The sequence below is a fragment of the Palaemon carinicauda genome, chromosome 31 (assembly GCF_036898095.1).
Source record: "Palaemon carinicauda isolate YSFRI2023 chromosome 31, ASM3689809v2, whole genome shotgun sequence".
Classification (NCBI taxonomy): Eukaryota; Metazoa; Arthropoda; class Malacostraca; order Decapoda; family Palaemonidae; genus Palaemon; species Palaemon carinicauda.
This window is the reverse complement of record NC_090755.1, coordinates 13,511,245-13,583,333: the sequence shown is the minus strand read 5'-3', so window position 1 is coordinate 13,583,333 and position 72,089 is coordinate 13,511,245. Positions and strand designations below refer to the sequence as shown.

General features: G+C 39.6%; 1 protein-coding gene across 6 annotated transcripts; it reads right to left on the bottom strand.

The window, feature by feature from the left end:
* Positions 1-18,087: 18,087 nt before the first annotated feature.
* LOC137624309 (acyl-coenzyme A thioesterase 1-like) lies at positions 18,088-67,535 on the bottom strand. 6 transcript variants are annotated; one of them, XM_068354921.1, is made up of 10 exons: positions 67,361-67,535; positions 61,023-61,135; positions 60,754-60,908; positions 56,975-57,134; positions 55,707-55,875; positions 54,443-54,645; positions 29,328-29,516; positions 28,391-28,585; positions 26,728-26,954; positions 18,876-19,012 (listed from the first exon to the last, which is right to left on the bottom strand). In XM_068354921.1, the coding sequence occupies exons 2-9, from the start codon at positions 61,038-61,040 to the stop codon at positions 26,754-26,756; spliced, it is 1,290 nt and encodes a 429-aa protein (XP_068211022.1). In that variant the 5' UTR covers positions 61,041-61,135; positions 67,361-67,535; the 3' UTR covers positions 18,876-19,012; positions 26,728-26,753. The 6 variants fall into 6 exon arrangements, with proteins under 6 accessions (XP_068211024.1, XP_068211023.1, XP_068211022.1 ...); XM_068354923.1 differs by lacking the exons at positions 18,876-19,012; positions 26,728-26,954 and adding an exon at positions 18,088-18,195; XM_068354922.1 differs by lacking the exon at positions 26,728-26,954 and having other exon boundaries at positions 18,777-19,012.
* Positions 67,536-72,089: the final 4,554 nt, after the last annotated feature.

Sequence of the window (72,089 nt, the reverse complement as noted above, 5' to 3'; positions counted from 1 at the left end):
GTGTATGAGGCAATTGTTGAAGCAAGTTCCCTTTATGGAAGTGAAGTATGGATTTTGAATTCAAATGAAAGAAGAAGGTTGAAGCTCCTGAGATGAACTGTCTGCATAGTATACAGTATGATGCAGAAGAAGAGATGTGTGGAAATATATAAAAGTGGTAAAAAGATAAAAGGATGGAACCAAGTCCTTTTGAGATAGCTTGGTTTTGCAGAAAGAATTGAGGAAGATAAAAGGATTAATTATAAATTATCTATCTTCATAGTTGCAGCAGTCATCGATGTCAAATTGAAAAGACTGTATAGAATACATTCGAGTGTTTTAGGAAATGGAGAGGAGAAGAAAACCTACAGAGCTAGTACAGTGGTGACGTGTTCGCCTAGCATTCACATGGCAGCTGATCGATCCCATCCCGGGACCGTGAGTTCAAGCTGTTTACTGGGGAGGCCACTGCAGTGGTTGGGCACCGCAGTGGGGAGTTGGGCTTGCCTAGCTGATGTTCTGGTGAGCATTTATTCTAATGAAACTGGAACTGAAACCAAAAACCTTTAAGTAATAATGGAGGAGGATCTGGAGAGGAAAAACCTTAGCATTTAGGAAGCATGAGAGTTCATGCAAACTAGATGTGAAAGGCATAACACACGTATTTCTATTAAAATGAATAAGATAATTCATAAAATCCTTAAATCATCGTTGATAGAAAACCAACCGATAGATCATTTCCTTAAGGAATAGCTATGAGGTGAATGTGGCAGTGATCACTGTATTGTTCAATATAGAAATGGAACCATCAACTGTGTTGACATACAAGCTCCATCACTTTCACCTTCAGAGAAGAACCTAAAGCCTCATCAACTGAAATGGTATGCTAGGATGTGACGCTTGGAGCTTACAAGGTTTAAGGTTTAAAGGCCACTCATAAATGGCAGAGGCAAGGGACAGTGATAATGCTCTATAGGCTAACCATATATCCCTATGATCAGCACCCATGCCTCTTTCCACCAAAGCTTGGACCAGGCAGGGCCACACAATGACTGTTGACAACTCATCAAGTAGACAAGATTTATATATCAATATCATGATAAAAATGTTTTCTATATATACATTAGGAATCCTGAAGGAAAGCAAATAGGGGCCAGGGGCCCCGGGTGCTTAAGTGATATCAATATCATGATAGAAGATTTATATATAAATATCATGATAACAATGTTTTATATACGTACAGTCTGTAAGACAAAAGATACATGAGTATCTTAAATGAAAGCAAATTAGGGGCCCGGAGGGCTCGGAGCTTAAATATCTACGTATATAAATGTCAATATCATGATATAAATCTTTCATATATAGCCATAAAGTATATTGAATGTAAGCAAATCGGGACCCGGGGGGTCCGGATAGCTCAAATATCAATATCAAAATAACTATTTTGATTGTAAAAGGAATTGAAAACAAGTCAGACCGTAACCGTGATCATATCAAAAGAGGGAAGGGAAGGTCGAGAACAAGGATCGTATATATAATATATATATGTGACTAATATAAAGTTAATCCAAGTAAGAATGAGTAACGTTGGCTCCGGGGGCTCAACTAAACAACTCGACCGGATGGTAATGTGTAAAAGCTACTTCCGGGGATCCCGTAATGAAAGTCTTTATATATATATATATATATATATATATATATATATATATATATATATATATATATATATATATATATATATATATATAAGGTCCGTGAGGTGCGTGACACTAGAGGGGGAAAGGGATCTTTAACGGGTCTGTGACGTGCGGGACCGGGGAAGTAGCACGTACAAAACTAAATAAATAATATAACATAACAAGGTACCACGGACCGAGCAGAAAACTTCCTGCTGATCGTTGGCCAAACGAGCGATGGAAAGAAAACGACTACGACCGGGTAGAGTAGTGGAAAGAGTAAGTATTGTACGTTAATGTATAATAATAGTATGCCTCACAGATCAACGGGAACCGCCCGTGCAAAGCGGATACCCCCGGGAGGGGTACATAGCGCTATAAAGTGACTCAAACTCGATCGGGAGAGAGAGAGGGAAGGAACCCCGGGGTGGGGTATCGGCGGGAAGAGGCTAGGAGTGGGGCGATAGCAGGTATACCAACCTGCCAGACCCACGATTGATATGATCACGCGGAAGGACTAATAACACTATAATAAACAAAACGCATGGTAAAATAAGATAGGAAGGCATGCTAGATGATAATAGTAATAAAATTAGCTAAACATCAATCGTAAAACAAACGAGGAAGCGAACATGAGACAGGAGAAAATCAAGCCTGACGGCGCTGGGAGTAGGCAGGGCTACCAACATAACACAGAGTCAGTGAAGTGCTAACAAAATGAAAACCAATATGTAATATCTGACTCATGAAAGCCCCTCGAGCTATGCAAGCAAACGAATGACGTTAAAATGATAAGCAAGTCCGTGGTGTGCGAACGTAAATAATCCAAGTAATAATATGTGAAATAGAACGCCGAAGGCGATCAGGCATGCCAACCTACCAAAAATATGCACACGTATATGTAATAACTTTTATCATAAAAAAAAGGACAATATAAAATTAATACGGTGTGTGAACCGTGGATATCCATAAGGTTCATAACGAGAAACAATCAGTATGGAGGACTTATTGAAAATCGTTAAGAACGAACGAGAGAGAGAGAGAGGAGGGAGCCGAGGGCCCTGAAAGACCCACGTGGGGTCGTGAAAAATAAAACTGTTATAATATAAGCAAAAAAGGGCAAGGCCCCCTCCAAAATCTCAAAACTCATAGATCTGGTACTTAACTTAGATGGAGTGACAGTGGAGTCCGACATCTTGAGGTAAATCCAGAAAAAACCAGCGAAATTCACACACTAAGGCAAAATAGGGATTAAATACAGTAGTGGTGCTAGGAAAAAGGAGAGACGTCACTGGCGTGGGATTGCTAGTAGTAGTAGGATGTTGAACGGCACCTCGCTGTTCGGGGATGTTGACAGGAGATATCTAAATGGTGCGAGGCCTCTGGTTGTGATTTATTCAGCGCCCCAGTATTATACCGACACCTTATTAAGGTGAGCGAGCTGGGTTCAACCTAGCATTCCTATACAAATTTTTCTCTGGTAAATTCATAGCAGTTTTTACCTTAGAAATGATGTTAAAGGAGCATTTCACTGGGCGGCACGGGTCTCTCGCCCAGAAATAGATTTTTCCTTCGTCAAAATCCCTTTTTTAGCTCACAAAGATGGTGAGGTTGCAGGCACTACAAGAAACTACCGAGTTTGAGCGGGATTCGATCTCCCGTCCAGCAGAACGCTATGCAAGGACATTTCCAATAGGCCACCACAAATGATAATTGAGGTGCTGGTAGTGAAAAGTGTTTTTGATCAACCTTTAATGACATAATTGGCCCATTAAAGGGATTTTGACGAAGGAAAAATCTATTTCTGGGCGAGAGACCTGTGCCGCCCAGTGAAATGCTCCTTTAACATCATTTCTAAGGTAAAAACTGCTATGAATTTACCAGAGAAAAATTTGTATAGGAATGCTAGGTTGAACCCAGCTCGCTCACCTTGATAAGGAGTCGGTATAATACTGGGGCGCTGAATAAATCACAACCAGAGGCCTCGCACCATTTAGATATCTCCTGTCAATATCCCCGAACAGCGAGGTGCCGTTCAACATCCTACTACTACTAGCAATCCCACGCCAGTGACGTCACTCCCTATAGCACCCCAGATTGGGGCCCAATCAGGGAGGGACGGGTGGGTTCACTGGGCGGCACGGGTCTCTCGCCCAGAAATAGATTTTTCCTTCGTCAAAATCCCTTTTCTGGGCTCCGACCCAGTGAAATCGTACCAGAGAATGGGGACCCAATATGGCTAACTACCTGAAGAGAGAATAACACAAAAATAACAGAGCTGATAAGTTTAATATAAAAAAAGAGGGATGTGGAAACCCGTAAAATTAGATCAACATGTACATGACAGTGATAAATAGACATGGTAAATAATGAAACCCGTAGGTAAAATTCAACAGATATACTGTAGTGGGAATCCATCTTGGTAAACAAAAATGCAAAATAAAATCAGCTCAGGGATTCAAGAACCAGTGAAAGCAAAACAATTCGTGAAATTGAACAATTGAATAATAAAATAATACACCATAAGGGTGTATAGTAACAAAACAGGTAGGAACAACAGGTAAGCCAGGCAGGAGGGAAAGAGGACAGAGCAAGACGTAGTGATTAGGACTCAGTACCTTCAGGAGGAACTATATTCCCTGCACCTACTGTGGCAAATCTAAGAGCTTCTAAAGGTTTTAGGTAGAGGCGCTTGAAAACTTTAGGGGACTTCCAAACCGTATATTTTGAGAGCTCATCAAATTTCATATGGTGGAAAAAATTAATTGAGGTAGCCACAGCTCTAATATCATGGACATGTGGGAATGATGCAGGATTAGCTTGTTTAATAAAATAAAGAATTTGTTGTCTGATTCCCTTAAGGGTAATAGTTCCTCCATGTTCTCTAATAAATAAGGGCCCTGTGGTTGTAGCGGAAGTTCTACCTAAGTAGGATTTCAGGGTGGTAACTGGACACAGGGATGGATCCCGAGGAAGTGGAACAATCTTCCAGGGAGACCACCTGTTTTGGGGGTCTTCATTTTTAGCCAGGAAAACTTTGTTAGGAGAGAGAAGAACCTCACCCGGAGAGAAACTCTATATGACCAGGGTCTCTAGATAAGGCTGACAATTCTGAGATTCTGGAGCCTGAGGTGAGGCTCAAAAGAAAAAGTGACTTTCTTAATAATGCCATATAGTTACAGGATTCATTCGGGGTGTCAGAGGCTAGCTTAAGAACATCGTTCAAAAACCAGGAAACTGCGCTAGGGCGAGTTGAAGGTTTTAGTCTGGCACAAGCTCTCGGAATGGATGAGAAATATGAATCCGTTAGATCAATGTCAAAACCAATATGGAAGATCTTTTTCAAGGCTGACTTGATTGCAGTAATGGTATTGGCTGCCAGGCCAGATTCGAAGAGAGTTCTGAAGAATGTCACAGTTAGGTTCATCGTCATTTTCTCAACTTGGGAATCTTTCAAGAACTTAGCTAATTTCTTGACAGCTGAGTCATATTGACGGAGAGTAGATTCCCTTTTGTCAGATTCCAGGATCTGAGTTTGTGCAGAACTTTCAGCAGGAGATTCACCGGAGGAAACAGATAAATCGTCTTCCAGGTATTCCAATCTAGAATCATGGAGTCCGTGGCATAAGCCTGAGGGTCCAGGTTGGGGGCTACGTAACAATCTAGTTTGCGATTGGATTTCGTCGCAAACAGATCCACCTGGAGACCCGGGACTGGAGATAGTATCCACTGGAAAGATCGATTGTCTAGTGACCATTTCGACTATAGCGGAGTCGTCTGGGAAAGTGAGTCCTCTACCACATTCCGGACTCCTGCTAGATGGACTGCTGACAGGTGCCACTTGTGCATTGCCGCCATGGAGAAAAACTTCAACATGATGTGGTTTATTTGGGCTGATCTGGAGCCTACTCTGTTGAGGCAGTGTACTATGACTGCACTGTCGAGAACCAGTTTGATATGGAGATTCCTGGCTGGATTGAGACGTTTTAAAGTGAGGAAGACTGCCATGGCCTCTAGGACATTGACGTGCATTTGTTGGAAGACTGGTGACCATAACCCTTGGACTTTCTTGTGTTGTAAGGGAACCGACTTGGAAAGATTCTTGATCTTCGTCCAAGGCTGCAGACTTTTTCTCAGGGTTGGGGAAAGGCGAGCACGTCTGTCTCGGCGTATTGCGGTTGCTCTGGAGCGCCACACTCTGTTTATGTCCTTGAGTTTGGACCTCAGGACGATGTCTGTCACGGAGGCGAACTGTAAGGAACCTAGGATCCACTCTCGGCTCCTTCGGAAAGTCAACTTTTCCCTGAGAAATTGTTTTGTATTCCTCGCTATCCCCTTCCTTTTGGCTTTGGGGAGGCACAGCGTATGGGAGCACAGGTCCCCTTGTAGTCCCAGCCATTGAAACTTGGTCTCCGGGACCAGGCGGGATTTCTCGAGGTTGACTTGGAATCCCAGTTGCCGAAGGAAGGTGAGGACTTTGTTCGTTGCTACGCAGGAAATCTGGGCATTGTCTGACCAGATTAGCTAATCGTCTAGATAGGCTACTACCTGTATCCCCTGAGTCCAAAGCTCTTGAATTACTGTCTCTGCTAGTTTGGTGATTGATTGATTGATTGATTGAAAGTTTTCTGGCATCCTGACATCTAAGGTCATTGACGCCTATAGCATTTATTATATATGAAAATTAAAAGAGAATTCAATTAAAACCATAGAAGTTAAGAAGTCATTACAATAGTTAAATAGTTTTCAGAAGACCTGCTTCTGAAATAAATCTAAAAATTCCACTCGCATAGTAGGACACATCATGTCCAAGAATCTTGGCAAGGATGAACCTGCCATCCTCACCTCGAGCCTCAAACAGATATCTATTTCTTAAGTTAGTAAAATTAGGGCATTCGGTCAACAAATGCCTCACTGTTAAAGGTACTAAACAGTCCTCGCAATACGGTTGGTGTTGGCCCTTCAGCAGAAACTCGTGTGTCAACCGAGTGTGACCAATTCGGAGGCGACAAAGAGTCGTCTCCCATTTTCGGGGTATCATGTTATACCTCCAAGGTGATATGGTATTTGTTACTTCCCTCATTTCATTGCCATCTTGACTATCCCAGTGCTGTTGCCATTTATTACAAACCAATTTCTTGATGTAAGGTAGGATATCATTACAGGGAATGGGATGCCTCCTTGGTAGCAACTCGGATGCCGCATTCTTCGCCAGTAAATCGGCCTTCTCATTCCCAGACACACCTACATGTGCTGGAACCCAACAAAATCGAAGTTATACCTCTCCTTCCAATATTAAAAAGCCATTCTAAAATCTTTAAAACTAGAGGGTCACTAGAATTAAAAACTTGTAAAGCTTGAAGAACACTCCTTGCATCACTAAAAATGGTAAAATTACCCTCCTTTTCCAAAGCTATTTTCTCAATAGCAGTTAGTATGCCATACAGTTCGGCAGTAAATATGGAACCTGTTAGAAGAAGTGCACCTCTACAATTTAAATCATTACTATGTACTCCAAATCCAACGCCAGCATCAGATTTGGAGCCATCAGTATATATAAAAGTCGATCCCCTATGTTCTTCGACATGTTCCATAAAAAGAGACCTGGATTCTAAGTCAGTCATATTCTTCTTAACTCCAATAAAGTATTTACAAAAAGATATGTCAGGTAATTTCCATGGAGGCGTTGATGATACCTTGAATGGAAGCACATTAATTCTAATTAAATCCAGATTGTTTAATAATTGTTTCACCCGAAACCCAAAAGGTTGAGGAGATTTTGGGTGCAGCTCAAAGTAGGTTGAGTGTCTTACAAGGCTTGCAGTCTGAAAGGCAGAAGAATTAGGGAGTCTTTGCAATCTAAACCAATACCGAATAATAGAGGACATTCGGTAAAGGTCTAGAGGCAACTCCCCAGCATCAACAAGGAGACTTGTGATAGGCAAAGTTCTAAAGGCTCCTGTGGACAATCTAATGCTAGCATGATGTATTGAATCTAATATTTTTAACCGGCTTGGGGTTGCTGACGAGTATATTTCGCATTCATAACTAATTTTGGAAAATATCAAGGCCTTGTATAATTTTAAAATTGTATTGCAGTCTGCCCCCCATGATGTATGGGACAATACTTTTAAATGATTCATAGCTTCAACACATTTAGCTTTTAATGCTTTTAAGTGAGAAACCCATGTAAGCCTACAATCAAATATCAACCCTAAAAATTTAGCTTCACTTGCACATGGGATCCGTTGACCTTTATGTATATATCCGGGTCTGGATGTACTCCCCGTATACGACAGAAATGGACAATTGTAGTTTTACTTGTCGAGAAGTTAAATCCATTCATATCGGCCCAATGGATAATTTTATCAATAGAGAGTTGGATTTTTCTCTCAACCATTGCCATTCTGGCCCCAGCAAATGATATGGAGAGATCATCCACAAATAATGTTGCGAGAACATCCCGGGGAATGACTGAGGATATCCAATTAATTGCTAGAGCAAAAAGGGTTACACTCAGCACACTCCCCTGAGGAACTCCTTCCTCCTGGCATTTACTCTGTGATAGAGCTTCCCCAACTCTCACTTGGAATACTCTATGTGAAAGAAATGACTGGATGAACAGTGGTAGCTCTCCTCTCAATCCGCACTCATGGATTCTTTTACGTATACCGTATCTCCATGTGGTATCAATGCCTTTTCAAGATCAAAAAAGACTGTCACATGGTGCTGTTTGGAAGCAAAGGCTTCACAAATGGAGGACTCAAGTTGTATCAACACATCAGTCGTTGAGTGCATTTTCCTGAATCCACATTGAATGGGTGATAAAATACCCTTCTTCTCAAGGTACCACATCAGTCTTACATTGACCATCTTCTCCATGATTTTGCACAAACAAGATGTCAAGGCAATTGGCCTATAATTTGCTGCTAAAAGCTTGTCCTTACCGGGTTTTAAAAAGGCTAGAATAATGGCTAGTTCCCAAACACTTGGATAACTATGATCATGCCATATTCTATTAAAAATGCTTAAAATAAATAACTTTGAATTAAAATGTACGTGTTTAATCATTGCATATGGAATTCCATCGGGTCCAGGGGCTGTATTGTTACACGTAGCAAGAGCAGAATCAAACTCTCTTTCAGTAAAAGGAGAATTATATGACTCTTGCTTTCTTGTTGCAAAATTTAAAACTTTCTTTTCTTCAATGCTCCTATACTGGTGACCAGGAGCTGTTTCACACTTGCAAGATACATTTGAAAAATGGTCAGCCAGGGCATTGCTAACTTCGGTTGCTCCAGTCATATACTGGCCATTTATCTTTAACACTGGTGGTGGGTTTGGGGTGAATTTGCCTGCTATCTTTTTGACTTTCCTCCACACAGATGAAGTTGGTGTTCTACTGTTAATGGAGGAAACAAATGACATCCAAGACTGGCGCCTAGCTTCTTTCATGGCACGGCAGAACTGTGCTCTACATTTCTTGTATATGACTAAATTCTCCTCAGTACGGCGCATGCGCAATCGAGTTAAAGACTTTCTTGTGGCTCTGTGCAGGGCAGTTAGTTCAGATGACCACCAGGGGACTGGTCGTTGTCTGAATATCCCTGTTGTTTTGGGAAAGGAATTTACTCCTGCTGTATGAAGAGTTCCATTGAGTAAGTCCATGGCATCATCAACACTTTCAAACTGTTCTGCATTTCCTTCAATTTCACTTAGCTCCCGAAATCTATCCCAGTCCGCCTTATCAAGATTCCATCGAGGCGTTCTCTGTAAAGGTGGACCATTGTTGGTGTTTATAATGATTGGTGCATGATCACTAGTATGCCAATCATCTAATGTTCTCCAATTAAAATCGAGAAGACAGTTAGAGCTTGCAACTGATAGGTCAATGCAGGACAAGGTACCTGTCTGTACATGAAAATGTGTGGGCTCTCCTGTATTGAGGAGTCCGACATCTTCATTCTCCAAAATTGACGAAATAATATTACCCCTTGCATTTGCTAAAACATCACCCCATAAAGGATGTCTACTATTAAGGTCTCCTAGTAAGAGAAAGGGTTGTTGGAGTTGTTTAATAACTTCTACTATATTATCATATGAGATGTTGTCATTTGGAGGCAAGTAAAGAGAACAGATTGTGTATTTTCTACCTATATCAATCTGTACAACCACTGCCTGCAGAGGGGTACAGATAGACAAAGATATTTGGGGAACATCTTGACGAACGTATATAAGACTTCCCCCATGGCTCCCTGCTCGTTGATCATATGGTGTCCTATAGCTAACATACTCTCGAGGACAAGGAGTATTAGCATCGAGCTTGCTTTCTTGTAGACATACTGTTATAGGGGAGTGCTCACATATGAGGAGCTTAAGTTGTTCATATTTCGCCCTTAAACCCTGGCAATTCCATTGCAGAATGGAGGAAAAAACTATGGTTTATTTTTTGGAAGACACCTTAGATGAAGTCTTCCCATTGGCAATATTTGATCTAACAATATTTCCCGGAGGTAACTCTAGAGAGGATCTTGATATAGTGGGTTTTGTGTTTCTCTTTTTCTTTGTGTCCTTTTGATCTAATTGTTGAGGAAGATGGTGGACCTCAACTTGAATTTCTGATTGGTTCAATTTACCTTCTAGTTGTTCAGAAACATCAGCAGACAAGATATCATATTTATTTGAAGTCGTGACTTTAATGTTTCTTATGGTAGGAGGCGAGAGAGATGGAGGTCTCTCTCTTTTTCGATTAAAAGGTTGTGATCTATCAGGTTTTTGCACCTTCCCCACTACAGGTTCACCAGGTAAATTGGTTTCAAGTGCAACCTCCATCAGATCAGGCAAGGACACGGCCTGTGAGAGGTTTGTACTATTGTTTAAAATCGGAGTAGTTGGCTTTTGAATAATTTTCAGATCTTTAAGTATCCGTTTTGATTTTTCTACAATTTCTGGATATAGATTTTCGATGGGCCTTTCAACCTCTTTAACTACTTTCATTTGTTTCTTTATCTTAGAAGTAGAGCTATAATTTTCATCTGTGTGGTTTGGCAAGTTTTTCTTCAGAACCATTGAAAAAGGTTGCCCGGGTCTTATTTGATTTTCAAGAGCTCTTTTACGAGCCTCTTTAAAAGTAACCCTTTCCATGGTCCTAATGGCCTGAATTTCTTTTTCAAAAATAAACTTTACACAGCTTTTAGATGTAGCTGGGTGTGCTTCCCCACAATGTATGCAATTAGGGTTTTCTATGCATACTCCATGACTACTTTTTCCACAGTTGGCACAAACAGCTGGCTTATTGTTTAGTTTTTCTTTACATTTCTGGCTTAAATGGCCATACATTTGGCAATGATAACATCGCAATGGTGACGGGATATATGGTTTTACCTTCAAAGATAGCCATCCAGCTTTTATAACATTTGGTAATCGGCATTGATCAAATGTTATAATCAGAGTAGCAAGAGGGATACGTTGTTCTCCAACTCTCTTTCTCATTCTGACTACTTTAATTACTCCTTGACTTTTCAGTTCATCCTCTATTTCTTTCTCCTCTATATCCAACAATTCTGGAGCATATATCACACCTCTACTCTGGTTGAAAGTAGGGTGCGAAACGCATTTTACGCTATGACCATTCAATGTTGTAAGTGTTTTCAACCTTTCACCTTGTACTGGGGACAGTGTCTCTATCAAGAGACTTCCATTTCCCTGGGGTAGAATTTTTGGCTGTCCTCCACATAAAGCAACTATTTCCCTATTAGCTTTAAAAACATTTATACGCTCATTTCTTCCGTTTTCAAATTCCAAGATAAAAATTTTTTCATAATTCACTACTTCATAGTGACCAGGTAATACTTCTACTTTTCTATATCTTTCTGTACTGTCATCATTTTTCACTCTCTCTCTCTTCTTCTCTAGCGTTTTATTATTCACATGACGTGAATAAGGTTCCAACGTTACAATGCTAGAACCCGAGTTGGAGCTGTCTGTACCGAGGTCCATGTTTGTATTTTCCAGGTCGTCAACAGAGGTGTTGGGTTTTTTTGAAAAAGCAAGCCGGGTTATCCACCTCTTATCGGAGGATGTCAGTCCTCTTATCCCATGTGGCCCAACACGAGAAGAGGCTTCAGCAGGGACCAGTCCTCTATTAGAGAGGGGCTGCCTCTCTTAAGGTGGGCATACACTGGTCAGTGGGGGTAGTTAGCCCATCCCACCGTCGACTCCAATGCCTGGCGTCACCCATTACCCGCAAATATGGGTGACTTAAAACCGGATCACTGGAGCCCGACTCTTAACAGACTTGGTCTGCACCCAATGGGGTCTGCCAGAGGGTGATGGCGTCTAAATTGGCACAGGTTGAGATGGAATGCCGTCCATCCTACACTGTGCCAAATCCAAAACAGCATCCAAAGTATAATCGAACATGCCAAAGTCATCAACAATATTGAACCCAAAAGGAAGAGATGGGAGAAAAAAGACATAATCAAAAGTAAAAGAGAAAGTGCTGACTGATTTAGTTGGATCGACAGCTGGGCACCGAGGTCCAATGGGAAGTAGTTCCCACTGTTCATTGGAGCCCAGCTGCTAATCCCTAAGCCCCCATCCTCATCAAGGCTTCAGCATCTGGGGGGCTAGTTTAGTGAAGATTCTGGGTGTTATGTTGAGCCCCAATAGCATCACTTTGAATGCATAGGCTTGTTGGCCTAGCTTGAAGCCCAGAAAAGGACGAAAATGCCTTGCTATTGGAACATGATAGTAGGCATCTGTAAGATCGATGGAGGTGGTGACAGCCCCACGGGGAAGTAAGGTCCGCACCTGCGAGACGGTAAGCATATGGAATTTGTCGCAACGAATGAAGGAATTTAAACGAGACAGGTCCCGGATTACTCTCCGTTTGTCTGAGCCTTTCTTTGGCACGCTGAACAAGCGTCCTTGAAATCTTAAGCGACGTATACTTTGGATTGCATTCTTTAGTAGCAGATCTTTTGTGAAGGAACGTAGTTCTTCCGTGGACTGAGACCGGTTGAACCACTTGCAGAGGTTGCCTGAAATGGGAAGATTGGAAGGGCCTCAATCTCTTCCTACCTCGAATTGGGGTACTAGTAGGCTCATATCTCCTCTTTGAAACCAGGCCCCACCTAACCTTGAGGTTTTGGTTGGCTCTAGCTGCCTCGCTAAGGACCGAGTTAACTAAGTCCCCTGGGAAAAGATCCGGACCCCAGACTGGAGCTTTGATGAGCCTATTAGGTTCGTCCCTAATTGAGGCTTCAGATAGAACGTGTCGTCGTCAATGGATCCTGGCATTTGCAAAATCATAGGCGTCAGCCATAAAGTTTTGCAAAAGTGACTTAGTAAGGACCTTAAGGAGGTCCTCCTCGTTGTAAGTGGCGACGGTCAATTCCGAAAGGGCAACTGAATTAAGGGATCTGCTGAATCTACACCTCGACTCATATTCAAATTTAATGAGAGACTCCGGGAGTTTGGGAAGCCGTTCGCTGAACTGCGTCGAGGCACAGTCCGGGCTCAACTTACCTACCGAGAAGGTAGCTGGGGCATTCCGCCAACATTCACTGTCTCCCGGAAAGAGAAGGGAGGGTAAGTCGGTCTCCCTGAGGTGAGGTAAAGGCTTCTCTTCCTTGATAGCCTGAAAGACCGTCTCTATGATCTTGGTCGCACATGGGGTAGGGGTCTGGTCGTCGGCCACAAACATAGTATATGAACTTTTGTAGGCCGTAATCATTGTGTTCAAGCAGTCCCACTCATTGAACATGCGGACCAAGACAGACTGTGCCTGTTCTTTAGGAAAATTAACAGTTTCCTTTGGGACCTTATCCAATCGAATCAGAGCCTCTTCCGTGAGGCGAGCGTAGCCCGGGAAGGGGAATTCAAGACCCGGCGGGTAGAATTCATAATCCGCAAGAGGCTGGGAACCGAAATCTCCGATTGACAACATACCCTCCGAGAAGGGGGCATGCAATGCCAACCTCCAAGGGTTATTCTTATTGAAAGGAGGAAGCTTGGAGGCGTCGGGGATGGGGTATTGCTGTTGTGGCGGTGGCAGCCCCGAGCGCATGAGTCCCTGAACTAGGCTCTCCATGGAAGCTATTCTCTCTTGTGATTGCTGCATATGAAACGATAGTATCGACTCAAAACGAGCAAACATCTTCTCGGAAAAATCCACCGGGTTAGATGATTCCGCCGGGGGGGAACAGGTGTCGGAACGGAGGCTACTCCGTGAGAGGTTGAAGGCACAGCAATTGGGTTTTGAGAGACTCTGGTGGAGGAAGATTTAGCCTTCGAAGCTGATGATTTCGAAGACCTGTGGTCTTTGGAAGACTTGTGGGTCGTATATAAAGTCTTACGATGAGCCTTCACCTTGGGGATAACAGGCCGGGGACTGAGACCAGTCCCGGTTGTCCCCGGAAAACCTCGAAAAGAAGAGTGTTCTGAAGTAGAAGAGAAAGCCGGGCTAGGGATAGGAATCTTAGCCCGGGAACCACCTGACTTACCTACGTCCCTACCTGCGTCGGGATCGTCAAGAGCCATGGGTTCCACATCGAGGTTGAGGGTAGCGACGTCCTCAGTTAGGGTGCCGCCCGTCTCTTCTTGGTCCGGGGCCAGAAGAAGGGATTCGAACCTCTCGATGATAGGATCCGCCAACTCTTTGGGGACTGCAGCTGAAGTTTTAGCATGGGGGTAGAGACGGGAACACCATTCCTCAGAGAGGATATAAGGCTGTTTGGCCTTCACGTTGCGGGCGAACCCGTCAATCCAGATCTTGAGGGTAGCCCGAGCTGTATCTTTTTCAAGTTGGGAGCACTGAAAGAGAACAGACTATTAGCGAGGGATATTTGTGCCAAAGTAAAGTGAAGAAGTCCAAAGACTTCGTAGACACGAAGTGAAAGGCATGCGGGAAGTCCAGAGGACTAGTGGCCTTAAAATTAATAATCTTTGAAAGTAATCGTAACTCCCTACAAGTCTGTATCAATGAAAATGCACTCACCGAGTCAGATGTTAGAGTGGAGGTCATTGTGTAGCAGACTACACAATTGTCTGGATGCCAAACAGCTAAGTCATCCACTCGGACAGAACAGTGGGCGTGTGAACGACACACGTCATGGCCGCAGGGTTGATAGATGACAGCGGCACATGCCATCATTGCACAGCGTACAGTCTGTAAAATAAAAGATACATGAGTATCTCAAAGGAAAGCAAATTAGGGGCCCAGAGGCCCCGGTGCTTAAAATATATATATATATATATATCACTATCATGATAAAAATGTTTTATATATATTCATCAGGAATCCTGAATGAAAGCAAATAGGGGCTCGGGGGCCCCGGATGCTTAAATTATAGCAATATCATGATAAAAGATTTACATATCAATATCACGATAAAAATGTTTTATATATATACATCAGGAGTCCTGAATGAAAGCAAATAGGGGCTCGAGGGCCCCGGGTGCTTAAATGATATCAATATCATGATGAAAGATTTATATATCAATATCATGATAAAAATGTTTTATATATATACATTAGGAATCCTGAAGGAAAGCAAATAGGGGCTCGGGGGCCCCGGGTGCTTAAATGATATCAATATCATGATAGAAGATTTATATATCAATATCATGATAAAAATGTTTTATATATGTTAATATGATAAAAATTTTTTATATATATAGCCATAAATTATCTTGAATGAAAGCAAATGAAGGGCACGGGGGCCCGGAGTGCTTCAATTCTCTATATATATCAAATTCATGATAAAAACTATTCATATATATGCCTTAAATATATTGAATGAAGGCAAATAGGGGACCCCGGGGGGCCCGTGGTGCTTAATAAATCAAAATAACAGATCTATTTGATTGTAAAAATTTAAATTAAATTAAATTAAATTAAGTCAGACCGTAATCGTGATCATATCAAAAGAAGGAAGGCAAGGTCGAGAACTAGAATCGTATATAATATATATATGTGACTAATATATAAAGTTAAACCAAGTAATACTGTAATGAGTAACGTTGGCTCCGGGGGCTCAACTAAACAACTCGACCGGATGGTAATGTATAAAAGCTACTTCCGGGGATCCCGTAATGAAAGTCTTTATATATATATACATATATATATATATATATATATATATATATACAGTATATATATATATATGAGGTCCGTGAGGTGCGTGACACTAGAGAGGGGGAAGGGATCTTTAATGGGTCCGTGACGTGCGGGACCGAGAGGGAGTAGCACGTACAAAACTTAATAAATAATATAACATGACAAGGTACCACGGACCGAGCAGAAAACTTCCCGCCGATCGTTGGCCAAACGAGCGACGGAAAGAAAACGACTACGACCGGGTAGAGTAGTGAAAAGAGTAAGTAATGTACGTTAATGTATAATAATAGTAAGCCTCACAGATCAACGGGAACCGCCCGTGCAAAGAAAGCGGATGCCCCCGGGAGGGGAACATAGCGCCATAAAGTGACTCAAACTCGATCGGGAGAGAGAGAGGGAGGGAACCCTGGGGTGGGGTATCGGGCGGGAGGGAGGCTAGGAGTGGGGTGATAGCAGGTATACCAACCTGCCAGACCCACGATGATATGATCACGCGGAAAGACTAATAACACTATAAAAAACATAACACATGGTAAAATAAGATAGGAAGGCATGCTGGATGATAATAGTAATAAAATTAACTATACATCAATCGTAAAACAAACGAGGGAGCGAACATGAGACAGGAGAAAAACAAGACTGACGGCGCTGAGAGTAGGCAGGCCTACCAACATAACAAAGAGTCAGTGAAGTGCTAACAAAATGAAAACTAATATGTAATATCTGACTCGTGAAAGCCCCTCGAGCTATGCAAGCAAACGAATGACGTTAAAATGATAAGCAAGTCCGTGGCGTGCGAACGTAAATAATCCAAGTAATAATATTAGTGGAATAGGAACGCCCGAAGGCGACCAGGCATGCCAACCTACCGATAATACGCACACGTATATGTAATAACTGTTATCATAATAACAGGACGATATAAAAATTAATACGGTGTGTGAACCGTGGATACCCATAAAGTTCATAACGAGAAACAATCAGTATGGAGGACTCATTGAAAAGTGTTAAGAATGAAACGAGAGAGAGATAGGAGGGAGCCAGGCGCCATGAAAGTCCCACGCGGGGTCGTGAAAAATAAAACTGTATAATATAAGCAAAAAAGGGCAAGGCCCCCTCCAAAATCTCAAAACTCATAGATCTGGTACTTAACTTAGATGGAGTGACAGTGGAGTCCAACATCTTGAGGTAAATCCAGAAAAAACCAGCGAAATTCACACACTAAGGCAAAAAACGGCTAGAAAGTTGCGTGCTATATAAAGGAGTGACGTCACTGGCGTGGGATTGCTAGTAGTAGTAGGATGTTGAACGGCACCTCGCTGTTCGGGGATATTGACAGGAGATATCTAAATGGTGCGAGGGCTCTGGTTGTGATTTATTCAGCGCCCCAGTATTATACCGACACCTTATTAAGGTGAGCGAGCTGGGTTCAACCTAGCATTCCTATACAAATTTTTCTCTGGTAAATTCATAGCAGTTTTTACCTTAGAAATGATGTTAAAGGAGCATTTCACTGGGCGGCACGGGTCGGAGCCCAGAAAACTATTTTCTATACCACCTGACACCACCAAAGCACCCTATACCATGTCATTATCACTCACATAATCGTAAGGCAAATTTTTATATGTAGGAAAATTTTGTCTTAAACTACCAACAACCAATGCAGATAATACTCTATTTGATGAATGATTTCATAACTAACAAGTAGAAAGTCCTTTCAGACAGAAAACTATCAAATGTAATATCTCCATCAACACCATCTCCTCCCACACCTATTGATGCACTGAATGGAAACGTTATGTAGAAATATAGATTAACCTTGAACCTTTGGGATAATAATATTAAACTTTATGTACCTTGGTGGTCTTGAAGCTCAATACCCTGTAAAAACTCATCGTACATATCCATGTTATTTTCTTGATGAAGAAAATATAATGGGAGCAATCTACAGATATGTTGCCAGCTCACCAGTCTCATGAAATATGAAGAGGTTGGTGGATGGATACCTTTAGGTCCAGGTTGTAAGACATCTTCTTCTTCTTGTGTGAAAAGAAGACTGTTAGTCTGAGAATTGTTGTGGACCACGATAAGGGCATAATATGATTAATAGGGTTATCATTAACCAGTTAAATTTGAATTAAAAGTATAAAAATTGTATAAAAATACTTTAGTTATTCTATACGCAGTGATCACAATGAAAAAAGTCTTTAATAAAAGCCCATAACCGGCATGATCAGGAAAATATTTAAAAGTGAAAGTACTGGATGAATAAAATAAGGTATATTTCAGTTTGATAATAAGTCACAAAATAACAGAATACTTCTAAAGATTAGTAAACTTCCCACAAAGTTGAAAAATAATGATCCTTGGAGCAGCATGGGACCATAGCTGTTACCAGTCAAATTCAGCCCTGGGAGTCTGAGAGATGTGAGAATGTAGGATTTTAAATAACTACAATATACAAATCCCTATATATAAAAAAGAACCAATACTTCACATAGATTGAAATTGAGAACATCGTATAAGTAACGGACAACGAGATCTGCTGATCTTTTTGGCAGAGCTACCGCTGTACGCTTTACCTCATGGTTAAAGAACAGAAACGTTGGCATAGTCTAAATGATACCTCTAAACCAGGCGATAGATTTGCCAAGCTTTTACTTTGTATTGTAGGATGTAAACTCTATTCATATCTGGACTTCTCCATGTTGATATACATCAGTCACATATTCTTCTTCATTTTACATTACTGTATCTGGTTCAGCTGCCTAATAATAACAGTGCATTGTAACCAAAGCACCTGTATTCATAATCACTACATATAAAAATATACCGGCATGTTATTTTCATAAACGTCAACACTTGTTTCCTAAACTAGAATATATAATTGATATCTCAATAATTCTATATTGATATTTCTTGACAGTCTTCTACGGTAATTTAAGAAATATATATATATATATATATATATATATATATATATATATATATATATATATATATATACACATAGTATGCACATCTATACATTTCCTTCTTCATTGAGGGGAATCTAACGGACAAATCTTCGGAGGAACTTCAGCATGGTCGGCCATGCGTGAGATTGGGCTTTATTATGAGGGTGAGTCTTGCCACCCCATAATAAAGGCATCCTGACAAGTTTGTGGTACGAAGAGTGAGAGAAGGGGGAATAGGGAGGTTCGATGAGATGACCTGTATCTGGGTATTGATGTACCTAAAAAGAAAACAGGATTTTCGTAAAAATTTCTATTTCTATACTCGCCCGATAATATATAACTTCTTCTTCAAAAGCCATTTTTAATTGACACTTACTGGTAAAATTTTTAAAACGTTAAAGTGTTCCTGTTTTCTTTGGCTTCACCAGTACACGTCTTTAACAAAGGAATAGAGCCTTCTAGTAAAAAATTGTGGGAGCTCAGGTTGCAGCCTTAAATAGAATAGTCTTCTGTTCGAAGTCGACATTATCCCTCATCTTCATATGATGAGTAGCTGGAGAGGAGGGTGGGCATATATATGAACATCAGGTGAGTACAGTATAGAAAAAAAGAAATTTCATAATTAAAATTCTCTTCATTTCTATTAATCTCCCCTGATGTTCATATGGCTGACTCCCTCACTCTACCAGAGGTGAGATGCAATTGAAAGAAAGAGAAAGATGAATTTCAGTATGTAGCAAGTAATGCAACAAGGTTAAGTGTTACCAAACTGGTCCAGGTTATTTATCTAGCTTTGATAACTGTTTAAAATATAGTTTGCAATAAGTGATTTCAGGTCATTTACTTAAGTAATTAAATATACATTAATGTGTTGTACTGTCGGTTGCCTTTTTAAGATAACATTTTGCGAACACCAACTAGGTACTCCATTGACCGGTTGCTAAAACTTTTCCAATAAAAGGTTTCTACAAAAAGTCAGGGAATTAGTTATGCTTTTAATATCATGTAAAGGTTGTCGTGGCCTATTAGGACGATCCATGCTCATGTTCGATAGTTTTTTGCAGTGTTTCTAACCTCAACCTCACCATCCTTAGCTCACAAGGATGGTGAGGTTGTCGACACTACAAGAAACTATTGAGCTTGAGTGGGACTCATACCTCAACCCGGCAAAACCCTAAAGAGGGATGTTTTCAATCGGTCACCGCAACCTTAATGTTCAGACTTGTATTAGATTTGGGTTTACTGGCGGCTGATTAACGATAAGGGAAACGAGCTACTGGATGAACTTGCAAGCGGATGGCGAACACTGTCGCCTGAAAAATGAAAATGATCCAAATTAGCTGAAACTTTGTTCACCTGTCAGAATTTAAGGGAATCATGCGATATGCTACGCCAACCTCATAAATTGATATGAGACTGATGATAACCGCTTACTTTAGCAAATGAAAGGGATATAGGATTAAGACAACCCATTTGATTTGCCTTATAGAGCTACAGTACGAGAGTTACGGTATTGCAATGGTGTAGCAGTCTTATAGAGCTACTAGAATTATGGCATTGCAATGGCATAGCAGCAGAAGGACCTAAAGCATGTAAAGATTTCGAGGCTTTGTACAAACCTTTTAAATACGTGGAGCATAGAGAATGTTCAGAACCCTTGCTGAATGAAACACTATTAATTTAAATGACTATGAGGGTTGGGTTAGGTTTGGCAATGAATTGAGAAGGAGCAGCATTACCAGGGGCTTGTGAAACTTCTCACGGATCTAGATATTAATCTTAGGCACTGTCGTTCAATTACAGTAGTTAGTTATGCATGTTGCATAATTCTGAACATCCTTTGCATTCAGATATTCCCAGACAGTACCATCCTAGTTCATTCTAATAGTCATGCCTTCTCTATTACATGGCTCAATACTACACCGTATTTTAGAAGTTATATTCCAGTTGTGAACAAGTTGTGGAATCATCTTCTTAATCAGGTAGTTGAATCAGAGGAACTTCTAAAGCTCAAACTTGCAGAAAATGTTTTCATGTTGAACAGGCTGACATAAGTCTCTTTTTATAGATTATAAATGAAAGCTCGATTTCAATGTTAGTGTTCTTAAAATATGTTATTTGAATTGTTCATTACTTCTCTTGTAGTTTATTTATTTCCTTATTTTCTTTCTCAATGGGCTATTTTTTCCTGTTGGAGCCCCTGGCTTTATAGCATCCTGCTTTTCCAACTAGGGTTGTAGCTTAGCTAGTAGTAATAATAATAAAAACAATAAAAGGCTAAACTTGTGTGTTGTCTAAAAGTGGAGGCATATCAATAGCATCGTCATCCCTTTACCATGAATATATATATATATATATATATATATATATATATATATATATATATATATATATATATATATATATATATATATATATGTATATATTTATTTATATACATACATATATATATATATATATATATATATATATATATATATATATATATATGTATATATATATATATATATATATATATATATATATATATATATATATACTAGCCTAGTCTTCCCAGGCCCGTTAGAACTGTTAGCTTGATCAGCAACCATAGTTTCACATTGATGGAGGCGAGAGTGATGGAAATGGAGGAACAGGGAATGAGAAGGAGAGGGAGACCAAAGCGAAGGTGGATGGACTGTATCAAGGATGACCTTCGATCAAAGGGATTAACCGGTGATGAGGTGTGGGACAGAGGTAGATGGAGAAAGCTGACCAGAAACATCGACCCAACATAGAAGTGGGAAAAGATGTAGACAAAGAAGAAGAAGAAGATGCATAAAGGGAATGTGGAATAAGATCTCCAAGAAATAATCCCTGTGCACAACCAAGGTATTAATTGTAAACTAAACCTTAGGAATAAATTTTAAAACGCAGTACAGTCAGCCCTCGATATTTGCGGGTTATACCTTCAGGGATTCCGCCAGTCGCGATACAGAAAACTGTATAACCTATTGAATAAAAAATTGCTGTGTTCTCTAGGGCCTGTTATGGCCCTTCCTTTTGATGAAGGAATTATCTAAATGGAAGACAGCCTGTTTAATAGTGGTTTTCACACGCCCCTGTTGTATACAGTACACGACACCCACAAGGTGCTCGCGCGAGGGTAGTAACCTTGTGGAGGATTAATTTTATTTTAATTTATTTTTTGTTTTGCCAAATCGAGAGAGAGAGAGAGAGAGAGAGAGAGAGAGAGAGAGAGAGAGAGAGAGAGAGAGAGAGAGAGAGAGAGAGAGAGAGAGAGTTTGTTTTAGTTTTGTTAAATCGAGATATTTTATTTGCTTCAGCTTTGTCATTAATGAGAGAGAGAGAGAGAGAGAAATAGAGAGAGAGAGAGAAATAGAGAGAGAGAGAGAGTGTGTGTTTATTTACTTAAGTTCTGTCAAATCGCAAGAGAGAGAGAAAGTGTTTATTTGTTTTAGTTTTGTCAAATAGAGAGAGAGAGAGAGAGAGAATTTCATTTGCTTCAGTTTTGCTAGATCGCGCGCGCGAGAGAATGTGTGTGTGTATGTGTGTGCGTGTTTGTGTGTCCGCGGTGCGCGCCGAAGAACAAGTGGTAGTTAGCGAATGATTGGTTGTAGTGGGAAAGACTGTCGGTATATTTGAGATTGTTTGTTTACATTTTTAGCTAGGTTAGGGCAGTAATGAATGTCTTGGGCGAAAGCATTGGATATTTGACTGTAGCAGGAGTCGGTTATGGTTTTTTGTTCATTGACAGCCGGCTTTGAAGTGATTTTTCTTTATATCGGAGTAAGTACTGTTTTATTTATTTTTGTTAGGCGCGATCATGAATGATAGAAAGTTTATTATTTATCTTTGATTATAGTGCGATAGTTTAGTTAGTTAGGAGTTTTCGTAAGCGTTTTTTCTTTTTTATTGCAGGCCGTAATTCCTCCTTTGGACTCCTTAACATTCTTGGAAGTTAAATTTAGTCCTTGAAGGTGTTGCTTGCCTGCCTAGCCTTGTATTTATGAATAACTTGATGATGACGACCTGGACCGTACTATGAACTTAGGAGAAGGCTGCGGATATTTATATTTAGACTGCTGAAATATAGAAAGAATTTAATCGTTGACAACCCGGCTGTGAAATAGATTGTTCCTTAATGATGATGATAATGCCATGATGATGACGATGATGGTGACCACCACCGCTTATGTGATTGGACAGTCGAATTGACTTCTTTTGGTTATTGTTTGCCAGGAAGTTGTGGCAATTGGTTACAAAGACTTGCCAGTGTGTAGTGTCTGTGGACGACGGTGGCCACACACAAATATTAATTTAAGAAGTTTCTCATATGTTTTAGTATTAAGTTTGGTTATTTTTTCTGGGTTATATATGATGATTGGTTTAGTATTAAGTGATTTATTTTAGAATTTAAGTGATTTTCGTTACTGTGTGGGGACTGTTGGTGTTGGGTTGTAAAGTTTTTGTGATTGGTGAGTTCTCGGTACCCTCACGCACCGATATATATTTATACAGCAAGGTTTGTGTTATTTTTGTCTGTTGAATTTAATGTGTGATTTTTGTTTTGGGTTGCGGTGAATATAGTTTTAAGGTTATGTTTTGTTTGTTTTTCCCTTCGTGCAATAGTCCAGTTTGAAGTAAAGTAAGGGGAAAGTTTGTGTTGTGGGATATTTTGAAAGAAAGAGTGATCAAAGGTGTGGGGGTTTGTTTTTGTTTACATCCCGCCACAACCTCTGCATTCCATGCTTTTATCTTTCTCTGGTATATTTGGAAGATTTATATCAGAAAAGTGTAAAGAAGGACTTCTTTCACCGGGCGTCACAGGTCTCTTCCCAGAAATAGATTTTTCCTTCGTCAAAATCCCTTATTTGTGGTTCCATGATAAGTACTCTTGTGGCCTAACGATTTTAAACCAATTGTGCTCCTTTGCGACATTTCCCTCTCCACATGGCAAAATACCCCATCTCTTGTTTACTCAGCCTCAGCCTTGCATTGTCTCTCTTTGCGTGTGCAACTCCTATTTCAATCCTTTTTGTGCAGAATCACATGATGTAAAAAAGTGAGGCAAAAAACCTGTACATATCCAGTGAGCCTATAGTAATTTTAGTACAGTATAAAATATGATACACTGTACATACATTATGCTACTCGACACACCAAACAGTCGACGGCTTTAAGAGTTGCATCATGCTTCAGACTTACTGTATGGAATTTCATACGTAAACGGTTAGCGAGTGCTGCACTGGTACTTTTTCTTTAAATTTTTATTGTGATAGTGTATTCATTGTGTAATACTGTAATGAGATGATATTGGCCGGAAATGAAGCGACTCCCAGACTACTTACAAGATTATTTTGTAGAATGTGACATGAGGAGGCAAAACCTGATGAATGGGAACTAGGAAATTTGGTGACAATGGCAAAAAAAAAAGGAGACCTGATTGATTGCAAAAATTACAGAGGCATCACACTTACGTCAATTGTCATGAAAATGTATAGTACTGCATGCTCATTCTAGAGAGATTAGAGAGAAAGACTACTGAAAAGCTGAGAGATGAACAAGCAGGATTTAGAAAAGGTAGAAATTGTACTGACCAAATTTTCACTTTAAGCCATAAGGTACACCAATGTATAGAATATGGAAATCCACTTTTGATGGCATTTGTGGACTATGAAAAAGCCTTTGATAGTGTGCACCGGTCAATTTTGTGGAGAGTCCTGCATTACTATGGAGTTCCTCTTAAATAAGTAAATTTTATCAAGTCTGTTCATAAGTATAGAAAATGCAAAGTTAACGTTAGTGGAGTCCTATCAAATGAATTTCCCGTGAACAGTGGAGTACTTCAAGGGAATGTGTTGTCACCTGTGTTATTTATCCTCCCCATGGATTTTGTAATGCATAGAACAATTGGAGATGGTGGAGAAGGATTGAACTGGATTGGTAAAAGGAAATTAGCTGACCTAGAGTATGCTAATGATGCTGTCCTTATTAGCAGAACACTACAATGAGTTGTAAAGTGTGCTTACCAGAATGCATGAAATATAACATGAGGTCGGGCTCAAGATAAATAGAAGAAAGACAGAGATGATGAGAACAGAAAATGGAATGGAAGATGACATATCATTCGAAGGAGAAAATATTAATGGGGTGGAATAATATAAATATTTAGGAACTATGATCTTTAATACAGGATCTTTAGAATTTGAGTCTAATGAAAGATGGAAAAAAGCAAATCAGACAATGGCTATTTTAAGTGAAATTTGAAAATAAAATTGCCTAAAATTTACATATCAAAATCAGGCTATATATCAGTTTAGTGAGATCGGTGTTACTGTATAGACATGAGTTGTGGTATAACAATGAAGCAATATCCAAGAGATTTTGTAGATTTGACAAAAAAGCCCTCAGAAGAATATTTGGAGTTAAATGGCAGGACAGGATTAGAAACAAAACTATAAAAGAGCTTATTCAAGGGCCATATGTGGATGAGATCATGGTGAGGGGTAGATGAAGATGGTTTGGGCATGCTCTATGCACTCTCCAAGAGAGATCAGTTCACCAAACTTTCAACTGGGCTCCACAAGGTACTAGAAGAGTTGGAAGTCCCAGACCTACATGGCTGAGGAGTATATAACGTGACGTAGATGATGAGTGGCGAAGCATTGATTTAAAAGCTCAAGATAAGAGATGACTGGCGATATACAACCGAGACCCTTTGCGTCACTAGGCGTAGGGGGAGATGATGATGTAATGTTATTGTTATACAGTATTAACAACTATGCAGTACTGTATACAAAATACAATACTTTGCAGTAGTAATGTAGATATATGCTATGTGTGCGGTGAGTTTCAACGGTCCAAATCAACCTGCCGAAAACAGCGAATACTTACAAATGTTACCTTAGCTAATTAATCTGGGCTGTAGTGATAGCACTGTACATATATTACAGTACATGTGATGTACACTATAGTATCTTTAATTTTTACATTAGATGGAAACAACAGTGCTTTGTTATTACAGTATATTTTACATATAAGTGTGGCAATGACTCATGTTATATGTACTGCTTTAAAATAATGTCGATGACTCATGTGTGTACCATAGTCTTACTGTGTACTATATGTAGTACATGAGTGTACATGTACTAAAATATATTAAAAAATTAACAATGCAGTATTTATACTGTGATCTAAACCAAGTAAAAACAATATCAGGTAGTACACTCAGGTACTTGGCGTATTAATCGGCCGAGCTTAGGCAATGAGTAGCATGTTGTTAGGTTACGAGTTAACCCGCTCAATGGCAACAAGTATTTGCAGATTCTCGCTTTTTGCGGGTCTCTCTGTTACCTAATAAGGAGGGCTGACTGTATGTAAACAGTCATTAGAAAGTTCTATTCCTTTGATGAGGGCATGTATTCGATGAAGCAAAAGAAAACAAATGTTTTAAAGTTTTAAAAATCTTACGTTAAGTATTGATTGAACCAGGCTTCTGAAGAAGAAGCAATATGAACATCTGGGACGATTCATAGAAATTAATTGAATTAATTAATAAAAACAACATCAATTCCTTTAACATTATTTTCATATACATATTTCATAATAATGAAGATTAAACTATTAACAGTAACTATCATCTGAAAATTTAGATATCAAAATACTTTACTTTGAATGAGAAATGTTGCTTACTGTATGAATTGCTATATTCTTCTGTTAAAAAATTCGTTGCACATAGAACAATAAAAAATGTTCTCTTTACCCATTTATTTCTGTTGAAAGATGCTATAAGCCCAACCTTTATGCATGCAAATTATTATAAAGCATTAAATCATGTTAATATCAAGGGTGTTAAGCATAAAATCATGCTGAAAAGCCATCCAATATGCTCATAAACTAAATGATAAAATGTTAAAACACTATATCTGATACTGGTTGATATATAGTGAAAACATGTGATACAATTGAAAGCATTCAAATGTACACTTACAAATGAAATCAATCAGGAGTCAAAATTCACAATTTGCCTCTTGGACTAACAAGATTTTTAAACAGAAAGCCGATGACTTTTTCCCATGCGTGCACCTGCGCCTCGCAGTGCGGCTGCACCTGCCCTCCCCATAACATTGCTGTACCCATCATTTTATGAAAGGAAGCAATACAGGAAGGAGAATATGGAGGCTCAATGAGGTGTCCTGCATCAGTATATTTGTACACCTACAAATAAATAAAAGCAGAGTTTCACAGGCCATCACCGAGAAAAATAACTTCACAAGCTACGAAGAATTACACTTGCAAATTCCACAGACGTCAGACACTCAATTATATTTATATATACTTGATCATCTGGCAAATACAAATAACGAGTTGAAAATTTACTTGATACTCTGAATACTAAAATTTCACTAATAGAATTTCTTATTTCTATACTCACCTGATGTACATGTTGTTTCTTCTCCAGAAGCATGGTTTAATTGACACTAAGCTGTCTGATTTCAAAATTTCCCATTTTCTTTCGCTTCAATAATTACGTGCCCTTAACAAGGGAATGGAACCCTCTAGTCGTGAAAAGCATAGGTTGCATGTCAGTTACTCCAGTCTATAGCCATCTTTCTTGCCAGGTCACAATTCCATGCTCTTAAATTGTTTATTTACTATTATTATTATCATTATTATTACTGTATTATTATTATCATTATTATTATTATTATTATTACTTGCTAAGCTACAACCCTAGTTGGAAAAACAGGATGCTATAAGCTCAAGGGCTCCAACAGGAAAAATAGCCCAGAAAGGAATGAAAATAAGGAAATAAATAAGCTACAAGAAAATTATTAAAAATGAAATAAAATATTTTAAGAACAGTAGCAACATTAAAATAAATCTTTCATAAATAGATTACAAAAACATTAAAATACAAGAGGAAGAGAAACAAGATAGAATAGTGTGCCCGATTGTACCCTCGAGCAAGAGAACACTACCTACCCCAAGACAACGGAAGGCCATGATACTACCCAAGACTAGAGAACAGTGGTTTGATTTTATGGTGTCCTCCTCCTAGGAGAGCTGCTAATTGTACTGAATATGTCTTTCCTGGTTTAGATAGCAAATATTACCTCAAATGTGCTGGGGAATTATTTCTAGGACATCATTATCGTCTCTCCCTTGGTATATCGTATCGACGAAAATACTGTGATTTAAATCATTGTTGTGAGGAGTGTTTAACTCTTGGTACCCCTCATGGAAAAGTATGTTTCGCTAGTTGCCGATCAAGTTAACAGTTCTAAGCGCAAAATGAAACTTGCTGTTAGTTCAGGGGAGAAGCAGGAGACAACTAGGCTAGTTGATTATAATGGGGATGAAGATGATATTGATACATCAGGGGAGATTCATAGAAATAATAGTTATAAGAAGATTAGTAAACACTTATAAAACGCTTACAAAGTACTACTACGTTATTAAAACACCCTGGTCAATCAATGCTATTTTGAATGCATGCAAACTTACAACAAATGGATAGTTAATTTGTAGTATATAAACTCAACAAGGCTATGAAAAATTAATAAGAAAAGACTCCCGAAATGTGGAAGTACTGTATAGGAACCAAGCCATAAGCATTCTAATATTGTGTTGTTAGAAATGTCATATCTTACCTCAAAGTTACTTTTCCCAGCTCTCATGAGGCGATCCACGGCACGATCTGCATACTCTACACTCTTCCAGTTTTTATCGTCACATCCGGCCAAAAATAGAAAATTGGCATCTGCTTCTTCAATGGGGATAATAGCTTCTGGTAAGGAAAGGCTGTCCTCCAGTACATCAAAGCAGTCAATTGCACCATCCTCGATCTGAAAATGGAAATTTACAGCATTAATTTTCTTTCTTTCATTATCGTTTTACAGTGCATGACTGACTTATGCATGAATTAACACATGAAAGCTAGAATGAACTTCCTAAAAATGCAAAAAGCTATCAGTTAAGAAGGAACTCACTCCAAGCTGGAGATTTTACCAGCGAGTTACTCCTTTACAATGCGAGTCAATCCACAACAGTTATAAGGACTGAATGGAAACTATCTGTATTCTATTTTCCATTAGATTGAAATACAAAATTCATTTGGATAGGTTACATCAAAATCAATCATGTAAGACTTGGCTTTCAAACTTGTTAATCCTTGGAAAAGTTGACTAGTCTATACTGTATATCCAGTTGAGACATATATCAATGGTGGATTGTCTGTGTAAACTTTACCAGGCAAAAAATGTAAGTGCAGATTACAGCTTTACCTGTATTTTTTATATATAAATCTATTTTCTCTATCATTGCATGGTAAGAAAATTATTTATTCAATGATTCTAAATATGGAGATCTATTAAGTTTTCCTTTCGTCCGAATACGAATCACACTCAGATGTGAAGATACAACAATTAAGATTTATATTTACTCCAAAAGATACATTTTTGAAAATGGAAACTTCACTGTTCAATAGCAATATAATGAGAAATTTTCAGACAAATATAAGGCTTATGAGCAACTCTAAAACATCAAAAACTTTTCTTGAAAAAGGGGAAACTCCTTTCACATTCTTACCTTGGCCCTGGAAATATCAAACTGCAACCCGGGAATGATTCTACTCGACACCCTTAAATCCGACTGAACGTTGGCGTTGCAGCCGTTTACAGAAACAGCTGCCTTCACTTCAGGGATGAAGGTTGCCATGGATAAAGCAAGATCTCCTCCTTTGCTGACTCCTACGGCACCAACATTTTGATTCATTACCTGTAAACACAATAAACTTCCCCCATAAGATTTACTTTTCTTAACATGCAAACAAAATATTGAGGTAAACAATTTCTAATTATATCAGAAAAAACATTATTATTATTATTATTACAATTATTATTATCATAATTATTATTATTATTATCACCAACTAAGCTAAAATCTCAGTTGGAAAAGCAAGATGCTATAAGACCAAGGGCTCCAACAGGGAATATAGTCCAGCAAGGAAAGGAAACAAGGAAATAAATAAACTACAAGAGAAGTAATGAACAATTAAAATAAAATATCCTCATAATATTGATATCATTAAAATAGATCTTTCATATATAAACTATATAATCTAAAAAAAAACCATAAGAGAAATAAGATAGAGTAATGTGCCTGAGTGATCCCTCAAGCAAGAGAACACTGATTTCATTGTAACAAAATAATAAGCTTTCCATTTGAAAGTACTGTACTTTACCTCATAACCTTCAAAAGAGCTTCAAGGACCCAATAATGAAATAGTAATACTTATAATTGAACACCGTTCAAGTTACAGTTATGTGAGATATAATTTGTTTACTACTTAGGTAAAAAAAAGTACATGGTATCTAACCTTTGAGTATCTTGAATGTATCTATCAATTGATCTTTTAAATAGAGCTTTGCGAGTACAAGTTGAACAATTCTATCCTTCTTCGTAGATAATGGATCTGATCACGGGTATTTATTTGGTTGTTCACGTCTTTACTGTACGCCTTCAAATCTTTTTATGTTCTTTCCTACCATATGACCTTCAGAATTAGACTGAAAACACTATTAGTAGGATGAAATTAACGACAGCGTCAACATTTAGTAGTCCCTTTTTTCCCGTATACTGTATCCAACGTATTCAGGTATTTACTGGTGACGAAAGTTAATAAAAAAAAGTTAATGTTATTAGAATCAAGATCTTTTTTCCAGCTATATAATCTGACAAATAATAAATTTTGGAATCAATTTATTTTTCCTGACAGTAGCTACCAATATATTACGTTTGTTCCACCTCAAGCACATTTCATTTAAAAATAATCCTAGAAGAAAGAAGATTGGTTTAAGTGTAGCTCAGCAGATTAATGGGGATCCAGAAGTCCCCAGTTGTTAACTATCACACAGCTTGTGTGTCTGCTGGTTGGTTCATAGCTCACAGAGATACTCAAACACCTTGTACCATTATCAACCCTATTTCAACCGATGCTACCAATATACATTTAGCATAATTGTACCCATAAGACATTATTCATAAAAATTTGCATTCTTATTCTTTTGTGGATCAGGTTTTTACTTGGGTCAGCAAGTAATTTGGGTTCCGAAAATATCTGCCCTTCTTTCCTCAATCCTTTCCCATGGTCATTATACTACAGTGCAGTACAGTAATACCCCACACTACAATACATCGTTAATTAGTTCCTAGAGACCTGACGTTAGGAAATTTTCGAGGTGGGATGCATTTTCCCCTTATAAAGTGATTTATAACCTCAAATCACTTTTCATAAATCAGATTACTACATTAATAAGCTTCCATGTGAAGTACAGTGCAGGTACTGTACAGTATGGTATGGCACTTAACATTATTGTACGGCTTAGAAAATAATGTAAGAAGGATGTTACATTTGTATTCACTACTTAAAGATGAGTGACGTAAAGTTGGGCAAACGTAAAGAGGGGCACTACTGTACCAAATAGAACCCTCTTAAGTAAAGAAACTCTAAGATAAGATTTATGAATTTGGGCTGCAGAACCTAGCAACCGGAGCTGTAAGGTCATTCAGCACCGAGACCTGAAAGCCCATTCAGCACTTGGACCTGCAAGGCCATTCAGCACTTGGACCTGCAAGCCCATTCAATACATGGACTGCATGGGCATTCAGCATTTGGACCTGTAATGCCATTCAGCGCTCAGACCTGTAAGGATATTCAGCCTGGACATGCACAGGCATTCAGCACCTGGACCTGCACAGGCATTCAGCACCTGGATCTGTGAAACCATTCAGCACCCAGACCAGAAAAGCCATTCAGCACCCAGACCTACAAGGCCATTTAGCACCTAGACCTGAAAGAGGATTCCACATCCAGATCTCCAAAGCCATTCAGCAATTGAACCTTAGAGAACAGTCAGCACCCAAGTCCATCTTGCAACAAAGGTTGCACTTACACTAGTTAGATGAGGTTTGGCAGAAAGATGGAAGTACTGTAAGGAAGTGGGAACAGAGTTAAAAGTAGAAGGACATAAAGCAAGTGCAATTTGGGGCTAGAGGAACACTGGAAAGACCATCAAGTAATGCCTACAGTGCAAAAAGTGTGATGTCACTCGCTGGGAAGACTTAAAGAATGAGTACAGTAAATGCTCAGCCTTGTAATATGACACGCAGCCATAATATAGTATTCTTACCCTCCCTGTTTCTACATGATGCCCCGTGAGTTATATCTTGTCTCTGTACCCGGAACACTTTTGAATCATACAAATTCCATTCTACCAGCTCATCTCAGCTATGTAGGCTTCTGTTTGGGCTACAATATAAATACAGTAAAGGTTTTGCAATAAAAGTCACCTAATTGAAAAACCAAAAGGAGATTTGCTTGGAACCTTTGCTTGTAGGTTAAGAGACCCCTACAGGCTCCCTCTGCTTTCTTACAGTCGAATTAACTTTCTCCTTTGGGAGTTGTGGATTAAATCTCCTAAATTTGGGTGAAATGGCTCAGCATTGTGGCCAGCGAAACCATTTAGTGCTGCTGTACAACAAGGAGAAAACCTCACAGTTGCAGTATGAAGTAAAGGTTAAAAGGTGGGTGGAGCAAGAGTCCAAAGGAATACTACAAAAATCTTTTAGTAACACCCACACTGCACCAAAGGCCGGGAACCAACGGCAATAAATCCATGCAGCGTTTAACTGATGCACTAGAAATTTTACTTTCAGATCTACTGGTACTACATGAATCTAAAGACTGCTGTACGAGTCACTCTGCGTGTTCTCTCTTTGGAAGAAATTTAGTGACACAAGGGTAATCACTGCTTTTCAGCATTTAACATGGTGAAAAATAGGCGACCGATGTGTATCGTCACATTGCTTTAATACTAATCATACTTCTGCTTATACTACACTAAATTAGGAGTCATTGCAGTATACAGTACATCTAATTAACAAATTTGTATTTATAAATGTGTAGAAATACAAAAGCTGACATGTGACGAGCATAAAATAAGTATTATAGCCATGAAAGGAAAATGAAAAAACTTGATTGGAGTTGGTACTTTTATCCTATTAGTGACATTGAAAGTACTAACTCCAATCAAGTCTTTTCATTTTCCTTTTGTGGTTATAATACTTATTGTATTTATATATTTTTGGATCCTCTTGCACTCCATTGCAAGTCTTTTCTATTTCTCTTCTTCAACCACTAGACCTCTCAAATAGATAAATTTGCTACAGTGGCCGAAACAATAATTAATTTCTTTTGTTTTCAGAATGGTATTTCTTCAACTGCTCAGTTAAGGAATTTTTTAATTTTCTTTGTCATAAATCTTTCCAATCCCTTCTTTTCCTCTATGTTATTCCTGTAAATTTTCAAATACTTTTTCCTGCTAAGGTTTCATTCCTCCTCCCTTCAGGTGTGGGTAAGTAAAGGTTTGAAAGCCGATAAATCTCTGATTTCCAAAGCAAGTAATTCTTTGGTGCAAAATATGTTCTTACTTTATTTTACACATGAAAAGGGATTTTGATGAAGGAAAAATCTATTTCTGGGCGATGGACCTGTGTCGCTCCGTGAAATTCTCCTTAAAGCACCATTTCTAAGGTATAAATACTGCTAAATATACCAAAGAAAAATGTTGCATAGGGTGTCGGTATAGTAACTGGGGCGTGTTAAAACCACTTTCAGAGGTCCCTTACCAATTAGTCTTCTCCTTCCTCAATATCCCCCGTTACTACGAGGTGTCGTTCTCTTCAACTACTGCCCCCCCCCACCACCACCACTACCCATCCTTCTCCTATCATTCCTTCTAGGTACCTGTGAAGGTTCAGACATGTTTTTCATAGCTCTGTGTTATTTTGCGTTTTTGAAGATTTCAGGCGTTTTGGAGATCCCTGCTCCCAAGTTGAGTATTATATTTGTCTGTTTGGGATTTCTAGGTAGCGACACACGTTCATTTTATAACCTCGTTAGATTTAAGGAATTTATCAAGAGATGCAAGTGCAGCACAAGAAACATAAATCTTAAGGTGAAGGTGAAATAAATAACACTAGGAGTTGGATATATTAATCTATTGCATTTCCATAATATAACTAAAACTATTCTGTTCAAGATTTATAACAATATATCATTTATATAAACTAACGAGGGAGGGTGGGCTGTGGCACCCTAGCAGTACCAGGAATGTAGAGAGGAAAGGTCCCCTTTTTGGTTTCATTTGTTTGATGTCAGCTACCCCCCAAACTTGGGGAAAATGCCTTGGTATATGAATGTATGTATAAACTATGAAAATATATCCAACATGTAACAATATATCCTTTATTTAAACTACAAAAATATACCCAACATATATTGAAATGTTTGAAATATCACAAATTTTTAAAGTAATTTGTATTTTTTCTGGCGATACAACCCCAGTGGTTTTATTACAGATATCATTTCAGCGCAACCTGGAATCGCTTGTTAAAAGTTGGATAACGAGCCGTTATCCCACTCACTGCTTGGTGGGCTCAAACTAAAACTGTTACGTTCAATTTCTTCCTTGGGATTGATAAATACCCGAGCTGCATGGATTGGAAACGGGGACCCCTTGTTACCCCAAATCTGTCCGTCATATAGATGAAAGACTGATAGGTCCTGGGTTGTACGAGAAACATGCACTTGATCAACACTGGGCAGGCCTTTCCCCTAAAAGGGGATGGCAGTTACAGATATCAAGTATTTATGATGCTTGATGATTTGCTAAAGACACACTATCCTCCCCCTCGTTACAGGAGGATGGAGATACTTCCTTAAAATTAAAGAATGGTGCTCTGAAGTGTATATTCCCAACATCCGGTCCAACTAGCTTGAAACCCTTTTGTCCCCTAGCAGGGAAGACGGAAGAATACATCTACGCATTACCATAGAAGAGATGCATCCTTGTCTCGTGTGAGAGCTGGGCTGGTTACGCAACAACTTGAGCAGCCACCACAGGTCCAAGCACAAAGGTGTCAAGGGACTTGTGAGTTTACTCCCCCAAGTAAAGGCGGTCTGTTTCCTCCAGATCCCAGCCCTCAATACTTGGCCTATTGAGAGGTTCATCTTAGAAGCAAGGATGGGGCCAATACCCCTGAACTTGTGAGCCCTAGTCCTGGCTGGCACCTCAAATGCCTTGTCAGATGAGGAGTACCCCTTAAGGATAGTACCATGAAGCCAGTCAGAGACCTCTTTCTTGGACCTTCCACTGCTACAAATAGGAATAAATAATAATAAAGATTTCCAACACTCAAGCTTGAGGTGTCAAGTTCTTTTTAGATAGCACTGCAGAGCTCTCAGGGGACACAAGAGCATCCTACCTCTCCAACCTGGGATCCTGTGCTCCCTGGTTCTGGGACTTGACCACAAAGTCCGGCACAAAACTAAAGGAGACCTCCTTTCACCCCTGAGTATGGGTGACAGCATAAGAGAGAACTTGCAACTAGCGAACTCTCTTCATTAATGCTAGTGCTAGCAGAAAGACAGTCTTGAGAGTCAGATCTCTGTCTGATGACCTTCTCAAAGGCTCGAACGAGGTATGCGTAAAAGCCTTGTAGACCAAGGTTATATCCCACTCCAGGGGCCCTGAGGTCCCAGGATGGGAGAGACTGTTCAAAGCTTCTCACGAGCACATATAACTCACAATATGAAGAAAGATTTAGGCCCTTCAGTCGCAAGACCATACTCAAGGCAAAGTGGTAGCCTTTGATGGGCGTGACCATGAAAAGATTCTATCGGCAAAGGAAGGTGAGGAAACCTGTAATCTGTGGTAGACTTGCTTCGACCGGAGAAAAGCCCCTTCTAAGATACCAATCGCATAAGATGGCCAATTCAGCTTGGTAGATAGCTGTAGAGGACCTCTGAAGTTACCTGGACATCTGTGCAGTGACTCGCAAAAAGCTTTTTTTCCAGATGAGATGCTGGATAGTCTCCACACGTGAAGTGCTGCAGACTCCACAGCATCATGATACCTCTGTAAGTGCGATAGACAGAGAAGTCTGGGCCACAGGGGGTAGTTCTCTTGAGACCTTGACCAGAAGAGCAAGCAGATTGGGATATCACATGGCATAAAGCCATCTGGGAGCCACCAGGGTCATACTGATTCCTGGCGTAACTAGCACTAGACAGTAGTATGAGGCTGAACATTGGAATGGCATACACATCCAGAGATCACCTGGGTGTTGGAAAGCATCTTTGAACAACACCAAGGGATCCATAACAAGGGAGGGGGTGAAAGAACACGGGGAGCTTCCTATTTAGTCTCATAATGAGCAGGTCAATCCAGGGAGAGCCCAACGAGTAAAGAAGCCTTTCCACTACCATGGGATGTGGAGACCACTTTGCTCCTACAACCTGGTTCTAGCAACTGAGTATGTCTGCTAGTAAATTCCTCCTGCCCAGAATGTACCTTGCTGACAATTCCACGGCATGAAATGGCCCCCCCAGATTTGCATCTGCTTTGTCAGCTTGCAAAAGGGGATACGAGACCATGCCTTCTCGCTTGTTGACGTAAGCTACTACGGTAGTGTTGCCACTAATAAACACTATTGAGTGTCCCCTCAAATATGCTTGGAATGCTTTCAGTCCTAAAATAGCTGCTTGCATCTTAAGGACGTTGATGTGCAGATGCTTTTCCTCTTCGGTCCACACACCTGAGATGACCAGGTCGTTCAAGTGTGCTCCTCACCTATCCTTCAATGAGTCAGAACAGAAAAGCATTTTAGGAGATAGCGAATAGAGTGGGACTCTCTTGGTGAGATTTTCCTTATCTAGCCACCAGGCAAGATTGTTTCGAGATTCTAGTTCCATAGGAACAGGAAGAAATGGGGCATCTCTGTCAGCTGACCAGTGATTTTTCAAGCACCATTTAAGGGATCTCTGGCGGAGGCACACATGAGGAAAGATGACAGCGAAGACATTGCCAGTGCTAAGCTGGAATGTCTGTCTTGAACAAAAAGGGTGGCACAACTTCCCTAAACTTGCTGATGTGATCGTTCTTAGGGAAGACTTACTGCTGCCGGGTCTATCAGTATGCCCAGTTACTTTGACCTCTGCTTAGGATATGAGATTCAATTTCTCCCAGTTTACCATAATCCCAAGATCATGACAAAATGTGAGACTCCAATTTCAATTCTGAAGCAACTCCCTCTTTGAAGAGGCCAGGTTCAACCAGTCGTCAAGATACATCAGAAGATGTGTCCCTAGCTGGTTAAAGCAGCTACCATGGTGAACACCTGAAGAGCCATACACAGTCTGAAGCACAGAAATTTGAACTGGTATACTGTACTGCAGAGAGAGAAGCAGAGGTACTTTCGGGAAGTCTGATGAACAAGAACTTGTCCTTCAGGTCCATCAAAAGAATGAAGTCTCCCTCTCTGACTAAAGATTGCACAAACTGTACTGTCTCCAACCTGAACTTTGTTTGGCGAACAAATTTATTCAGTGGAGAGAGATCAATGACCAGTCTCCAAGCCCCAGTTGACTCATCCACCAGGAAGAGTTGACTGTAGAAGCCTGGAGATCTGTCTCGAACGTCTTCGAACACATTTTTCTCCAGCCTCCCTTCCCCTTCTGCTCGTAAGCCAGGGTTTTCATGGATGTTAGATGCTCCAACAAAAAAACTATTGGAACTAGAGATAGGGGAGGCTGCTGGTCCAGAAAAGGTAGCATGTAACCATCCCTAAGGGCACTCACCACCCAAGACTCGGCCTCATGTCTCTGCCAAGTTGTACAATGGCGAGGCAAGCAAGCCCTACTCTTGGCAGCGGGAGGGAGAATGCTGGCATCAACGTCTCCCTCTCTCTCTCTCTCTCTCCCATCTTCCCACCACTGCCCTTCCTATGCAGAGGGGGCTAGGGAGCTTGGGAAGGCTGTGCACACACAGGCTCTTCTTGGGAAGAGGTCGCAGGACCTGCTGGTCGGTCTCAGAGGGAGCATACGGCCCTTCCTTGATCTCGACCCTGCAGGCTTGGCTGAAGCCCAAGGTTTGGATCAATGAGTTTACCTGCACCAATGAGTTCCTCAACGCTGATGCCATCTCCGAGGACACTGTCTTAAGAAGCAAGAAACCACAGAGTATTGCCTCTTGAAGACCCAGTTAGCCTGCAGGTATGCTGACTGGTAAGCCTTTCCAACCAACAGCACAAGACTCTTGTACTTCTCCAAATCCTCCAAAGGTGCTAATTTTGTAGACGTTGTGAAGTACGTCATTGCCCGTGACCACTAGGAGAGCAGCAAAGGCCGAATCCTATATGTATGTAAACTCAGTTGCCCAAAAGAACGTGCCTCCCGACTTGAGTCTCTCTACTGAGAATCTCCCGTCAGAGAACAAACGGACAGATCAGCCTGCAGAGGTGCAGACATCGTGTTCTTCAGCGTGTAGAAACCCCACTGCCTGAAGAGTGGTGGAGGCAGCATCTTGCTTGACCTGCTGGCACTGAGCGAATTCTCAGATCCGCAGATCTGATCATTCATTCGGTCCAGAGCCAAGTCCATGAGATCTGTCAAGGGCAGTTCTATAAAGTGTCGATCCAAAATCAAAGTCTTCCCCATTGGATGTGCCAAGGGATTCTCCTGCAAGCCATTGTACTCTGATGAATGCAAGGACTTTCATAAATGAACTCTAAGACCTAAGGTAGTTTGTCTCAGTGGGCTCCAGCAACTTCGACCTTTGCCAAAGTCGAAGGTGAGTCAGCATGCTCCGGAGACTCAGCTTCCCCCCACAAATACTACCATTATGTCCCAAGGACAGATGCAGGAATGTAATGAGGGGCTGTTGAAGGCCAGGCAGGCCAACGGCAACTGGAGGACTCCAGGTATGTGACCCGACAAAAACAGGAGGAGTACTAGGTACTTCTCTTCCAGCAGATCGAAATAGACAAGCAACCACAGCCATGTGTCATGGGGCACCAGAAGCAAGGACCTCTGCCTTCCCTTGTAAACCAACCAAATCCACATGCGCTTGAGAAAAGTTTCGATTGGTACCATCCTCTCCATCAAATTACGAGACCAAGCTTCAATTGAGCGAGGATCAGGTGTCCCAAGATCAAGAAGTAAGAGAGATGGAGGTCACCGAAATGCATCCACTAACCTTGGAAAAGACAGTGTATGGGGCCAAACACCTGCGCTTCAGCAGGGTAGCTCATGAAATTGGGTCTACCGGGGTAGAAGGGGCTGCCAGGGTAGCCGGGATCCGGGACAGGCCCAGGAACCACACGGGTGCTATCCACCCTGCCGAGAGAGAGGTAGTGTCACAGGAAGCATTTTCCCTGTGACTACAGCTGGACTTCCTGAACTTCTTTGCCTTCCTCCTCTTCTTGGTCTGAGAAGAGTCAGAGGACAAAGAGGAGGATGAGGAAAAATAACGCGCATGCTTCTTCGTCTTCCTCTTCCTCGCTGTGGCTCTTAGCACTGCAAGAAGAGCGTCGAGGTCTGAGCGACAGTCAACGATGACTCTCCAACATAAGGAGAAACCAAACATGTTGCTCCACCAGAAGCCACAACACGGGCCCACTGTCATATGGGGAGGGGAAAGCACACTTACAAGGCCCTGCAACCCCCGCAACAAGCAGGGCCAGAGGTACACCCACTGACACTGAGGGAGGAAAAACAGGCTCCTGACCCCGTGACACAAGGGTCGGGGAACAAAGGCACTGAGTCAAGTTCTCAGGCTACCATCAGGGATTGGGGTCACAGAGCACTTCTTCCCTTTATCCTTACCATTCCCTTTATATCTTTATCCTTTAAGGCAACAGGATTTACAGCTACCTTGCCAGATTTACCCTTCACTTTGAAAGGAACCACTGGGCACAGGGGAACCACAACGCCCTTCACCATTGGCAACACGAGGCAAAATTCACAGGGGTTACTGGGGAAGAAGTAGCTTTGGCTACCAACTCCCTCAAAAGAGTCATAGGGAGCCTATCTAAAATACCAAGGGAAGACAAAGCCTTCCTTAGGTCAAACTTGTCATCAGCAGTTTGCACAGCCTCCTCAGAGTGATGAACACCAGGGGTTCCACACGATCCAGGGAAACCTAAAGACTTGGCCGATGTTGATTCGAGTCCTCCTGACACCTGCAGCATACTCCACGGGAATTGATTTCTACCAACAGCAGCACTCCAAGAAGCCAGGAGCAGCGAAAGACTTCCCTGGGGTCTTCTTGGGCATTTCCCAGTCCGACCACAACGAAAACTACGAATAGTTCCTTCCCTTCAGGGCGTGCACATGCTACTGCACCGGCGGCTACAATCAGCACTCTGCACTAGGTGATAACAATGAACAATCAAGCCACCTACAAGAGCCACAGAGGGAGTGAGGATCAACAGTTGCAGCAGTCTCCTTTCCCCGTGGCAAACAGGAACTTCTTGCTTCCATTCCATCAAAGCCTATTTACATCAACTTCCTGAAAAGAGGAAAAAAAACTAGGGATGCAGAGCGCTGTCTTGTATGTCCGACCCAACAGTGGTCAAAACTTAAACTGACGACTATACAACTGGAAGGGAGGGTCGGACTCTTCACCCCACTCCCTGCCCAGTTGGATAACTGCTCATTATCCGACTTTTAACAACCAATTCCACCCAGTGCTGAAACGATATCCGTAATTAAAAAACAATGGTTAGTACATTATGCCACGTAGGAACAACTATCTCAAACACCCACAGTAGTAACTCTTCTATCACAATCTTTTCAACATTAACATTGACGGCTATGTGGAATCACATCCGTCATTAATGTTTTTTTCTTTTAAAAGGCACTGACTATTTAATTATACCAATCTATGAAACTTAATGGTAATAACAAAATTCAAACCACACCAAAACATGAAGTAACTATAACTAATAACCAACCAGGTTTGACAATCCAATTTCAATCTAAGGACAATGTAGATACCACAATGAAATAGGTTATAAGTTCACAGAGATTAAGTGAATATTAATTACAAGAATCAAATCTTCAAGACCCCTGGGTCACTACCATAGCTACCCCCCTAATAGCTCATATTTTCCAACCATTAAAATTGGAGGAACCAAAGTCAATGCAGGCTCCTACCTGGGTCATGCTTGAATCTATATTTTGTGCGCCATAATCTGCTGTGCATATTTGCAATGTTTAACCTTGAGCATGGCCAGGAAATGCATAACAACATATGATGCATACACAGAATGAATACTTGTAACTGGTAACTGCAGCATGGATGACAACTTATCAATTGAACTTGTGTCAAGTTCAATTAGTCCCACAAAATCAGCATGATCGAGGATTAGACAATCAACTAAAATAACCATCAGCTGTCTGCACAAGTTACAGCCAGAAATGATAAATAGAGAATTGCTATAAACTTGAATGTCTAACAAGTGTTTCCTGGACCAGCACTCAAACAGCAAGGTACACTTTCCACGCTCAAGTCGGTTGATCAACCCGCTGCATAGAACAGGGACCAGTATTCAAATGGTTTTCTTCTAGGCTGCATCGACAGGGACCAGTATTCAAATGTTTTCTTCTAGGCTGCATCGACAGGGACCAGTATTCAAATGTTTTCTTCTAGGCTGCATCAACAGGGACCAGTATTCAAATGTTTTCTTCTAGGCTGCATTGACAGGGACCAGTATTCAAATGTTTTCTTCTAGGCTGCATCGACAGGGAACAGTATTAAAATGTTTTCTTCTAGGCTGCATCGACAGGGACCAGTATTCAAATGTTTTCTTCTAGGCTGCATTGACAGGGAACAGTATTCAAATGTTTTCTTCTAGGCTGCATCGACAGGGACCAGTATCCAAATGTTTTCTTCTAGGCTGCATCAACAGGGACCAGTATTCAAATGTTTTCTTCTAGGCTGCATTGACAGGGAACAGTATTCAAATGTTTTCTTCTAGGCTGCATCGACAGGGACCAGTATCCAAATGTTTTCTTCTAGGCTGCATTGACAGGGAACAGTATTCAAATGTTTTCTTCTAGGCTGCATCAACAGGGAACAGTATTCAAATGTTTTCTTCTAGGCTGCATCGACAGGGACCAATATTCAAATGGTTTTCTTCTAGGCTGCATCAACAGGGAACAGTATTCAAATGTTTTCTTCTAGGCTGTATTGACAGGGACCAGTATTCAAATGGTTTCTTCTAGGCTGCATCGACAGGGACCAGTATTCAAATGTTTTCTTCTAGGCTGCATTGACAGGGAACAGTATTCAAATGTTTTCTTCTAGGCTGCATCGACAGGGACCAGTATTAAAATGTTTTCTTCTAGGCTGCATCGACAGGGACCAGTATTCAAATGTTTTCTTCTAGGCTGCATCGACAGGGACCAGTATTCAAATGTTTTCTTCTAGGCTGCATCGACAGGGACCAGTATTCAAATGGTTTTCTTCTAGGCTGCATCGACAGGGACCAGTATTCAAATGTTTTCTTCTAGGCTGCATCGACAGGGACCAGTATTCAAATGGTTTTCTTCTAGGCTGCATCGACAGGGACCAGTATTCAAATGTTTTCTTCTAGGCTGCATCGACAGGGACCAGTATTCAAATGGTTTTCTTCTAGGCTGCATCGACAGGGACCAGTATTCAAATGTTTTCTTCTAGGCTGCATCGACAGGGACCAGTACTCAAATGGTTTTCTTCCAAGTCCTATCATCAATCACTATTTGGCCTTTGGCAACAAACGGAGACAGCGCAGACATTAGATGAAACATACTGTGAATATTATTTCTCAAATGGGCCTAGAGGTGACTCGTCAAAGCACTGGAGCTTACATGCTTTTCATTGTTGTTTCCAGCTTTTTCCACTAAATGATACCACAAGAAGTCCCGCATCATTTTCCAAGCTCTTTCCTGACCAAGGGTGTGGTATTTGGCAGAGCCTCCCCAAATAATGGCATTCATATAAGAGTGGAAGAAGGATGCATAGCAGTGCGGGGAGAACGGAGGCTCGAGCAAATGCCCCGTTCCGATAAATGATTCAACGCGGTAGTCATGCTCATAATCATGAGCTGCTAAATATTCATAAGCACAACGAGCTTGGAATCCGGAGTTTATATTTTGATCATCTGAGCCAACCATGATGAGAAAGGCTGAACGACTTTTCTCGATAGGAAGCATAAATTTTTCCATTTCTTTACGAGTTGGTATGGAACTCTTTGTTATAATAACTCCATCATTATTAATTGATATCCTACTTAGATCCCACTCAAATGGGGGATAAAGGGAACCTTTAACTCTTATCCCGTGGTTTAAGGGAGCGAAAAACCCATTGATCGTGACACAAGCAATAACAGATGGTATAAATGCAGCCATTGAGACTGCTAAATCTCCCCCTTTGCTTGTGCCAGTAACACCGACACCATAATCAAGAACCTGCAAAATAACAATCAAAATCAAATAACAGAAGAAGAAACTTGATTCATCATATAAATTATCATTCCTTCTAAAAAATCATCAGTAGCGAAATTGTACAGAAAAGCAGCACATTATAAAAATAGATATACAGTAAGCAGTAATGTCCCATCAAATTTATGAACTGTATATCTATTACGCTTTGCAGGACAACTGAAATAAGGCACAGTATAAACAAATATTTACACATCAATATACACTTCACAATAACTATCATGTGTATCAATATTCCCAGTATATCAAGAAAGGTACAAACTATTTAAACTGTACTTTAATATTAACAACTGTCCAATTACATTATCTTGTCGTTATCATACTTCAATTCTAATGTGTTATTTGCTGAGAACACAAATGTTAAGACTCAAATTCTGTAGTATTTCTTTCTATTAGATTTCAATAGATTCTGTATATTATAAAGTTTTACCAATGAACATGAGTTAAGACTTCCAAGGATAATAAATCTGAGCATACTGTACATTCCAAGTGCTGTGCTGCGGAGTGAATTGGTACATTTTAGTTGTATGGTAGAATAATTATCGAGACTTATTTGCTCAATTACAAAGATGTGGCATATTCATACGACGATTACGGAAACCAATCCTCGTGCAGGTTTGCAGTATTTCAAAACAAAAATACATTTGTTTTTTCAAAACAATAATCATTTACATAAGTCTACAATTGAGGTCTTAGCAAACCCTGGACATTTCATTACAAATCACGAAAGATTATCTTATGGCTAATTTGGAACTGTGAGGTAGGACATCTGATAGAAATGATGGGTTTGTTTTAAAAATTATGATTTCGTCATTAGAAGATTGCATTGATTTCACGACAAAACTTATCATCTACATTAGCCTGACAAGTAATTCATGTGGGAATTATAATCAGCAGAAGAATACTCCTCTTTCAGCTGACTAAAACCAAATGTCCGAGTCATAACTCGCATGACTGAGATTAGCAAATATCTCTAGGCTTTGGAATGGACATGGAATTATGAAGTAGTGGCTGACTACAAGAGTAGAAATGTGGTATCTGGCCATAAAAATGAAACTGACGATATGAGGAATTTTAATTCCTATACAGAAATGACTACGGTGCTAAAGACAAGAACCCTACATTTCAAAAGGCCTAATGCATTTGAAACAAGAATTAGGAAATACATCTCCAATACAAACTCTCTCTTTCTAGAAAATTCTCTACTATGCTACCAAAAGTAAGATACATTCAAACCATTATTATTGTTTACATGAGGTTGATCATGAAAGCTTAAGTGTCCCCCCTACCCCCCGAGGTTTGAACTTCCAAGTCGTATAGCCAAACGTGTGCCAGAAAATACTAAAGGATACATTAAGGGAAAATTCATTCTGTCTTCTATGGATTTCCCTGAGCTAAATGCAAAGCAAAATAGTCAAGGCGTGTGAAAGGGGAGATATTCATGTATAACGACTTCAAAGCAGTCAGCTATACACTGAACCGAACAGCAAAGAAGAGATGTAACGACCTTTCAAACCAAACTAAAACCTCCGCAAAAACGTGAACTAAATTCACCGATATACGTACCAATGCCATTAAGAGTTAAATAAGCTAAAATCCAAAAAGGAAACACTCAAAACATTACTGGGGGAAAATAAAAATACCCACAACTAAAGGATTGATAAGTAAGATCTATGTAAACACCTCATTGAATTTTCTACTTCTGCTCTTGGCTGCTATCTCAAGAAACTGGATAAGGAGGTATGTTACTTTATAAGGATACTGTAACACAAAACATAGAAAACCTATGGTGTACAAATTTTCTTTTATGAAAGTCATAGTAGGAGTTTCCTTCAGGGGTAAGGAAAAGATTGGTAAGTATGACCTAATGTGGGAGATTGGCCTGGTTGCCATTAATCACCATATGCTGGCCTGGAGGGCAATAGGCGTGGCCTCTTGAAGGGAAGAAAACAGGAAAATGTGACCTATTTGGGGTAACGATGGTATTGAGTCAACTCCAAAGGGAGACAGTAATGTGAAATAAAGACAGTTCAACATTCTAAAACCTCACATAATCTTATGACTAGGTAGCGCATTAGTCTAAAGCAACTTAATATGTTTACTGTGGAGACAATTTATTACGTACAACACAAGCCATTTTAAATAAGCCATAATGACAAAAATGCATTATCCTAAATTGATTAATAAAATAACCTAGATTTCATTTATTCTGTTTAGATGAAGTAAATCAATGGTGAATTGGAACCATGTATAGTATAATAAAAGCATTAGAATATAAACTTATAGAAAGATCATGGTACTTGTTTGTCCATAGAAAATAGAATCTTTAATTGCCAACACTAACAGTTTTAATTTTTACACAATTCAAAGATGACTCTTTACAGGAATGTTATACAATTGACTATCATCGTCGCCTTTGCTCTTTTCCACCAGGTGATGCCAGAAAAATCTCTGAACTTTTTCCCAAGCATCGACCTGACACTCGGTGTGGTATTTTGCAGTGCCACCCCAGCAAATAGGTCCCATTGCAGAATGTTGGAAAGAAGCATAGCAGTGTGGAGAGTACGGAGGTTCAATCAAGTGTCCGGCACCAGGATATGACTCGACATGATAATCATTCTTATAATCTTGAGAAGAGAAATATTGGTAGGCAAGCTGAGCGTGACTTTCGGATGCAACATCACGATCGTCTGCCCCAACTATGAAGAGAAAAGCAGCATTGCACTTTTCAAGGGGAAACATGAGCCTCTCCACTGCTCTAAGTTCTGGCCTACAAGTCAGAGGCATAAATATTCCATCGTCAGTCATTCTCATATGATCGTACTTTTGTGGGAATGCCGGATAGAATTTGTCTTTCACTCTTATGCCTTTTTCTACAGGTGCAAAATACCCATTTATAGCGACACACGCAACAACAGAAGGTATAAATGTAGCCATTGACGCAGCTAAATCTGCCCCTTTGCTAATACCAATGCAACCTACACCAGAATGAAGGACCTGAAAAAATATACAGAAATTGAATCAAATTGGTTTCTCACTTGATGTACTTCTATCTTACTTCACTTATGTTGAATCTCTTTGAGGTGGAAATTCAAGCAGACTTTGCTTCTAACTTTTTCTCAGGTAAGTCGGAGATTTATTCAAGAAGGAACCACGATAAAAGATGACAGAAGGGGTGTGGTTCCATTATAATGTGTCTATTCATTGGGTTATGAATATGAAATTTATACCTGGATTAAAATTAATTTTCATCATCAATAAAAAATAACTGCAACCTTTTAGTCTTCCCCCATTTCAATTGGAAAACACCCCTATCAATTCTAAAATGACATTTTTAAAGTTAAAGACCCCACTGCATATTATACCAACAGCATCACATGAATAAATTTCTACACCTAACCAACTAACAAAACATTCTTGTCAAAATCATTGTTTTAAAAATACATCAAATTTATGAGGTCATTTACAATTTCTTCTTAGCCATACAAACCTGAGTCTTTAACTAGGGAGATTGCTTACAGAGTGAGCTGGATAATGAGAGATTATCAAAACAGGCAGAGAGAGAGAGAGCAATGGATCTGTCAGTCCTTCGAAGCAGTCCTCCATGATTCCATGCCTCTCTGGCACGAGAGACATGGCATCCCGCCTTGACGAGTTCCTCAACGGCAACGCCACCTCAAGGAAAACCTATTTTGAGAATCAAGAGACTACAGCATTCCAACTTTTCATTTTTTTCTACGGTTCCTCACTTGTCTTAGGTGTTTTTGCCGCGCTTTCACTTTCACTTGTTGTAGGCCTTTCAAAAAAAAAAAACCTATCCAAGGAGATTTGTTTCTGTCTCCCTTTCAAGATGTTGCAGAAACGACTTACACAAGTGTCATCGTAATAAGCTGAAGCACAACCACAAGACAATTTTTCCGGGTGTCTCTTTTTTACAAAATCAGACACGTGCTGCCACTTAGCCAACACTTCCTTAATCTCCTTCGAAGAAAGGAGTTCCTCCGGTTCCACCTCCTCGCTACTGAGCTCTTACAACACCTCCATATGTTGCATCTTCTGGAGCTCGATCAATTTTTCTGTCGTAACTCTTCTTGATGCTCCTGGACAAGGTCGTTCATGTCCGCCTCATCTACCTCCAGCCCCATGACCTTTCAAAGAGACACGATTTCTTCCAACACAATGGGTTCGGGGTCAGGCTGCAGCGTATCGAACACTTCGAAGTCCCTTTCAGCTACGGCGGAATCTGGCCACAATTTTTTCCACGCTGAATTTAAGGTTCTTCGCGTTATGCCCTGCCATGCTTCATCAATAATTTTCAAGTGATAAACAATATTGAAGTGGTCCTTCCAAAATTCACGAAGGGTGAGATTGGTGTTGTCCGTGACATCGAAGCATTTCTTAAACAAATGCTTCATGTACAGTTTCAGGAAACTGGAAACGACCTGTTGCTCCATGGACTGGAGGAGTGGCATGGTGTTGAGCGAGAGATAGAGGACCTTGACGAACTTGAATTCATCAAGAATGTGCTCTTCAAAACCTGGAGGGAGACCAGGGGCATTGTCTACGATCAAAAGACATTCTAACGGCAGGTTTTCCTCCAACAAATACTTCTTGACTGCCGGACCAAAGCACAGAGTAACCCATTCTGTGAAGAAATGTCTCATGACCCAAGACTTAGGATTTCCGCGCAACATGATTTGAAGTTTTTCTTTGAGAATCCTTGGCTCTTGAAAGCACGTGGGTTTACTAAGTGGTACACCAGCAGTGGCTTGATCTTATAGTCACTGCTGGCATTGGCACATAAGGGTAGAGTCAGTTGATCCTACATGGGTCTATGGCCCGGCAGTTTCTTCACATCTGCTGTGACAAATGTCTTCCTGAGCATCTTCCAAAACAGGCCAGTTGCATCACAGTTGAAGACTTTGGGGGATGTAGCCTTCTTCAGCAACAAGTGAGGCAAAACGTTCGACGTACTCCTCCGCGGCTTTCGCGTCGGAATTTGCAGCTTCCCCACGCCACACAACCGAGTGGATCCCAGTTCACTTTTTGAAGTTATCGAACCAGCCAAAACTGGCTTTGAAGGTCTCCACTGGCGTCGATGTCTCCCCACTCTCAACTGCTTCCCTCTGTTTCAAGTCTTCGTAGATTGTGCTGTCCTTCTCACAGATGATTGCCTCAGTCACGCCACCTGCTCCTCCTTAATCCACAACAACAGAAGCTTCTCCATCTCATCATTTACAACACATTGTAGCTTCGACAGGATGGTTACCCCTCTCGAAGGCTTCGTACTATTAATAGCATCCTTCTGTTTTGGGGATGGTACATATTGTCGATGTACTCCTCTAGTAATGGCGGGCCAGCTCACACACTCATACACAACCCTCATGCTTCTCGATAATTTCAAGTTTCACCTCAATCATCATCATGCGCTTTTTCTAATCACTGCCCTGGTTTCCACTCACTTGCTTTGGACCCATGACTATTGAGTTAGTTGGCCACATATTGACGTTAAAAACACGTAAATAATGCAACCTGGACGGGCAATGCTCGGAGATGTGTTCAAACATCGGAGATCAGGCGAAACGAATGAGCGTTGCGAGCCTCGAGAGCAGTTCCCATGCACTCAGCCATCTAGCGTCAGCATCTGTATGCGCGCTTGTATATCAAGTTTTTGCTCGTATATCAATGCAAAAATTTGCTCGGCAGCTTGCTCGTAACTCAAGGTACTACTGTATAGTATATCCTTGGAGGATAAGCTTCAGTGATAACCATCAATCAAAGTCACTGATGTTTAGTCAACAGAAGGGGAGTAGCTGAAGGACAAGTCACCTCGCTCAGAGGATGTTGTCTGTTGCTCCACCCCTTAAGGGTTGGCCAGTCTAATCAAGAGGAACAAGGAACCTCGACTCTCAAGCAATAGGTCAATTCTCTTCGGTTACCTCTGAGGGGCCTAGGGATTGCCTAGCAAGTAAACATCTCCTGTCAATTGATGTCGAGACTTGCAACCAGTTGCAAGCAACTACCCCCAGCCAAGCTAGCTAAAAGTGTTATGGCTAATTTCCAGCTTTGCCAGAAGCATATTCCCATAAAGAGCGAAAGGGTTTGTAGAGTGTCAGAACAAATATATACCAAAATGTAATTATAAAAAAATAAATTGTAAATGACAATCCATGATAAATAGATATTTAAATTCTATCTATCAAACCTGTGCTCCTTAACAAAATTAAAATCCAAAAATCAGAAAAACACTCAGAATCAGATAAAATGTCAGTTAAATGCAGTATATGAGAGAGAGGCGGGGATACTGTATTAACATTGCCATAATAATATTATGTACTGTATAATATTATTACACCACAGTACTGTTAAAAGTATGATCTCATGTTTACCATAATTATGAATATGGTACATAGGTACGTGTACAGGATTGTTGAAAATCAATAAAGTAGAGGGTGCTGTAGTACATTCCAACTTCTTAAGTACTATATTATGTATCCATGTAGAAGGTCCAACGTGATGTAATAAGTCTCTTTGTGGAGAGTACCGCAGTATGTCCCGTCTTGGGTTGTTTTCCCATCCTAATATTACTATTATTTACCACCGTAAGGTTATGAGCCCAGGAGCAGGTTGATGAATGCAAGTATGAAATATTGGAAGTCAAATTACTAAGGTATCTACATCTCCAGAAGTTACATGACACTGTCCTACCTGCTATCGGAGGTGGAGTAGCAGACGCTGACCTGGATGAAGAACGTGATGCTGGAGCTTTTGCCAAAAATCATTCAGTATTTGGACGACAGAAGTTCATCCTTAGTTATCCGAGGTGCTAAGGACGTTGGTCGAGGTGCTTTGAAGATTTTGCGTGGATATACTTCAAGTGGAAAACCGCGAGTGATAAGTTTAGATACGGAAATTACATCTTTACAGAAATCCTCCACAGAAACTATGAGTGATTATGTGATTTAAGCCAAAAATGCTGCTGCTGCTTTAGAAACCGCTGGTGAAGTGATAAGTTGTGATGGTTATTAAAGGATTGCCTTTAGAATTCAAACCATTTTCTACAGTAGTTACTCAGAAAGAAAAGCACTTAACATTTAGTAAATTCAAAGTAAATTTGTGCAGCTATGAAGAAACCGAAAGGTTTTGTCATAATGAATCAGAGTGTAAAGAAAATAATGTACAAAAGCCCTTTCAAGGTAAAGACCCTGACCCTGCACATGCAATAGTGTGCTATGATTGCCAAGAAGAAAGCCATAAATGTGGAAATCCTTTGTGTCAGAAACCAACTTCCTCAGATCCCTCTTACAGGCAGAAGCGATGTTGTAATGTATGCAAAAAACAGTACCCATGACACTAGATATTGTAAGAGGAAGTAAAAAGAATCTGTTAAGAATATGGAACAGGTTGAAGGTTCACATTCATCTTGTTTTAAAATGTGTACTATAGGATTACTGATGGGTGACAATAGATCCATTGTTAAGAGTGATAAACTCACATAGTGAATGATAAGGAGAAATTTATTTTCTATGACCCCAGTTTTGTTAGTGATGAGCATCGAACAGAATTGGCTGGTGGTAGCCGTGTAAGTTTAGCTGAAGGTCGAGGATGTGCTGAAATTTATATATTGTTGACAATATGGGTGTTGTTAGAAAAGCTATTCTTGATAATGATTTGTATGTTCCCTCATTCAGGCAACTAAAGGGGCAAGTGTAGAATTTAAAGAAAACTCGGTCGAACTCAATTGTAAAGATGGTGCAAGGTTTGACATTCAGAGAAGAGATCAATTGTATTTCCTTAACAGTGCCATCTCCTCTAGAAAGGCATTGCATTCTTTGCATGAGTGGCATAAAATTTTAAGTCGTAATCTCCAAGATGTCAAGAAATTAGAGAAGATCGTAGAAGGGATGGAAATCACTGATACGAAAGTCAAAGATTGCACAGTTTGTATTAAAGGTAAAATGGTTAAAGAGAGGTCAAGAATGTCCGATGCTAGGGCAAAGTCTCCTCTTGAACTAGTACATTGTGACTTAGCAGGTCCAGTAAATCCTACAGCTAGAGAAGGTTTTAGGCACGCTTTGAATTTCACCAACGACTATTCAGGATTAGTTACAGTATATTTTCTGAAGAATAAAAGCGATACTACTCAACCCACAAGGAAATTTTTAGTAAATGTAGGCCCCTATGGTTGTGTTAAAAGGTTGAGAAGTGATAATGGTAGCGAGTTCAAGAATAGAGAGTTCAAAGAGTTGATGGTAGAAAACAAAATAGAGCATGAAACTTCTGCATGCTTGTCTCCTCATCAGAACAGATCAGCAGAAAGACAGTTTAAACATTATTTGAAATGGCCACCTGTTTACTTTTAGATTCGGATTTACCGAAATACTTGTGGACCTATGCCATTACGTCAACAGCGTATATCAGAAACAGGTGTTATAATCCTAGATTAGAGAAAACCCCTGTTGAATCCTTCACGGGTAGCAGACTAAATCTAAGCAATATCATGCGTTTGATTCTCAATGTTTTGCTCTTGTGAATGATGGGAAGAAAGCAGATGCTAAGACTGAGGAAGTAGTATTTGTAGGATATGATAAAGAAAGTCCTGCTTATTATTTTCCTTCTCTAAACAAAATTAAACGAGTCTGATGTGTAAGATTTACAGAAAAAATTATTGACAAACAAAACGTTAATGATGATGATGATGATGATGATTATGTCAGAAAAGATGTCAAACTTGAAACTAATGTAAGAGAGAATACTGTTGAATCAAATGTTCAAGAACAGCGGGAAGATGTAAACGAACGAAGATACCCAAGCAGAAAACGTAGTAGGCCTGAGTATCTTAAGGACTATGAAGAATATTTATCAGATCACACAAATATCACTAATGTTTACTGTTATCGTATGAGTTATGTACCTCAAACATATGATGATGCTATAAGATGCACAGAATCTAAGGAGTGGGGAAAAGCTATGGATTCAGAGATTGAAATACTTCTTAAAAATAATACCTTTGAAGTGACACAGTTGCTTGTAGGTAAAAATAATATTGGTGGAAGATGGATTTATGCTACAAAATTTGATGTAGGTGGACATGTAAAACACGAGGCAAGATATGTAGCGAAAGGTTATGCTCAGAGAGAGAATGTAGATTATACAGAAACCCTTTCCCCAACAGCCCATATGACATCTATCAGAATGTTAATGCAAGAATGTTTAGAGGCAAATTTAATTGTATATCAAATGGATGTAAAAACTGCCTACTTAAATGTGCCAATTGATTGTGAATTATATGTAAACCAACCTGAGGCTTATAGTGAAAACAGTAATGGTGATGAGAAACTGAAGAAGTCATTATATGGGATAAAACAGAGTAGTAGAAACTGGAATACAGTAGTTTGTTACACAGTCATTGATCTCAAAACGAATTTGAACAATCAGATGCAGATCCTAGTTTAAAGGTTTAAAGGCCGCTCAAGAATGGCACAGGCAAGGGACAGTGACATTGACCTATCAAGCAGGACAATGCCCTAGAGACTGACCATACAGTATATACATATGATCAGCGCCCCAGCCCCCTCTCCATCCAAGCTAGGACCAAGGAGGGCCAGGCAATGGCTGCTGATGACTCAGCAGATAGACCTATAGGCTCTCCCAAACCAACCATCCTTAGCTCACAAGGATGGTGAGGTTACAGCGACCAAAGAAACTATCGAGTTTGAGTGGGACTCGAACCCCAGTCAGGCGTTCACCAGTCAGGGACATTACCACTTTGGCTACCACAACAGGAAGATAGCTAAAGTTGGGACAGTAATTATAATGTTCTGGGTTGACGACATGATTATTGCAACTAGTAATGAAACTTTGTTGAAAGGTGGTAAACAGTCTCTGTTGAGTAAATTTAGAATGAAGGATCTAAGTGAATTGAGATGGTTCTTAAGTATCGAGTTCAAAACAAACGATGATTGTATTGTTATGTCACAGAAACAATATTTTGAAAAAAGTGTTAGAGAAAGTTGGCATGAAAGACTGTAAACCTAGAGTGTCTCCTTGTGAAGTTGGTTTAGATAAAGATGAAGATGTAGATGTATCTCCTATCTTAGATGATCCAAGATTGTACCGAGAAGTTGTCGGTAGTTCGATTTATGCCATGATGGCAACTAGACCAGATATAAGTTCTATAGTCACAAAGTTGTCACAAAAGATGTCAAAACCTACTGTCAGAGATATGAATGTAGCAAAAGGTGTACTAAGGTACTTGAAGGGAACTACTGTATATGTTATGCTTTAGAATTTAGAAAGTCAAATGGTCCTATTCGTCTACAAGGTTTTAGTGATGTAGATTGGGCATCGTCTTATTTGTACCGAAAGCTCTTTAGATTGAGCAAAAACAGTGCATTCATTTCATGTAAAAGCTAGAAGCAAAATGTTGTTTCTCTATCTAGCTGCGAGGCTGAATACATTGCACTTTCAGCTTGTATCCAAGAGGCTTTGTTCCTTAGGAAGCTGTTAGCATTTATACTTACTAGATAAGATACACCTAAAGTCAGTATAGGTGCTGATAATCAAGGTGCAATAGCTTTAGCAAGGAATCCTATTAATCAGCAAAGAACGAAGCACATAGACGTTACATTATCATTTTATCAGGAATGTTGTAGCTGATAGTCTCATTGAATTGTTTCATGTGCCTATAAATAAAAATATAGCTGATGTTTTCACTAAACCTGTATCTCACCAGATGACTGTTAAATTGTTTATAACTTAGTGTAGGAAACTTTTGTGATTTTATTATGGAATTCATGTTTGTAAAAAATGTAAAGTAATTGATTACTTAGCATGAGATCAAGTGAGGGTGTTAAGAGTACTGTATCATCTCACGTTTACCATAATTACTAAGATAGTACATATGTACGTGTATATGATCAATGAAAATCAATAGAGGGTGCTGTAGTGCATTCCAACTTCTTAAGTACTATATTACGTATCCTTGTAGAAGATCCAAGGTGATTTAATAAGTCTCTTAGTGGAGAGTACCACAGTATGTTCCTTTAAAAACCAGTCAGAGGTTGTTTTACCATCATACTATTACTATCCTTTACCACCGTCATGGATAGAAACTCAGCAAGTACATCAACTACTGAAGCTACTTTACATTTAAAGCACAATTACAGGTAAAAAGTGAATATTTACAAGAAAAATCATCTTTAGTTTATTTTGCATATTATCCACAGAATTCTGCAACAATAGAATTGTTGTAGCTTGGAACCTAGTTACCACGGATAAGGTTTCCCTCTACTTTAAAAAGAAAAGCAATACTAACCTTCTCATGCTTCAGAAGATACTCTACAGCCTCTTCAAAATATGCAATGTCAAACTCTTCTAAGCCTTTGGGAAGATCATCATAGTTGAAGAAAGCCAGAGCAAGTGAAGCAAAGCCACGACTAGCAAACTGGGCCGACCTGTATTCAAGTAGGCCTCCAGCAGTACCAAACATATCTACAATTCCTGGGAATGGACCATCACCTGCAAAGGGAACCTTACAATAACATAAAATGCAGGTACATTGGCCCATCCCCGTATCAGCGCTTACAGCTCCAAAGATGGTGAGAACAGGGTCGAAGGACAGGCTGTGAGGATACTATTGTCTAGACAATGCAGATGCTAAACACCAGAAATACTACACAACTTTATAAAACACTAATACAGTACATACGCACACTCAACAGTAGAAAAATGCCTGGGTTACGAAACCTCATTAAATACATTTATTAACTTTGGTTAATACATCCATCCTCAAAGTTAACATTCACAGCTGCAACCTCTTTTTTCCCCAACTACATAAATTACATGAATCACTCCTCACTCTATTTGGTACAGCTTTTTTCCAGTCACACTACTTCACACCTTCGTCCACTGTTCTTCTCTAACAAACAAACGTAACGAATGAGTCACTCTCTTATCTACATATTCGAAGGCACTTCTTAATAGTCATAATACAGCAACAATAAAGTATATTGGTCTAAGAATAGTGTGGTAATTCACAAAGAAGTCATTTCCTTCTTTCAAGAAGGCATTGCTTGGGGAAGGAAATGGATAATAAGGTTTGCCCAACTTCATATATGTATAACAAGAGGAGCAGGTTCTCAACAAAAAAATTTCTAAATAAAATACAAATTACAACAGATCTTCACATCAGATTTAGCAATTCTAAAGTATGAAACGATCAAAAACAAATATTACTTTCAAGGTCAGGAGTACTTTCATAGCAAAAAACGAAGAAGTACGGCAAAAGATCAGATAAAGTAAGAGCTGATACAACTAATTTTAGAAACTCCTGAGAGCCCCACTTAGATCAGATTATCAGGCCAATTCTACCAATTGAAACAAAATTATTTCTGCAAAATTCTGAGGCTGCTGAAAAATCTACTGTACTGTAAATGTCTTGCCAATACGTGAGCAATACGTGATATGAACTGTTGAATACTCTGAACGAACAAGAGTGGAGGTCCTGCAAAGAGTGGGGTTCCCCTGCTGTATGGGACCTGAAAAGTAGCCATCAAAGTAAGTAAAAGTAGGTGCCTTACCTGGAGGTAAAAACAGGGAGCCTCTAACTTTTCCATAACGCACAGGAATGCGCTGTACGCCAGGACCCATGTAGTGCCTCTCGTGAATAACAGATGAAAGAGGTTTCATTTCTTCTGATACGCACAGCGCTTCAATACTAACATGTCCGTCATACACGCCAACTGTAACCTAAGTGGAAATTTAAGATATTTAATGATACAGCATGTAAGTTCTCAAAATCAACATCATCTCCTAAGCCTATTGATGCAAAGGGCCTCGGTTAGATTTCACCAGTTTTCAACATACTGTAAATGAATTTCCTCACAAATAAACTAAAATCTAGAGGGAAATGAGAGTACAGTATATTAAATCCTGCAATGACTTTACCAGCAGTGAAATGGTCTGTCATTTCATTCAAGTCTCAAGTCTCATGACTAACATGTGCCTATACAGACTCCTGACCTGTAGGTATTGTTTACAATGAGCCTTTCTTGATGCACTATTAAGAGTACTTTTCAAAATCCCTATTTTACGTTTGAAATCATCTTGACTGCCTTTATTTTGTAAAAGATCCCTTGGGCCTAAGGGATTTTTTGCTCACTAAAAGCATGTCTCATAAGTCTTATACGATTTTAACAATATAAACTGGGAAACAACTATACAAAGTAAGCTTCCATCTAAGGGGACAAAGCAATAAAGAAAAGAACTTGCAAAAGCTACAGTAAAAGATATTGAACTCTACTGTTCAGCTTAAGGTCCATTCTCATAAGTTGGAGTAGAGGTCCCTTAACCGCAAACACTGGTGCTACGACTTTACTGTTCTTTGCTGACGTGTTTGACAGTAATCAGAGCTATGAGAAACTTGATCTTTCTCATTCTAGTTTTCCTGAAGCTAAGTTTACTACATTTAGTCTTTAGGTTCAGCAAAATTAAAAACATATTACTTGACTTTGCCATTTATAGAGACAGAAATCTAGATGGAATACAGTATTTTTTAAAAAGACAAGTAGCTCCTGAGTTGCCAATGTCATACTTTGGTTTCAATGGACTAAAAAGTTATAAGAAAAATTTTAAAAGATTAACCAGAGACTTCTTGTCCTAGAACCTACAGCTGGAACTTTCAAACAAGAATTAATTCATCCTGGAATGAGAAATTATAATCTAAAAAAAAAAGCAATGCGAATGAACCTCATTCCTGCACTCTGCAAAAAAAAAAAAAAAAAAAAAAACACAGGAAAATCTCAATCATATAAAAACACACAAATAAACAAGATAGAAAATTACTCACAATGTTAGGATTTTCAACGTCTTTTTTGAAAAACCTAGTATATTTGTATTCATTCGGTGCGGGGACGAGAGATCCAAAGAGTCCCATGGGGAATAGCCCCTTGTACTGTCCACCTAATGATTTCATCTCATTGACGTCAACCTCACCGTTGCCATTAGCTCTGAAACATAAGCATCGGATGACACAGGTACCCTTTCTGTACTTTCATCTTCCTTAGCAAGCTTGTAAAATGAAGTTATTTATTATAACTGGCCTATTCTTTACACATTCTTCTATGTCCTCAAACTCCCGACAACACTAAGAATACCAAACAAATCTTCACTAAATGGGTTAACTAATGCTATGTAATTGTTCAGTGGCTACTTTCTTCTTGGTAAAGATAGCAGAGACTCTTTAGCTATGGTAGGAAAATCTAGGAGAAGGGCACTCCAAAATCAAACCATTGTTCTCTAGTCTTGGATAGTGACATGGCCTCTGTACCATGGTCTTCCAGAGTCTTGGGGTAGAATTCTCTTGCTTGAAGGTACAGTACACTCAGGCACACTATTCTATCTTGTTTCTCTTCCATTTATTTTTTTTTTTTTTACAGTTTATATAGGAAAAAATATTTTGTTTTGATTGTTCGTTGCTTACCTTGTAGTTTATTTATTTCCTTATTTCCTTTCCTCACAGGGCTATTTTTACTTGTTGGAGCCATTGGGGTTATAGCATCCTGCTTTTCTATTAAGGTTGTAGCTTAGCTTTTAATAATAATATTATAATACTAAATTCTTCTGATGTGCTCAAAGGTGTTTAGGGAAGTGGCTAATTAAGCTTCAGAACTCTGATCAGGAATCATCATACCAGAACATAACAAACCAAGACACTGACTGGATCTGCATAACCTCAAATTAGTGATACTTATTCCGTACGTAATATAATGTATGAGTAAATAAACTACTGTACAAAATAAATTTATGCGTATGAAAGTTACTAACATTTGATAAAAATATTTGATAAAAATGTTCAGCTATCCAAAGTCTGGAAACAAAATCAAAGTATCAATGATGAGACAAAAACATTGTATTCCTTGAATAATGAGACAACTAAGATCCTACAAAAATGACAAATTTTTTAATAATTTGTATTTTTCCTAACTATACAAACCTTGAGCTCTTTGCACTGGATATTATTTCGGCGAATGCTGTGAACTAGCCAAAAGACTTTTTAGCTAGGTATAATTAAACATTGGTAGTTTGTGTAGGGGAAGGGGTTAGCAGGGGGCTTGACCAACCACCCCTTCTCACACACACCACCGAAACACCTTCACTTTTCAATTGCAGGCAGGACATTCTCGGAGGTTAGGTTATGGAGGGACAGGTATGTGTATGTAAAGGGCTCAAGGTTCGTATGGTTAGGAAAGTCACAATCTATTTCTAAATTTGTCATTTGTTTCGACACGAATACAAACCTTTTCACTCTTTGCAGTGGAGACTCACCCTTAGGTAGCTGGAAGTCCTAAACAAACTGGCTGATATCTGACCCGGGGTGTGATTCTGTGCTTTGCAATAGCTTAATATTGACACCCTTACGTCTTGCTTGCTTGCTTGCTTGCTTGGGCAATAGGTGTGATTGTGTGAACAAAGCACTGTGACTTGACCAGGTAAGGAATTGTTTGTAGTTGAATTCCACACTTGCCCGACTCCCCCTCGCTAGGATGATGGGGACATAACAAATACCTATCATATTTTAGGTTACACAAGGGATATGGTGTTTACCTGCAGAAGGAGGAAGTCAGCTTGCAGAGTACCATGGGTGCTGTGCCCCAAGAGGGGAAGAAAAAAAGAACAGAGACCAGTTACTCTAGCGTTCATCAAAAACTAATCCCGGGAAACGTCTGCCCTCGACCTACTGCTACTTGTCCTGCAAGAGAGTCGAGGTATTTTAAACTGTATGTTATGCTGCCACCACAGGACCTAAGTACGCAGGTTCCTGTGGGTTACGACTTGCAGTTCATGGCTGTGAAAGTCGTCTGATGCTTTCACACACCATTCTAAAAATCCTGCTTCATAGAGCAGTTCTTTTTAAATGCTAGAGACATGCTATTCTTTGAAATCATGAGCTCTGGGTCTGAGAACCTTTGGAGATGAGTCTTGGTTCAGGGACTGATCTACAGTATATCCTGTCGGATCTAAGAAGAATTTGTATTCTTGGTAAGTATCCTCCTGACACTATCCATGTTCACGGAAACTTATTCACGTCCAGGTGAGCTACTACAGATCGTATAAGGTGACGCCTCAGAACTCTTACAGTACTTAGTAGCAAATGATCCGAGTCAAAGGATAAGGTACAGACATTCAGTCTGGAAGAACCTGAACCTTTGGACAACTACAGCTGGAGTCTGAGGCTTGGCAACAGACTCAAGGATGAAGTCTAGTGTTACTAGACCTCCATCCCCTGGCTGAGATATGTCGTAGAAGAGAGCATGTTCTTCGCTGGCACTCATAGCTGAGGCTAAAGTGAGAAGGATAGAACCATCTTAAGAATCATGTTCTGAGGACTGACTAGCGGCGTGAAGTAATACTTTCCAAGAGCATAGTACAAAAACTACGCTCAGAGGAGGTGGTTTAACTTTTGATTTGGTAACCAGAAAGCTCAACACTGAAAGAGGAGTGATAGTTCTGTCGAGGAAAAGTTGACTAAGTACAAAATTAAAGAGGAGGCTCAAAGCCGAGCGCCATCCTGTCACATTTGAGACCGACCAGGTCTTTCTTCCCCGAGGTACAGTAAGCTTCACTGTCCCGGGAGGGGAGGTATTGCAGACTATGAGCTGTGAAACGTGACCGAAGTCAGATTCTGAGTTCTCCTTGAAAGGATAGCCCGACAGGAAACCCCGAGGGGTACTTGTTAGCAACTGCTTTTGTCTAACTACCAAAGCAGTGCAAACAAGAGAACATGAAGGAGCTGAGACCACTACTGGCAGACACAGGAGGTTCCTTAGACCTATGGCCTAAGTCAGCAAAGTCTCAACCAATCATTCCTTAGCGGGGAGACCCAAAGGCCCCAAGGAAGGAAGGAGTACAAGATTGACTCCCATGGTGGAGGGCGTCGTTGCCTCGCTAAGGGAAGTAACGATGTCCAGACCTACAGGTTGTACGACAGTCCAAGGGTCGGCGGATCATTGTTCTATTCATTCACCCTCCAATGGAGTACGAACAAGCAGAAACAACATAAAGTCAAAGGCCTATTTATAAGGGTTATTGGGAGAGACAGAAGGAACATCCATTCACTCCCGAGTCAAAATAAAACGTGAAGGCATATCACCGGTGTGTGTGTGTGTGTGTGTGTGTGTGTGAGGAGTGGTTGGTATACCACTGATAACACCCCGCTAACTAGCAGTGGGTAATTATACCTTGCGAAAAAGTCTTTTGGCTGGTTTTATGCACTCCCCAAAATAATACCCTTTGTAAAGAGTGAAAGAGTTTGTATTCTTGTCGGAACAAATAGAAAAATAAATGTAAAGTCATATTGACCGTCACATGAACAATGTAAATACGTACTAAGAAAATGAAAACCTAAAAAAATACTGAATGTGTATAAACAAAGTTTAGGGGAAAAAATATAGGGAACAAATGAAATCTATCTTCAGCAACTTAAGAAAATATCAATTCCAAAATGATCAACAATGCGTTTGTTCTAATTGAAAGCCTTTTCTTTCAAGTGATTCTTTTATGCTCTGAATACATCTGTAAATGTCATTCTCTACTTCATTACTTCAACATTAATAGCAATCATTTTACCTGTAATGTGCATAGGACACAAACTGGACATTTCGGACATCCTTCATAGACGTCCGAAGAGTGACATCCTGGTTTGGCTTTAAACCTGATACCTTTATATGAACAGGTTCATCATGAAGACACGACAGTGGATCAACAGACAATATTACACCTTCCTGAAAGGAAGAAGTTAAGACTAGATTTACTTTTGTTAATAAAGTCCAAATTAATGCACACTTCTGTGAAACACAAGTGCAAAAACTTGGCTACACATTACAAAACACACCTACCTTTGAATTAGAGTTCATTTTGCTTCAATAGTGATAGGTAACTGAGAATTGACAATTCTTAAATCCAAATTGGCTGGAGTAGTGATGACAACACGTCTTTGATGTGTTTATTTCTGCAATTAGAATAAAGGCAGAATTAAAAAGTTGCAACTTACAGAAAAATGACAAATTTGGAGATAATTTGTATTTTTCCCTAACTAACACAAACCTGGAGTTATTTATGTGGATTATCTTTCAGCGGCAGCTGGAGGTAGCCATTAGAACTAGAATACGAGGTGGCAACCCTGCCTAACCGCTTGAGTGGGTAAGCTACCCCCAACCACCTCTATATAGACTCTCACAGCAGTGAGACGTCACTTTTTATGTAGGCAGGACTTCTGGGGGACAGGTGATGGCGGGCCAATTTATATAAATAACTACAGGTTTGTATTAGTTAGGGATCAATACAAATTATCTCCGAATTTGCCATTTGTTCCCATACTAACAAACCTTCCATTATTTATGTGAATGACTCACTCTTAGGTGGGTGGAAATCATAGATCTGGCATGGACACTGACCCGGTTTCACCTAGTACAGTATATGACTGTGGTCTAGGGAAAACTTTGACACCTCGCTGTAATATACAATGTGAGTATACTCGTAGCCAGTACTATGCAGTAAAATAGAGGTTGTTGTTTGTATGAACGTCTTTGAGTTTATATAGGAAAACAAGACGTATCCCATTGGTCCCTTGCAGAAAGCAATGGGGACGTGTACAGTATAACAATTTTATAACTTATACTAGGCTACACAAGGAAGTGATAATTACCTGCAGAGGTTGAACCCAGCTTGCAGAGGGACCCATGGTGCTGTATCCCAAGGGAAGGGAAGATGAAGAAAGGAAAGCCAGACATTCTTCTCATTCATCCCAGTCTTAACCTGGATAGCCAATGCCCTCAACCAACTGCTACTTGTCCATCAAGGAGCCTGAGGTATCTTAAACCACTTGTTGAGCACCCACCGCAGGACCGATAGTGAACGTATCGAGTCTCCTGTTGGTCACGTCTTTTAAGTAATGGGCTGTGAAGATGGTCTGTCTCTTCCACACGCCCACTTGGAGAACTTGCAACACGGAAAAGTTGCGCTTGAATGACAGGGAAGTACTGATTCCCCTGACATCATGGGCTCTAGGTCGACGAGCCTGAGGAGGATCAGGAGCCAAGGCTCTTTCGATTACTTGGCGAATCAGGAGGAAACTGTGTTCTTTGTGATCCTCCTCTTTACTCTACCTGAACTTACAAACAGAGGTGTTAGTTTGGGGCCGTGTTGCTGCAGTGCGTTTAAGGTAGTATCTCAAACTACTCACTAGGCATAGTAAAAACTGATCTGGGTTATTGGTTACAGAATGAAAACTCGCAATCTGAAAGGGCCCAAATCTATGGTCCAGTACCCAAAGATTTTGAGCTGTAGCAATAAATTCCGGGACAAAGCTGTGTCACTTCCCCCCATCCCTTTGAATGGGCGATGTCATACGAGAGGCCATGAAGTTCACTGACTCTCTTTGCTGAGGCTAAAGCAAGCAGGAACGCCGTCTTCAAAGTGAAATTTCGGTCATTTGTATGGCAAAATGGTTCGTAAGCAGGTCCTTTCAAGGATGTCAAGAGGCAAAGCACTTTCCAAGGAGGAGGACTAATCTCTGACTGGGGGCAAATGATCTCATAACTCTGTATGAGTAAAGAAAGCTCCAATGAAGAGGAAATATCTACTCCTTTCAGCTTAAAGGCAAGGCTTAAGGCTGAGCAATAACCTTTCACCGCCAACACTGAAAGGAGTTTTTCCTCCCGAAGGTATACAAGGAACTACGCTACTACTGGAATAGTGGCATCGAGTGGAGAGATAATCCTTCAACGACACCAACCACAGAATACTCTCCATTTAGCTTGGTAGATCGAGGCTGAAGACCTACGCAAGTATCCGGACATTCGCTACGTAACTTGTCGTGAAAAGCCCTTCTGAGAGAGGAGACGTTGGATAGCCTCCACACGTGAAGTCGAAGCAACTGCATGGTCTTGTACAAGATGTTTGCTTGGTTGTTTGAGTAGATCTGGTCGTAGAGGGAGTTCTCTTGGTAGATCTACTAGAAGTTGCAAGAGGTCCGGAAACCACTCTGCATGATGACATAGCGAAGCTACATGATTCATCATTAGATCTCTGGTCTTGTTGAGCAGTCTTCTCATCAGACAAAACAGGGGAAAGAAGTACACATCAATGTTGTCCCACCGTTGTTGGAATGCATCTTGCCATAGAACCTGAGGGTCCAGGACTGGAGAACTGTACAACGGAAGCTTGCTGTTTAAAGATGTTACGAACAAGTCTCTACAGTTGGGGAACCCCAGGAAGTCAGGACTTTGTTGGCTATCTGACAATTCAAAGACCATTCGGAGCCTACTATCTGAGTCGCTCTGCTCAGATTGTCCGCAAGCACATTCCTCTTGCCAGGAATGAATCGAGCTGATAGAAACACTGAATGTTCTTCTGACCATCTGAGGATCTTTACTGCAAGATGGCATAGAAGCTGCGAAAAGGTACTGCCCTGTTAGTTTAGGTAGGCCACTACTGTGGTGTCGCTCATCAACACCACAGAGTGACCTGCCAGCAACTGTTCGAACTGATGAAGAGCTAGGTAGGATGCTCCCATCTCCAGAAGATTCATAGAAGATTTATGTGCTGGTACCTTTCTGAGTTTGACCAAAGGCCGGAGATCGTATGGTGCAGCAGGTGAGCCCCCACCCTTCTTTTGATGCATCTATGAAGAGCATCAAATCCAGAGAGGGAACGAGAAGATTCTGTCCTCTTCGAAGGTTTCCGTCTACCATCCACCAACTCAAATCCGTCACCTGATCTTGAGTTATAAGAACTCGGGTGTCCAGTGGATCGGAGTGTTGGTTCCACGACTTCAGCTACCACTGCAGAGATCTTATCCTGAGGTGGCTGTCTGGAACAAGACAGATGAGAGATGTTAGATGACCAAACAGACTCAACTAACAAGAGGCAGGAAGAACCTCTTTCTTGAGGAAGGGAGTGGCCACTTCCTTCAGTCTGTGTACGCTTTCGTCTGAAGGGATGACGTTCTCTTGGACGGTGTCTATGATCATAGCGAGGTATACCAGCCTTTGAGAAGGTTGCAGTGATGACTTCTCATGATTTATCAGGATCCCCAGATCCTGACAAAACTCGAGAAGCACGTCCCGGTGAAGAAGACGGGTCGTCTCCAAGTCTGCTAAAATCAGCCAATTGTCCAGGTATCTGAGACAATGGATACTGTTCCTGTGAGCCCAAGATGACACTAGGGCGAACACTCTGGTGAATAACCGAGGAGCTGTTGCGAGACCGAAGCATAGAACCTTGAACTGGTATGTCTTTTCCTCGTTTATGAATCTCAGATACTGAGTCTTCAGAGCTACTGAGTTGGCCATTTATCATCAAACATAAATATCACATATTTTCAAAGTATTTTGTAACTTCCCTTACCATCAAATTTGATTTTTTCAATAAGAGTGCGACAACAGCAAAGCTGGGAGGGCTGTTAGAATTTAATGAGGTAGTTACAAATCCCGACAGAGGAAGCATGGGGAGCTTTGCTCACCTGTCAGGACTGGGATTTGCAAGGTGGCTGAGGCAGGAAGTGTAGCTCTAAGTATTTGACAGAAATTCCTCAACTTACAAACTTAATAGGTTCCAGGAAATTGTTCGTAAATCGAATTTTGGTAAATCTTACTCTAAAGGTAGGCTTCAACTAACTCACATGCCTACGATTTTCAACTACAAGTCAACAAATAGTCCCATTTCATATCGCAATTGTTGTGTTACTTACTGCATTAAATCATATATCATTTTATTACAATATTTTATTATGAACCTATGATACAATATCTGAGAATTATTATTTCATTTGGATTTGTGTTTGTATCTCCAAATATTTGTAAGTTGAGGACCTTCTTTACTTTAAAAATTTGCGATTAGTTCATACACGAATACAAACTATTGTCACTTAATACAAGTCTCGTTCTTAGGAGGGAGGAAGCCCCTAGGAACCAAAATTCTTCCTGGATCATCTTTCCCGGAACTGTAAGAGCACCTGATCTTATGCAGGAGACGCCGCCAATCTGCAAAAGGTCTGCACGTGGGGAAGCCACAGGGGTTAGTTTTGGCCTGAACCAAGAATAAATGGTAATCCATCACAAGAGAAACTAGATTCATGTCCAGAACAACAGCCTATCTACAGTATCCTTCCCCTCATATGGGGGGTTGGAGGATACATTTCTTAACATACCTTACCTGAAAAGATAGGTTGGGGTAGTGTGTAGGTAGCTGGATCAACAAATTTTTTTCCGCCAAAATACTGTACCTGTCCACTCACGACGAAATACTACCAGTAGAGAGTTATTGGGTCCTTTGACTGGCCAGATAGTATTACATAGAATCCCTCTCTCTGGTTATGGCTCATTGCCTACACATACACCAAATAGTCAGGCTTATTCTTTCCACATTCTCCTCTGTCCTCACACACCTAACAACACTGGGAATACCAAACATTTTTCTTTGTACAAGAGGTTAACTACTGCAATGTAATTGTTGTGACTACTTTCCTATTGGTAAGGGTAAAAGAGGCTCTTTAGCTATGGTAAGCAGCTCTTCTAGGAGGACACTCCAAAATCAAACCATTGTTCTCTAGTCTTGGGTAGTCCCATAGCCTCTGAACCATGGCCTTCCACTTTCTTGGGGTTGAGTTCTCTTGCTTGAGGGTACACTCAGGCATGCTGTTTTATCTTATTTCGCTTCCTCTTGTCTGTTTTGAAGTCTTTATTAGTTTATAAATAAAAGATCTAACTTAATGTTGTTACTCTTCTAAAAATATTTCATATTGATTATTTATTACTTCTCTTGTAGCTTAGTTATTTCCTTTCCTCACTGGGCTATTTTTCCCTGTTGGAGCCCTTGGGCTTATAGCACCTTGCTTTTCCAACTAGGGTTGTAGTTTGGCTTATAATAATAATAATAATAATAATAATAATAATAATAATAATAATAATAATAATAATAACTTGCGTAGTACAACATATACCGCTTGTCAGAACAGACGAGCAATGAAATATTTAGTTGTGAAATACGTTGGGCCAAAAACCAGTTGGTTTGTTGACCATCATACTCATAGATACAGTACACTTATTAGCGTTAAGTGATGACTACCACGGACTGGAAGGATTCTGTATTCTGTTTAACATTGCCATTAAATTAATCGACAAACCTGGCCACTTCCATAAATTTAACCCTGTATTTTAGGATAGGCTCGCATTTATTAAAAACCCAATTACCACTTGCATAGAAAATGGGAGGAAATATTTTTTGGGTTCACATATTTAGTAGATCGTTGGATCACAGGCCTTCTGCTCGCTTAAAAACTTAAGAATTCTTCCTATGCGTGTCCGTTGTCACTCAAACTAACAAGTGTATCTTCGAGTATGATGGTAAACAACATAACACAAATTATTCACATAACGGTCTGTCCTCCGCTGTGGCTCGCTTTACTCACAATTAGACATTATTTCATTAACCCTCTCTTCTGGCAAGCGGTACATGTTGAACTACGCGTGTTAGCCGAGTGCTTTGGTGGACAAAAATTCGGTGACACAACTGCATACATGCTAAACATTTATTGTCACCAGCACTAGCAACACAGCAACCTTACAATTCTACTTAACCTAACCTAGGTATCCATGACCTTACTTAACTTGAAGGAATATCAACTCACGTTAACTATCCTACGACGTGGTGTTCCTATACATCGCAGGTATCCGAACCTTGACCAACAGGATACATTAATTCCAATCAGACTTAACATTAATTGTCTGACAGGTCTGTATAGTAATTGCCTTACTTACCGAATTGGGTAAAATTATAGGTACGGACGGAAAAAAATTTTGGACGGAAAACATATTTGCAATGAAAATGTAATTTTCAAAGCAAACAGGCGTTTTGGTACTCGATTTTCAGCCGGTCCAAGGCCTGTCCCTATAAGCTACAGAGACTCCGACTTTTTTTTCGTAAGGAAAAGGCTGATTTTCTTATAGAAGAACTTTCTCCGTCCGTATCTATAATAAAACCATAATCTATGAAGTAACCCAGGAGAAGTCTAAGCTAGACGAAGGTATCTCTTTGAGGAACAACCAAGATATTATCTGCCACAAATCGAATAAACAGATAAGGTCCCCATAGCTCCCCTAATTATACCTTATCTTAAAGGTCAGATTCAGATACAGATGAAAAGGTAACAAACATATTACGTAATCACACTAACCTTTAACCTTATGTAAGTGTTTTGGCAGGGCACAATGGTGGGAATAAACACACAGGAGGTTAGGATAAAGATATTGGGGATCAGAGGAGACGTAACACTAGTGATAAACTGATAAAATGAGATGGATACAGGTCACAACTCAAAGATAAGATTGTTTACATTTAAACTCTACGGATTTTCCACGTGTTTTCAAAGTGTAATCAGTCTTTGTAACGGCTCCTTCAATCAGTTTGCGGGGAAATTTGAATTAATTTTTTTTTCAAGATTTTTCTCGATTTAGATAATTATTTCACTGAATAGAAATAACCTTACTTTTTCCTGTCTCCTTAGGGATATTGCAGGTTCTTTCATTTTATATTTTCTCTTCTATATACCCGACTGTAAGAGAAAAAGTAAAATTTTCTATATTGAAATAAGTTTAAACTTCCAATTTTGTGACTGTGTTATTCCTTCTCAGAAGTATAGTTTATACTTGTTCTAAATATGTCATATATTTATTCCTTTTTAATTTACTTCGTCCACATTCTGTATATTTTTTAGCTCTTAAACATTTTTTACATTTTTTCAGTATCCAACTTTTTGAGTTTAGGTTGCATTTATATAATTAAATAATGAAATAACTAAAAAGTTGAATGTTAAATAATTAATCAAATAATTAACGAAATAGAATAAATAAAATACTAAAGTAAATAACATACTAAGATAAATAAAATACTAAAATAAATAAATAAGATAGAATATAATGATAATAATAATGATTAGAAGAATGACTATCATCATTCAAGCTACACCCCTGGTTGGAAATGTTAGATACTTTATATCTAAGCAAGACTATTTATATGTAGAAATACTTTATATGAAACTGAGTTTATCTTTTAATAAACTCTAACTAAAAGAATAAAGTAACAAAAATCAATTCCTGCAGGAGCAAATTACTTAATACTTTAGAGATGATCAAATTAAACCTTTACAGTTGCACAGACTGAAAATCTCTTCACACAAATTTTAACTTTCAAAAGATTAAACTATAGTAGCAGGAATAATCAAATACAAACAATAACATTTCGATGAAATTACAGAAAATATCATTAATGCACATATTGTGGAACAAAAACAATATTAAGATGCTTCAGGTAGGCCTATAGACTTAGGCCTATAGACTTAAGCCTATAGACTTAGGCCTATAGACTTAAGCCTATAGACTTAGGCCTATAGTTGAGTTTTTTTTTACCTGCTAAAGACAATGGATTGCGGTTAGAAAAAACTAAACTGCAGAATGAATATTCCATATTAATTTTATTTCCAAGAAACAATGAGATTTGTATAAGAATTAAAATTTTTCAAGAGCATGAAGGAGAGCCCAAGTCTCCTCCTCCACTGTACTCTAGGAACTCTAAGGAGGCTTCAGTTTACTTAAAAAAAAAAAAAAAGAAATCTATAGGAGTAGGCAATTTTTTTCATGTAACTATTATCCTTTAGTGCAATCATTCCGCTTCCAGCATCCATAACCCAAGTTGCAAAGACTTTCCTAATGGTAGTTTTCTGCCAGGTCTTCTCTCGAAGGCTAAGAAACAGGTCTCTCGATCGTTTGATGTTCTTTCCAAGTATTGTCGTTGACCAATGTCAACATTTCTCATCTGAAACAGAACATTAAAAAAGGTTGATATGTTTCAAACAGCATTTGTCATTTCAATGGGCAAGAACAATATTGAAATTGAACTACTGATACAGGTTGAAGTTTTCAAAGAATTTTCTGTCAAGGGTACTTTATAGCATCATTTCAATAATAGATAAAATTTGGCATTTGCAACATACTGAAAATTATCAAAGGATTTGTGTACTAAGGGTGATAGAGTTAACTTCCAATAAGCTTTCAAGACTTAAGACTTAACTGTTTTTTTTTTAGTAGAGGATGCAGGGTGAGGTCCACGAATTTGTCACTGTTCTGCCAACCCATTCTGGATAAACTACTTCACGTCCCATAGCTTCTTCTAAGGAGGTAATATATTTAGTCTCCAACAGCCTGGATTAGCCCTAGGTGTCAATACCACATGTGAAGCCACAGTTGAGTAGAGGTACATCTGAAAAGAGTAATAATAACAGCACAACTTTTTCAAGCTGGGGACTTGGTAAATGCATGAAATGTCCTGCAAGATTATAGTGTTAAATATACAAAGTTAACCTTCAATAGTAGGAAGAGCTTATCACCTGTAATCTCAGTAGCCATGTTTTTAACTATCCGAGTTTTCACAATCACCGCCGTAGAATTTCTTCAGGAAATTCACATGAACTCACTTGCATATTTTAAGTTTTACAGGTGTGTAATATAATTACAGTTACTTTCCACTATACAAGTATTAATGTTAAAGGAGAACTCTTAAGGTTTAAGGGGATACCTCAAGAATTGCTTCAACACTTAAATATCTTTACTTCACAAATTTGGTCAGCCCAGCTAATTAGACCTACTCGTCAAAATTCATGTATGAGCATATTCTACGAATATTTTGTTCCTTGCCCTTCAAAACACTGACCTAAAGCAGATCACTATTCTCTGGGTCACAGTAAAATATATACAAATATATTCATGTAAATGCATACACCGAACTAAAAAGAAACACAAGAGAGTAATATAATACAAAATAAATAATACCCTTGTGGGAGAAACTTAAAAGTAATCCTTAATAGTTACACATACTCAATGAAACTAATCTTAATATAAATTCTAACTTTCAAAGAAGACTAAATCACCTCCCAGCAAGGGTAACTAAATACAAACAAAATCACAGTTCAAACAAAGATTAGGCCTATACAGTAAATGTTATGAGAGTACAATTAAAACCTATGAAATTATGAGCTAATATATAAGATTGAGATATTTTCTATATTTCTAATTTTGTGTGATCAATAAAATTACAAGCATTTTATAGGAAGCAAAATCTGTGTTTGGTTAAAATCAATTAAAATCAAATGAAAAGCATCATAGCCCAAATAAAATTTATAACAACATATTCTTTTAAAACTTAATTTACGCACCTATATCATTACTGATGCACCTTTTTGCAAGATTGATGATATATCATATATATGATAAATATCTATAAATAGTATTCTCACTATAAAAGACCGACAGTAATTAAATAAGATTATTAATTAGTAAGAGGCAAATTACCCGCAATTACTGGAAGAAAATATTGGAACCGTAACTTAGCCTACAATCCTGGAACCAACTCCCGTCCCGTCTAGAAACCTTCCTCTGTTCAGGTGAGTATTTCTTAACTTTTAATTATTATTTTTAAATCAAATATACCGTTATTGATTGTGTAAACATTTAATTGAGTTAATTAAATGCAGCATGACTCAGATCTACACCTGCTTAATATTAAATAAAGGATAGAACTATTCCTCATGTTAGTTTAAATCAACATTGTGAAATGGAAAACCAAAATAATGCAATCATGCAGTTCTCATCTTCTTGCACAGTAATTAGGTGGTTATTTAAATTCTGGGAAAGCAATAATTAGCAAGATATGTTGAGGAAGGGGGAAGGGATTATAAAAAGAAAATAGCTCGGTTTATTCACTAAACGACTTGCAACTGACTTGTCAACATAGTCAACCAAACAGAAGTTCGCGATGCCAGCGTACATTTGATATAGGCCTACCGTATATTCAAAATATACTTAATTAAAAATGGATTGATTTACTCAAAAGTGTCCATAAAATATGCAATTTACAAATAGTGACACTTTTGAGTAATCACTCAATTTTCTTTATTAACTAACAATAGCATACCCTGAACGGAGAGCATAATCCATTCTTCTTCTTCTTCTTCTTCTTCTTCTTCTTCTTCTATGTGGGGTCGATGTTTCAGACCAGCGTTTTCCATCTACCTCTGTCCCACACTTCATCACCGTTAATCCCTTTGATCGAAGGTCATCCTTGATACAGTCCATCCATCTTCGCTTTGGTCTCCCTCTCCTCATTTTCATGGCCGGATGCCTTACCTGCCGCCAACCCTCCCCATTTACCCAGGCTTGGGACCGGCACCAAGTTGAGGCTGGCTTCCCCCCTCCCCACCCCTCAGTGGCTGGGGTGACGTTGGTGTCAATCATAAGGTAAGAAATTATATCTGATTTACTTTATCATAATGTAAGGATTTATTTGTGAATTACTTTTAGTGTGTGACCTGGGAAGGGGGGTCTGGGAGCTTGGCCTCCAGCTAGGGGTTGTGACCTGGGAAGGGGGTAATTCAGCAGAGTCGAATTCCCTGAAGAGGAAAGCAGCTGGTCCCCAGGAGCTCCTACAGAATAGCGGATGAATATAACCACGTGTATTTCAGCCATGGAATGAAAAATGAAAAGACTTGATTGGAGTCATTACTTTATGCCTACTATACTCAATTTTTTTTAATGAGGTGCATTTGCACCGACTCGCAGCGGTGCCCGTTTAGCTCGGAAAAGTTTCCTGCTATCTGATTGGTTAGAATGATCTTGTCCAACCAATCAGTGTTCAGGAAACTTTTCCGAGCTAAAAGATCACCCCTGCGAGTCGGTGCAAATCTGCCTCACTAAAAAGAATTGACGATAGTGACATTGAGGGGCAACGATGAGAATACATAATCGTATACTTATAAAAGAGAATGGGATCCCACGGCTCTATTTCTTCATAATTCCAAATAAGTCAGAGTTTAGACAATAGAATAACGCTAGATTAAAAACAGACCAGGTCTT

Excerpts from the sequence above, each read along its gene's own strand:
- LOC137624309 (XM_068354920.1), bottom strand. Across the intron at positions 55,876-56,974 it reads ACGTTGAAAATCCTAACATT|GTTACAGTTGGCGTGTATGA; the intron begins GTGAGTAATTTT and ends ATTTCCACTTAG. Across the intron at positions 54,646-55,706 it reads CTCCCTGTTTTTACCTCCAG|GTGATGGTCCATTCCCAGGA; the intron begins GTAAGGCACCTA and ends TTCCCTTTGCAG.